Source organism: Serinus canaria, chromosome Z, assembly GCF_022539315.1.
Source record: "Serinus canaria isolate serCan28SL12 chromosome Z, serCan2020, whole genome shotgun sequence".
Classification (NCBI taxonomy): Eukaryota; Metazoa; Chordata; class Aves; order Passeriformes; family Fringillidae; genus Serinus; species Serinus canaria.
The window spans coordinates 10,616,390-10,681,321 of NC_066343.1; the positions used below are offsets into that span (position 1 = coordinate 10,616,390).

A 64,932-nucleotide genomic window follows, 5' to 3' on the forward strand; every position below is an offset into this window, starting at 1 on the left:
AGCACACCCACAGCCTCCCCAGTCCCTTCAAAGCCTCCTAGCCCACCAGCCCCCACAGTGCTGCCATCCCCCTGAGCCCCCCCAGTGCCCTGAGCCCCTTTTAAGGCTCCATTTAAAGGCCAGCTGCACTATACCTGTATATGTACCTAGATGAGTAGGAGTCAGAAACATTATTGTTCAGTCATATTAACCTGGTTCTGTGCACTCTCAGTAACCAGAGCATCTTCTTCCAAAGGTGGTGCAGCTCTGCCTTTTCTGCACCTTCCACCTGTTTCATTTGTATGAGTTTCTGATGTGTTTCAGCCGCCTGTCAACAGGGTCAAATTACCCACCCTGTCACCTTTAAAGAACTGGAGGGTCCATACAAGTTTTCCAGCTTCTGTCAACATTACAATATTAGGCTGGACAACGGATTAATGTTGAAAGTAACAAGCCATATTTGCCGGCCTCCAGCTGAGCAATAACAAGTCCCAGGCCATTGTGTAGGACTTTCCAAGGCACAGTAGTTAAGTGATGTGACCTCAAGAGTACAATCTTTGACTCTGGATCTTGCATGAACTCATCAATAAGAGCAGGCCCAGACAGAAGAGTAGACCCAGACAGCCCTTGGATAAACATCAAAAAAAGAAAGCAAGCCTCATTGGATCTGTAGTGCTAGGAATACAAAGACAAGAGCAGCAGCAGCAGCCCATGTTGAAATTTCAGTGTGGAAAAAAACAGTAGAGCCGAAAAAGAGGAAACAGGGCGATCCTTAACTGCATTTAACAGCTCCATCTCGTGGTAAACTGATTATTTCTGCAAGGCCATGCTGAGAGGCACTTGGGAGTGCTGGGTCAAAGGTAGGGATACCCTGGGGCAACTTTGCCTGTCCTGATCACCTGCACAGAAAGCAGCACACAAAGCACAGGCAATCGAGTTCAGGCTGTGTAGGAATCCCACCTTCCCCTCTTGTGAAGGGGAATTAGGTAGTTCTGATCAAAAGGAATTTTCTTCTTAGGAGAGAGACAGTAAAGTACTCAAACTGCCTCTAAATAGTTATTTTCTTGATAATTCCACAAACTTCCTACATACATCATTTCTGCTGATCACCACTAGAAAAGAGGAAGAAAATCCCATGCAAACATGCTAAGTTTTCCAGAAAACACAAAAGTGGCTTTCAAATTCTAAAATTAGTAATACTACTAAAATTAGTAATTCAAATTCCAAAATTAGTAATACTACTGATTACCCTAAAAATTTTGCTCCTTGCTGCTGTTACTGACTAAGAAGAAAACAATTACTTTAAGGGATTTTACTTTTTTTTCTGAAAAAATTTAAAATTAAGGAAACAAACTGAACACTCCATTTAGTTACAGTGACAACTGACAGGCAGATTTATCTAGAACTGTACCTCTAGGAATAGGATGACATGTATTTTATGATCTTAAAGCAGGGAAAAGCAGGCTTACTTGTTAATGCAGGGAATGAACTAGCAGAGCTAAATGTTTAAAAGCACTGAGTTTAGTCAGAGGACAGAGGATAACACAGAATTCTCTTAACTACTAATCTCAAGTACAATTGTTGCCCTATCAAAATAGTCAGAATAAAGACACTTTATACAGTTACGGCATCCTGACACACCAATGTGACAAGGCCTTTTTAGAAATAATGTCTAATCTGTGTTTCAGCAATGGCATCCACTGAATTAGAAATCCTAAGAGTGGATATTGGTATTCAATATCCTTTGCTTTACATAGTGTTCCAAGAGCTTTTGATCTGCTAAACCCCCTTTGACATCTGCTTGGTTGTATGTTTAGACTTCTCATAGAAATTTTCATCGCCTTATTAAAAAAAAAAAAAAAAAAAGAAAAGAAAAAAGCATTTAGCAAATTCTGTCTACACAACTTACTCCATTACCTTCTATGAAGTCAAGTGTTAATGCAGTAATCGCTGAGCAGAATCTACCTTGATACTTCTGCACAGCCTTCTGAGTCCTCTTACTTTAAATGAAAAGCTTTCCTAGCTTCCTTAGCTAATTACCAACAACTATGTGAAACCTGTATATATTACATAATCCTGCCTGCACAACTGACAATATACAAAGCACATTAAGTCATGCCATGAAGGATCTACATCCAAGCATGATACTGTTTTGTATAGTAATAAAAATGCAGAATCTGAATGCAAAACTGAGAAATTTCAGTATCAGGCACCTTTAAATCAGGCACCAACATTCACACTTTGAGAAGGTATTTGTATTGAAAATACTAAGAACTTTAGAAAAATAGAGATTTTTGTTGCTGTCAGAGACTGACTTAATATACAAACTTATGTGTCACAAATCTCTAAAAGACCCCCCAAGTACATTGTAAGTATATACTGCTACAGGCTGTCATGCACTATGTTTCTAAATACATTTACCATTTTTAATGCATTTAAATAATTACCAGCAAAAATCAGTAACAATCCACTTCATGCTGAAAGCTGGAAAAATAAGATAAAACAAGAAAAACAAGATGAATTGGATAAACTAGTTAAACCAGAGAAGCATTGTCAAGTGTTTCTTCAGCTACAGGCAGAGAAATTTCCAAACATGGATGAATTTCCTTATTTGTTTCAATTAATGTTTTCCCTTCTAAGCTTCACTGTTATTTGTCCTGAACAATAAATACAAACTTAAATAAACTGAAATTGAAGTTCATTGTGAAATACACTATGAAATTAAAGTTCATTGGACACAAAAAAGTAAATACCTCAGCTTCTCTAAAGCTACCACAGAACTAAGGGCCTCAAGAAAACATGATCCAAGCCTGAACTCTGCTTTGTTCCTGTATTCAACTCCATTTTTACTCTTTTCAGGGAGAGAAAAAGTGGATCTTGACCATAACTGGTCTGGTTCAAGATCAATAGCCTTCTTATATTCTGCTTTGGCCGGATCAGGTTGCTTTAAACCAGCAGCTGTCAGGCCAGTGAATAGCTAAGAATTGTAGATATTTTTGTCTTGCTTCAAGACTGCCTAAAATGGCACAATTTCAAGTGAAAAAGTGAGTGAAATGCATCTTACAGATCTATGGCCTGAGTTTTGTCATTACAGCTTATGAACTATTCAAGCAGGTAATAGTAGAAGTCAAATTAATTTTTTGGAAGAAAATGGTAAATTAGCTATTCCTGCCAGAAAAGGTTACATATCTGAACTGTTCTGTCAGTAACCATACCTGGAGATCAAAGTTCCTCTGTGGGGTCTACATTAGAAGAGGATTTTTAACACTAGCACTCTACACTTCATATTCTTATCACCACATATAAGCAAATGCAAAAGGAAAGGGAAAAAAACTTCACCTGTGCTCTACTAACATGAATGATCAAGGAAGTTATTAATGTGAAACCTGAAAATCAATTTCTACCATTATGTCAATAAGTACTCCATACTCCACATTACTTTACAGCTGCATGGGTAGGAACAGCAAACAAAATATGCAAAAAATATTACTTTCCAAGTAATAAAATCATTAACTTGCAGTGCCTTGAGGCTTCCTTATGTTCTTTATTTCATATGGCATCTCCAGCTATCTCTTTAACATTGTTACCATCTCCTTATTTGACATTATGGATACCAAGTAAAAATTACATATAATCAGTTCTTATAAAAAGATATACTGAACTCAAAATATTGTTTATATCTACTATAATTGCATAGAGATTATTTTAAACACAGTGCAAAATTCCAAATTACAGTCACACCAAGAATTGCCGGATAAAAATGATATGGCTTAGAAAATGCTGAAGTTTAGTTCCAATAAAGGATTCAATCAATATTCCAAGCAGCTAAATGATCCAAAATAATCACTCCTGTATTAAAGCTTTGTTAAGATTTTAGATAAATTCAAATAGGCAGAGATGTGTTATAGGACAGGCACATCAGTTAGTATGACACCCTGCATGTAGCCTCTTTTTAAAGAGGAATTGCTAAGCAGTGAACTGTTTTCAAGGGGCATTTTGCACTGGACATGTGCTGGAGTGATTCCTGGGACCCAGGACTTCTCTTGCCAGCTTTTTCCATGGCCAGCCTGTCGCTGGCACAATGTGGCTCACGGTGCTCCTCTGCCATCACATAGACTTAAAGGACTTCCAAATACAGCCAGGGAACCAAAAAGTGAAAGCATTTAAGGACATACCAAAGAGGCATTCGTGCTTTTGAACTCTTGTCAGGATAACCATGCACTGTTTTGGCATATGTCAAAGTTTTTTGCCTCAAATGAGCCTTAGAAACACCATGGTCAAATCTGTCTGAGAAACCACGGTGGTGGTGTCAGCACAGAAAGAGAAAGGAAAAAGCGACCAGCTGAAGAAAAAAACCCATCTTTCAGTAGCTGAAATGCAAAAGATAAAAAGTAACAGAAGGGTCCAGTGCTAATTCTGTAAGATAAATTAATAGATAATTAGTAATGAAAGGAGAAATTAAGAAAGAAAATTTCAAAAATTCCCTTGGAGCCCAAAAAGTACTGGGAAAAGTCTCTCCAATTTACATCGATCGGCAGCTCCCGAAGAGACATTTGTGCCCAGAAAGGCACAGATGCCTCGGCCATCATAAGCGCACTCCGCTGCGGCCCCGTCCAGCCTGAGCAGCGCTGTCACCCACGGCGACGAGGGACACTGCAGCAGCGCCTTCCCGGGCACTGCGGGAGATGCAGGTCCCGCTGCCCCGGGACACGCTGGGAGCTGTAGTCCGGGGACACGCTGCTCTTGGCGGGCCGCCTGTGGCTCCTGAGAAGCGCCCGGGGAGCGGCCACATCCCGGCGGGGAACGGGCGCATCCCGGCTGGGAATCGCGGCGGAGACTGCCAAGGAAGGCTGTGGCAGCGAGGATGCGGCAGCGAGGGCTTCCCGGCTTGTTTTTTGTACCCTCGGGTTCAAAACGATATCGGCTCTGTTCCCGGGAATGCGCTCGAGGCTTGGATCGGGCGCATGGCAGGGGTCAGGCTCCGCTCACAGGTGGTGAGTACCAGGCGTGGTACCCGCCCTGGGGCACGGCAGCCGCTCCTGGAATAGAGCCGCTGTGAGGGATGAACCCTCCTCCGTGGGCTTGGAAAGCAGAAGGAAAAGCAAGGTCGATAAAGGCTGTTGTTCTTGGCATGCCGTGTCCTAGGAACGTTAGGGATGGGGTCGATTGTTTCTGCAATCACAGGTGAAAAATTTGACTGATTTAAGATGCTAGACCTCACATTTTGTTTGATTCAGTCTTTTATTAATTATAAAAAATACTACAATTCCAGATAAGCCCAGCTAATAGGATACAGGAACCAGTACCTATGGTTTTATGAATTTCTGGTAACTTTATTATGGTGAATTTATTATTCATAAATTTGTATCAATAAATCAAATATCAATCAAGACAGATAGAGAATATTTTTTTCATTCCCAAATGCATAGTATTTCCACTTGTGAACAGCTAAAACCAGAAAATCTTTTACCATTTCCCACCACTCTTGTCTATGTTCACCCAACATTCTGGACCTGCTTTACTCAGGAAAGGGGAAGCCTTGGTGTCACTGCCTCACCCGAGCCCGCCTTATTGAAGAATCCAAAATAAGCTCCATGCTATTATGTCAAAGGCAGATTAACCATTTTGATTACACTAGTGGAGAGCTGGAAGTTTTAGGTGCTATTGAAACTACCATTTTTTTTCTGGAGAAAATAAAATGCTTCAACTCCTGCAGTTGAACTCCTCCTGTTCAAAGATCTGGGCTTTCTTTTGAAAGTGTGCCTGCCCAGTGGTGGGTGGTGCTCCCTCTGGAAGACTCTCACCTGTTAAGAGAAGTGTGACACAGGTTTCCTTCTCAGTGAAGAAGACTGGGCTGTGTCTGGGCTGCGTCTGGTCTCCAGAGCAGTGACGTGTGGCTTGAACAGCCCCCTTACTGCTGCTGTGTTACATTAGGAACACCCTCTGTGCTTCTCACTGTGCTTGATGGTGGGATGTGCTAGTTGGCAATTCAGCTCCTAAATTGCTTCTTGAGGTTAACCAAATGATGACAGTCTCTGTTTGCAATGCAGCTTGAGATCCTGGATGACATGTGCTTGCTGAAGTTTCTCAGAATTAGGATACTGCTTCAGGTCCCTCAAAACCTACAAGTCCTACACAGTCCTTGTAGAATAGGTCTCCAGAAAAAGCTGCAGATTTTTCATATTGTCAGCCTGTTCAAGCAGCTTCTTTCACTGAATAGACATATTGCCTGGGCAGTAACCAAAGAGGCCTACAGCTGTTCAAACAAACCATACCTGTGTTGGAGAAATTTGTAAATATGTGGTTGACAGGATGACACATCAGTTGTGTACTTTCTCAAAATAAGTTTCTGGTCCACGTCCCTTTTTCAAGTTCCACCTTCAGATTGCAGCTTTATTTCCAGTTTGTCCTACAGAGTGCCTGTTCCAGTTGCCAGTTATAGCAGTGTGCCAGATGAGGCAATTAGTCTTTAGACAAACTCAGCTACAAGCTGATTCCAGCTGCTGGGATGTCATGGTTAGCTCTACTGCTGCTAAATAAAATTATTTCTTCTACAATGTTGTGTTACCCAAGAACATTTGCTGCCAAAAAAAAAAAAAATTGAGGGAATTTTTTCTTCTGAATGCATTCTCTGGTATGAACTCTAAGGGTAAAGAAAATTACATTAACTATGAACTGATGAGTGATGGAAGGGTGGGTAGTGAGGTAATGAAGAGCTTGTGCTGTAAGGTTAAAATATTTGGAACAGTGCCATTCTAACTGTAATATTAAAACATTTCAGTAGTTTACAAGAACTGTTTCCTGCAGTTGTGGAGCACAATTTTAGTGCTTAACTGTTTTGGGGTTCTCTATGAGACCTTACAAAGTCTAATTCTGTGTAGTGTCCTTTGTAAGTTGTCACTTGGATGGTTAGTGCCTATCCCTGGGGAATTGTGTGTAATAGAAGCAAAAGCAACACAGACTGTAAATTGCTTAGGTTTGGTCTCCTTACTTTGCTGGGGGTGGGGGCCCTTTTACTCTCAGAGATTATTACAGAAATTTCAAAAAGTAAAAACTGAAGTGTTAATTTGGAAACATATCTCCTAAGCTACAAAAAGAGCAGAGTATGAAACTGACAGTAAGGATTATCTGATCTATATTCTGGAAAAGATGAAGACAGAAAGAAACTTATGCACCTGATGCTATATCTAATGTCTAATGTTTAATATAGGAGAATGTTATGCTAAATATAGCTTTTGTTTGAAATGGTTGTTTTAAAAACAGATACAGACTAAAAAAATAAAATTAAAAAAAATCACATTATCTTAATAAACATTGTAGATTTCACTGGGAGAATCATCTTCCTTCAAGAGCCGTGCCAGAGTTTATCTGACAGTATCTCTCACAAGGGTTCAGTCTCTCATATATTGTAGAACAGGTCTGATAGTAATGAGAGCATTTTAGCTCAACAGGATAATTGGAAATTGGATTTTTCTTTCTGTCATGTCCTTTGGGATTGTCTACAATTGAGCTATTGGATGTTTTGATGCATAATTGTGATGGTAATGCTGGTGGTGTAATAATAACAATAATGAGGAGGATGATGATAAGTATGTCTTGCAGTTGAATAGCAGCCTGAGACAGTTATTTGGGAGAATTTTTATTAAAAGCCCCAGCATATGCCCAGAACAATCCCATTATCCACCTTGTGTGGAGCTGATAATGGGCAAAATGATATTTTTCTCAATTCTATTCAAATTACTTACCTTAGGCAAGACGGGAAGGGATTTTTTTCTGTTCTGAATTATTTAATTTTTTATTTGCAAAGGCTTTGCAGCACTTTACAGAATAATCAGCCACCACAGTCCCTTGAGTTTGGGAGGAAAGCGACTAGAGAACCTCAATGCAGGAAGTATGTTGGTGAATTAGAGTAGAGAAAAGAAAGGAAAAGAAAGTACAGAAGAGGGAGAGGAAGAGGAAGGGGACAGGGGAAGAAGAAGGGGAAAAGGAAAAGGAAAAGGAAAAAAGTTCAGGAAAGGAAAGGAAAGCTTAGGAAAGGAAAATTTAGGAAAGTTTTAGGAAAGGAAAATTTAGGAAAGTTTAGGAAAGGAAAGTTGGGAGAAGGGGAAGGGAAGGGGAAGGGGAGGGGAAGGGAAAGGGAAAGGGAAAGGGAAAGGGAAAGGGCAAAGGGAACGGGAGGGAAAGGGAAAGGGAAAGGGAAAGGGAAGGGAAAGGGAAAGGGAAAGGGAAAGGGAAAGGGAAAGGGAAAGGGAAAGGGAAAGGGAAAGGGAAAGGGAAAGGGAAAGGGAAAGGGAAAGGGAAAGGGAAAGGGAAAGGGAAAGGGAAAGGGAAAGGGAAAGGGAAAGGGAAAGGGAAAGGGAAAGGGAAAGGGAAAGGTTTATTTCATTTGGATGAGACCAACAAGAATAATCTATTCCAATGTCCTGATCCCTTCAGAGACGATCCAAAGTTAAAGCCACATGAAAAACACTGTCCAAATGCCTCTGGAACACTGACAGGCCTGGGGCATTGAACACCTCTCCAAGAAGCCTGTTCCAATGTTTGCCCCCCCTCTTTACATCTTCAGGTAAAGAAATGCTTCCTCATGTCACATCTGAATCTCCCCTGACACAGCTCTGAGTCATGAATCCCAGGGAGAAGAGGTCAGCACTTTCCTGTCCACTTCCCCCAGATGATGGCTGGTTTGTGAAGTTCCACATGGCCACATTTTCTACCAAAATGCTTTCTTTGAGCAGGGGTGGCAGGATGCTCCCAATATTTATTACATCTTTACTGCAGGACAAAGGTGGAATGAGAGGAGACATGTGGGAGTATCAGCAGAGGAGAAGAGACAGGGATGGTGAAGCTGGGAAGAAGCAGATGTGGAACCAGAGCTCTGTGCTCAAATGTCACCTCTTTGCTTGTACCCTGTGCCCTCACGTTCTCCTGACACCCCACAGTCACAGTACCAGGAGGGCTTTTATTGATAGTGAAGAGAAGGAAATTGTTGCTATACTAAGCTGGTTTTTTTTTTTTTTTTTGCCCAGTATGGATCTGAAGTTCATGGTTTAGGACAGTCTGCATGGTGCTTGTTGGAAGTGACAATTTATGTAATCATTACCTCTGAGGTGTATTGTGAATATATGAACCTTGAATGTGAAGTAGTAGGACACAACAGAAATCTCTCTTTTCTCTTAACCTCTTCTGTGCTGCTGTAGCTTTTCAGTGTTTTCAGAGTACAGAAAACTCTTTTAATGTGGAAAACTAACAAAAAATGCTTGCTAAGAAGTAAATTCCAAAAAAGTGGATGCTCTTTATTCTGTCTCACATGGTGTCTTCAGGCCCCACTAAATACTTCAAAAATGGAAATGGCCTACAACAGCTTTCACTGCATAAAGGCACCAGCATTCTCTGCTGCTGAAGAACAGAATAGGTTTGAAAATAGATTATGTTTACATAAAACAAAAAATCAACTTATGGAATTTATGCAACTTATGGCCTTTTCTATTACAGAACTATAAAATCTCTGCAATAAAATCAGAAATACTTGGGAACAAGGACATACAAATGAAGTCCGAGAAACGTGAATGTCATTGTATATAGGGTTGTGGCTCTTTTCTTCTAGGAACGGTGAGAAGTTTTGGGGATAAGGAGAGCATGGGGGGAAAATATTTGCAAAAAGCAAAATCTATCTTGCACATGAAGGAAAACTTTCTAGGTGTTAATTGCTAGGTTAGATGTGGCTTGGAAAGCAGGGGTTCCTTTTTTTTAGACCACAGACAGGGTTATAACATCTCTGGTAAATTTTTCTTTTCCTTAATCCAGTTGGAATATGTAAACTCCATAGGTTGCTGAGGTCCTTTCCACTGCTACTTACACATTCCCAGTGTGTGAACCACCATTTACTGATTAATGCCACCATTTACTGACCATTTGCTGATTCTTTTGGAGTGCAACTGTGTTTTGAAAATGACAAAAATCAATCTGTCTTTTGAGTGCTTTGATGAAGAACTTAAATTAAATTGTAAGTCTGCTGGGGGGGTAACACAGAACAGAGTACCAACAAAATATGCTTGTGAAACCTTGTGTTGTTGAGCAGATGGTCCTCTGCATTTTACACAAGCCAGCACTTTTTCAGGGCGTGTGTTTTCTTTCATAGCCCTGAATTACCACAGAAAACAACAGGATTATCTTACACTTATTTATGACTAAATGGATTGGCACCTGAAAAAAAAAATACTATAAAATTGGCCTAATATACTGAATTCTTTCTATCAAGGAGACAAGATCTGTCATGCACTGTCCTGAAGACCTTTCTAGGCTAAGTGAATTCCCATATTGTTCTGTAGTCTCACATAATGCCCAATCCTACAGTTTATAGTTATGCTACAGTTAATGAGATGCTATGCCAGTGTTTCTGTACTTTCTGTAGAGTAAAAATTGTAGGAGATTATTCTGCAGTACCTCTCTTAAACAAAGGTGTGAGCTGATAAAGCACATATTTCTGGCTCCTAGGCTTTGTTTCTAGCTGATTTTTGCAGGCATCTTTTAAAATAGCTTGATATCCGTGGAAACAGAGGGAGAACATAGAAGGAGGTAAACAGTGCTGTGTAACAGATTAGCCTCTGTGTTTCTGGGACCACAGACTGAAAATCATAAATTTATGGTAAAAGGTTTTAAATTACATCTGCTTTTTTTTTGTTGTTGTTGTTTATTTTGGGGGGGGGTTGTGATTTTTTAAAAATGTGTTACATTTAGTTTGTAAGTATTGTAATTTCTTCTTACCTTTATGTAACTTATGAAACTGTTAAAATGCTTAAATGGTTGCAGAGGCACACCCAGAAGATTATTACTTATTGTAAACCAAGACTTGCACAGGAGAGTTCTCAGAGCAGGAAGTGAGAAAAGTGAAAGTATTTTATTATGCTGTATGTACAGGGACAGATGCCATGCTCCGTAGGTATTATTCTCATTTTTTTAAAAATATATTGATAGGCTGGTCTTTAGCAGGAGGGGAGGGGAGAAGGAAACAAGGTCTGGGAATAAGTCATATGAATGTTGCTCACCCAATCTACAAGACAAATAACTGGATAACTTTTTAATCGTTTGCAAGATGAAGAGTACTCTGAAGAGTAATCACAAGAAGCAGTCAGAGGCACAGTAAAATATTTTACTGCAGTAAAATACGGCACATTTTATGTGACTCATGTGCAAGAGGAACTGAGGAACTAACTAAAGAACTAACAAAAGGACCAAGTGTTGACTGGGATTATGGAAATTGTTGTGAATGGGACAGACTGGTAAAGAAGAGCTGGAGGGAGAGAAAAATTTTAGGGCATGGATGACATGCTGTTGTGCACAGACTAAACAGTGAGGTTATTCTTGAAGTCTTCCTTAGCAGCATATTATTGACAGTTTAGAAGAAAGAATTAATTGGGCATTCAGAATTCTTCCTAGTTTGCAGTAAGGTCTTCATACAAAAAATGATAGTACAAATTGGTCTTAATTTACAGCATTTTTATTTCTTGATTTGAAAGAAAAAGAACTTCCTTGCATTCTAATATGAAGTTCTTGAATTAAAAAGCTAGGTTTTTTTCAGCAATATTAGAATTATAAAATAATTTAAGAGACACTTAATTACTCTTCCACATTTTATGAGGGGAAAAAATATCTTCTAACAGGAACTAAGGGCTTCTATAGGCATGCAGGCACAGGTAGGAGGAACTTCCAGTGATTTTATATAAGGTGGATGCTGCCACAAGTCCTTCACCCAGAATGTAGTGTCAGGTCTTCTGATGTTCTGTTTTGCTGCTGTTGAAATCACTTTTAGTAGTTATGCTAAACACAACACAAAAGTGATGACAACAGCTTTACTTATGGTGCATCCTTGCCTTCTGGCATTTTTTATGGTTGTTGTCCAGTCCCCTCCGCTCTTCACTGCCAGACCTGTGCATCTCCTTGGTGACTGTACATTAATCGGGGCTGAAGGCTTTGGGATCTGCCTTCTGTGCACAGAGGGGAATTTCCAACCCTCTAGGACTGGAAACCAGGACTCCCTGGGGTTTGCATGCTCCCTCACTGGTACAGAAGTTGGAAGGAATATTTTGAAAATATATTTTTCTTGTGGCACCTGATACATTTCAGCTCTGTGAGGTATTTGACTTCTTACAAAAACAATTTCCTTATTACTGTTACTGTCATCAACACAGCTACAGGGAATGATTAGATTCAGAATTATTTGTTGTTAAAAAAGGAGGTTTAGATGCAAACCGTCTTTGCTAGCAGTCATGCCTAACAGTTTTCTATAGAAATGATAGCAGAAATACATCCAGGAATAATATTAAACATGAAAGGAGGGAAGGTTCATTAGCTTATCAAAGAAACTTCCATTGTGAAGGGTCATGTGGAACAAATGTGATAAAGACTCCATATAGGAAATGTACCATTGATCTGGACAAGCAGGTTAATATGTAAAACATACTAATAAGATATTATAAAAGATATAATTCTTACCTCCTTGGATATGCAGGCACTCATTATGAGACAGAGAATCAAAGAAATAAGACTGACATTAAATTACCTAAACACACATGGAAATTAACATTTAAAGTAAATTTTTGAAGTGACCTGTGATAAAACATGTAGGAGTTGAATCTTACTGAAACTAAACATTAGTTAAGTCACTGTTGAAGGTTTATCTGGGATCTTTTAAGCTACTGCTTAAGAAAACATTCTTTGCAATAAAGATTGCAAAACTTGCTTTTTCAGAACTGTCATGTGTAAACTGCAGTTTCTGGAGAGAATATGGGGCAGGAGATAAAACTGCACTTCTGGCAGTGAAAGGCAGTGAAAAATCCTATATTGTTTCACTTGCAATTTCTAAAAACAGAACAAAAGATTTATCTGCTTGTCTCTTCTCAAATATTTGCCACCAGTTTTCCAGTTGAAAACAGGACAAAAAATCTGAATAGCTTTGTCTTCCAACTATTTATGTCAAATACTTATATAGATAATGAGTTTTAAAACTCTTGTTTTTTACTTTGTGCCTTTTCCCCAAATAAAATAATGGGTCTGCAAGAATTCAATGGAGTGCTGTTTGGTATTTTTCTGGGATGTAATTGAATGCAGGATTATGCATTCTCTTCCTGCTGAGCTTGAGAAAATGCACCCTGGGAGAACTACCAGTGCTCCTCAGGACAGGCTAAAATCCGAAGGGTCTTGGTTAGCTGGAAAAAATATCTGAAATCAATCAGGTAAAATAATCATGGACTAGTTTGAAATCAAAATAAAAATGAGAGGGAAAACCACAAAAATGGTGAACAAAAACTGTCTAGGCTGCATTTTTTGAAGTGCAAATACACCTGGAAATTTTAGAGACATTGAAGCAGAGCTTTAGCCAACAACATGATGTGGTGGAAAAGGAAATGAGTGACAAGTGGGGATGACTTAAAGGAGTCACAAGAGACCACTGTTTTATTAACTGCAGTGAATTATCAGGGTATTAATTCTGCTTTGCGACCTAATATTTTAGGAAGAAGGATCATAAACAAATGAGAGCATTTGGAGGAAAATAATATACACAAGGGACACCTGTGAATTGTATGAGGTATCAGCTGTCAGAGGAACCTTGAGGACTCCTCTGCAGTGACTAAGGCTTCACAGCCTGGAAAATGCTGCCACCAAGAGCAGGAAAAAGAAATTATTTTGGTTTTCAGGCAGGCCTCTTCTGATGAGCCATTTGGAGGAAAAAAGTGAAGAACTACAAGTGTTTAAGCATAAAAACAGCCTGCCAAGCTATCTAAACTCTGCCACTGAAATTTAGGTCAAAATATCTGTCAGGGATGGCCAAAGTAGGTGTGATCCTGCACGAGACAGGGAGATTGATAAAAGTGCCTTGGCAATGTGCTTCACAGCCCCTTTGTGGTTGGAGGGGGGTGGTTTAGGCTTCACCATTCTGACTTAAAAAGCAGCCACTGAGACACTTTCAGTGTCACCTGCTTTGGTTTGTCCGTCGTTTTTGTACACGTGAGCTGTCACCACCGTGCTGAGGGTTTTGATAACACATTTGCTACCAGCTGTAAACATTGCAGGCTGCTCTTGCCCGACCGCACAGAAACAGAGCTCTCACATCACAGAAAAGTATAGGTTTTATTTGTAATGTTAAAATGATTAAAAAAAAGAAAAAAAATCATCTGGTTCAGTGAGTGCAGTGAAATATCTTATGAACAGCAGCAGAGCTAAATGAGGAGGATACAGCCTTCATTGCGCTACCTTAAAACACGTCAGGCAGGAAGAATTATAACAATGTTTTAGAAGCCTTTTGCCACAAGCAGGGCAGGTTTTAGCCATATACATCCCATTGCAGTGAGCCTGTTACAGTCCCCTCTTCATCTGTGCAGCTCATTAACTAACTAACTACTGCAAGAATTGCACCAGCCTGCTTGAAATGAAATAGTCACATCCACACTCTTCTGGTGGGTGTAAACAACAGTAACCACCAAAAAGCTGCCAACAACATGACTAAAAAGAAAAAAAAAAAAAATTAAAAAAAAAATCCTGACTGGCCAATTTTATTTCTGATTGAGGCATCCCAACACCCACAAATATGACCAAAATATTGGTAAGGCTTTGTAATGATAACAAAAGTTCGGGTTCTGAATGAGAATAACATCTGGGCAATTTGTGTAGCAGCTGCCATCCCGCTGATCTTACCTGCTTTTTGAAGTTTGACACGGAAACATAGTGGGGATAAAATAAAATAAAATGAAATAAAATAAAATAAAATAAAATACAAAATAAAACAAAACAAAGTAAAACAAAATAAAACAAAATAAATAAAACAAAATATAAAATAAAACAAAATAAAATAAAATAAAATAAAATAAATAAAATAAAATAAATAAAATAAAATAAAATAAAATAAAATAAAATAAAATAAAATAAAATAAATAAAATAAATAAAATAATAAAATAAAACAAAAATAAATGTTCCCTGAGGCAGGGGTATTTTTCTTTTTACGCAATACGGGAAAAATTATTCAGAGCAGGATACACCAGTGAATTGCCACCATCTACAAATCCAGCTCTGTTTCCAGCTGGAGAAGGAACCCTTACACTGCTCACAAACCCCTTTGCCATTCCTCTTACTGACTGTAGTGTGCTCCATTCCACAACTCAGAATTGCTCTGATAGCTCAGGATTCTTTCTTGGAATCTGTGAGGAGGTGATGTGACCCGTTTCCTCTTATCTAAGGGAAGAAAGTAGCCTTGAGTTTCTCTTTTGGAGGGCCCCTGATGTGCCAGTGTAGTCCTTAGTCTGCATTTGTTCGTAGATAAGCATGCACGTATCAGCTGTGAAAGAAACTTTTTGGTTACTGAAACTTTCTGGCACAGTTTAGGCCTCTCAGGGTCCACAATGTGCTGCTGATGGTCTCTGTCAGGTTTCAGAATGGGAGCCTGGACAATTTATTTGTGCAAAATGCAAGCTGAGTATAAGAAGTCATCTAAATGAGCTGGAGGGTAGGTGTATTCTAATACTGGTTGGGAGATACAAACAGATATGGGTGTACACAAATACCTATGTGTGTGTGTGTGATTCAGTTTCTAGAGATGTATGCATTCATAATACACGGGATTTTTTAGAGGCATCTTAATAAGAGAGGTTTTAACTACAGGCTTCTGCATTTCAGTGTCTTTGCCAATTTGGAAAGTTTATAGGGAGAGTCAGACAAAAGGTGATAGCAAAAATTGGGGATTTCCTACTCTGGTTCCTGTGGTTAGCTTGCTTATCGCCTAAAAAAACTAAGTGAGAATGTCTCACTGGATCATCCTGTGAGCCTGGCAGTGACGTTTCACTTTCTGGGTAAGACTGGGTGGTTCCTGGCAGTTCCTTGAACTGGAAAGCAGGGAGTTGGTCTGAGCAGTCAATCATGTGCTGATCAGTTAACAGCTGCTCTTGGAAAAGCCACACTGGCACTTAAACCAGTCTCCCAGCACGGCAGTCTAAGAGGAAACCTGCATTTGCTGATCCTGAGGACAAGCCACGTGTGGCTCTGAGCAGGGCTCTGGGAGCAGGCAGCAGCACCGGGCTCACGGTGAGGACAGCAGCAGGGGGAACTGGAAACTCTGCTCTTCCCTTATCAGGCCAGCCCCAGCGTGTCCCTGGCTCTTATCAGCCCTGGCAGAGCCAGTTTCTGATGCACTGAACCCCTAAATTCCCGTCCCAGGGTGCTGCAGGGCCTGGCCCCATTGCCTCCAGCTTGCACTTAAAGAGGTGCTGAGCAGCACCTTGTGACATATGGGGACAAGGCAGGGCAGTGGTGACAGACCGTGAAGGGAGGAGATGCTGGACCTCATCATCCTCACCCTTCATTTCTTCATCTGCTTTCTCATCTCCATTGCAATCTGGTATGGACTAAAGGTACAGTGCAGCCCCTGGCAGCCAGAGAGACAGCCCCCCCCTCCCCCCATCCATGGTTCACCTTTCTGTGCTTATAAAGACCTGGTTTAGCTTTATTTTTCTTACGAAGCAGGGTTGTATTGGGAATTTGGGAAGAACTGGAACACAGTAGCTAATTGTAAGTAAATTTGAAGGGAAGGTTGCTTTCATAAAACTGCTTGTATTCTCTCTTGTAAGAGGGAGAGTTTGTTATATGTTTAGAATATGTAAGAGGAGGGAAGGAAAGACAGGAAAATTTGGTAGAAATGTCAGGCTGAATACAGCTTCTCAACAAAAAATGTTTTCTTTCCTTTGCAGAATAATATTTTATTAACTTTAATCACTTTATATTCCTAGCCATAATACCATGTAAAATTTTTGGATTTACATATAAATGTTACCTGTTGCATACCTGAACTGTATAGTATTTTACATTTGCCATCTTTATATTTGTTTGCATGTGGGTTTTGAGGGGTGAAAGTGGTTTAGGTGCAGAGTAAATGAATAGTGATTGAGAGTTTATCTTGCCTGAACCTCAGGTATCTGGTTTCCAGCAGCTGGCTTTCCTTGTCCAGTCAGTTCTGTTAGTGAAGACACTAACTGAACATTGTCACCAAGCTCTTGTGCTTTCCTACCTCTTGATGTTGATAGTCCTTCTCTGAAACCTTGTCTCCCTCTCCTCACATGAAATCCAAATGTGAATTGCTTTGTAAGTGACCTTTTAATTTATTTGTCCGTGTGTTTTAAGGATGTGGATTCACACAGCTCAAGCACAGCAGGAGCTGAAATGAGGCCAGATGGTCTTGTATTCATTGGCAAAGAAGATGACATAAAGAAGTCCCAAAGAATAACAGCCAAAATCGATGGCAGGGAAATTGTTGTTTTCTACCATGAAGGGAAATTTCATGCTCTGGATTCTCGCTGCTACCGTAAGATATTTGCCTGTGTGATTTCAGTGTTGTTAGAGTTAAGCATAAAATCTGCTGCATAAATTAATATGGTATTCTGCCATGTTTCAGATGAAGGAGGCCCTTTATGTCGTGGAGAAATAGAGGTATGTAAAGAAAATAAAAATAATGCAGAGGCATAGAGTCATGTGAAAACTCTAATGGATTTTTTGTAATGCTTTTATCTGAACATTATATAGAGAAACTTATAACCTCAGACAGCCCTACAACCAAACATACCTTTTGTCCTAGGACATGACTTGCTACCTTTTCTTCTTCTTCCTGCAGGATATTGATGGACAAGCCTGTATTGTTTGTCCTTGGCATAAGTTTAAAATTACCTTGGAAACAGGAGAAGGACTGTACGAAGGAATAAATCCTCAGGAGCCATCACCAACACCAAAGTGGCAATCAAAAGGAGTCAAACAAAGGATTCACAAGATCACAATCGACAATGGGAATGTTTATGTGAGTCCTCCAGATTTTTCTGTGAGCTTTGACTCTGATTATTATGCTGAAATATACAAAAATGGTGGTGAATTAGCTATTGCAAAACCAAGCCACTTAGAAGCCACAGAGTAGGTCATGGGCAGACAGCAGAATCCTGGGGAATGCACAAATGAAGAATTTATGTTGGGAAATAAAAATGTACTGTGCCATGAAGATTGTCTCCAAATTAAATTCTAATATTGTTATGTTAAAGCACTGAAATACATAGATATGAGGAGGATAAGAAGTCCTGCATTGTCAGAAATGTGACTGATTTTGTGCTGAGGATTTTTTTTGCACTTGCATTTCAGAAAAGACTTAATTACAGCAGAGTTCCTCACAATATTTGATATCTTGCTAGAACTATTTTAATTTTTAAGAGGGGATATAGTATACTACGGCTTATAAAACATAATACATAATTAAAAGTAGGTAGTCAGGTGCAAAGGTTATCTTTATATACTTAACAGTTTATACTTCTATGCCTATGGTAAAAATGACATGGAAATTTTTAACTTTTGAGATACGTGTGTGATCTCTAGCTATTCATTACATGCCACAAACGGAAGCACAGAATTTCAGAATACTTTAGTGCACTCTTTTATGCCTATTTGTGCATTACTACCTTGAGTCTATAGATGTATTTCTTTTCCTTCTTCTCACTGAATTCCTCTTGTTAGTTCATCGAATAAAGCAGCAAGGATTTATTATGTGCAGCTTGTTCTTCCTGGTTCTGTTGGTTAAAGAGGGAGCTGTTTGGTGTGATTTGTGAATTAGTGGCCCTTGTTTGCTTGTTTTTCTTTATTGTAACCACATTTTTCTACATTCATTTGGAAAAGAAAAAGTGCTTTCTGTGTAGAGGCAAAACCTGTGTTTTTCTCTGTGTGTTTGCTGTCTAATATCAGATCTGCCCCAAAAACCCCTTCCAAGGAAGTTTCTCTCTGAGCTCCGCTGCACTCCAGGATGTGGTGGGTTCCACTGTTCAGCCTGTGGAGTGCAGAGACAGAACACAGAGCACCACAGAACCACTGAGGTTGGAAAACACCTCTAAGACCATCAAATCCAACCATTAAATCAGTACTGCCAAGCCCACCACTAAACCCTCTCCCCAAATGCCACATCAACACTCCTTTTAAATACGCCACCCTGCATGGCTGCAATTCTTCAGTGTGGGGTTTTTTGTGTGATTTGTTGTTTTTTTGCAAAGTTCATTCACAGGCAGGTTCAGTTTGAAGTGCCTGCCCTTCATCTCTAAGTTCCTCTTGTGTTTGCAGCACTCTGTCTTGCTTTCAATGTATGTCACGGGTAACTAGGCTTGTGTCAACACTCCTGTTGATACAAATGTGTTTAGAAGTAGTGAGGCAGAAGGAAAGAGTCAAAGGAAAATTTGTACTGCATTGATCACAACGAATAAAGCAAAGTACACAATCAATTAATTTCACTACAGCTAAATTGAGAGGAAACCACCTCTGGTCATGCCTCCTTGACATGGTTTGCGTAGTTGACAGGGAAAAGTGTTACCTTGAAAATGCTGTTGAGCTGACCTGCCCCAGTTCTGCATTTTATAAGAACTACAGCACAGAAATGCTTTTCTTGCCATCTGCCTCTTCCTCCCCCTCCTCCTTCTCTCCCTGACCACTCAGCCAGCCAGTGCCAGTGATCAGGCAAATGCCTGCCTTCTCTCAGGTGAATCATGTCTTGATTATCTCCTAGAAAATGCTGTTCTGTACTGACCAGTTCTGTGATTTGTTGGGGTTTTTTTTATTACTGTGTTTTTTTAATATTGTTTGTTTTTAAAGAATATATCAACTTTTCCTCTGGAAACCACCAGGTAGATGGCAGGAAGGTGGAGCAGGTACCTTCCTGCCATCTACCCCAGCAGGTGCCCCAAGGGGCTTAGGTGGTGTCAGGGAGATGGAGAATTGCTGCCCCTCCCTCCCTCCTCACCCAGCTACCTGTACCTGAGATTAAACTTGACCACAGACATTGTGTCCTAGTAAAAGACATGGATCACGTAAAAGGAGAGTGTTGCAAGAACCTCAGATACACCTGCATTAACTCATGTGATTGCTGAGATAATATTTTTATTGACTTTTCTGGAAGTAGCGCATTACTAGAAATTCACTCTTTAAATTAATAAAGATGCAGTTCAGTTTAAGAAAGCACTGACTCCAAACAATATGCTATCATCTGTATGATGTTTAGAAGAATGATGGAAATAGGAAGTTTTATCTGAAAGCTTCATGGACATGTTTATACTAGTGGAAGAGTGCTCAGGATTCTGCAGAATTTCATTTACTGGCTAAAATTCAGAAAAGTGTTTAATCATAGGCTTATGCCTAATCATATTGAATAAATACAACTGCATGTCCAGGCATATATAAATCCTTTTTCTTCAGTACTTCTCATGCATAATAGCTATCTGCAAGAGTTTATGATTATTTTGCCTCTTTTTTTCCTTAAGTGTTCTTTCCCAGGAAGTTTGCCCATTAGATTTCATTCCCCTCGTTTTTCCTGTTGATGATCACAGAAGAAACAGAAAATTATTAACTTAGGCAGCAGTGAACAGAGCAGGGAAGTTTGGTGGGCAGTTGGTTTTTTATTTATTTTACCCTTTCACCTTTTCACTTTTCCCTTTTTACTATTTCATTTTTTTTCTTTTTTCTTATTTTTTCTTTCTTTTCTCTTTCTTTTCTTTTTCTTTTCTCTTTCTTTTCTTTTTCTTTTCTCCTTTTTTTAACTTTTGACAGCAAAGAACAAAGTTTCTCTTTCAACATATTGAGGTCACAACCTTTAAAAAAAAATGCATGCACTGTTCTGAGGTTTGAAGTGTTAGACTGTGCACCTAATTTGAAAATAATTTAAATATTTGATGTCCTATAGTTGAACATTCTGAGTCTCTTATTTTCCTAGCCCTTTCTAGGTTCCTCGTCACAGGGCTAGGAGAGCATGAAGACGGGGAAAGCACAGGGAGGGAGACGAGGGGTGGTTAAGTCAAGGCAATGATGCTGAAGTGGCATTTAAGGTGCAATGAAGAGGCAGAAGGAATCAGTAGCTGTGGGCAGGAGGTCAGTGAGTCAGTGGCTGGATAATTACTGCTTCCTAGAGAGGTGTGTTAATGACAGCAATCAACCAAGCCATTCCAGAAGAGTGTTTTGTTTGTTTTTGGGAAGGGAAGTTTATTTAATTTGACAAATGAACAAATACCATCTGTTTTTCATCACAGATCAGCCAGGCAGGGAGCAGAGAAATACCTTCTGTGCTTTGGAAGGAAAATTTTTGTGATGATACCGCAAGGCATTCAGTCTTTATAATAAGCAAGCAGCTTGAAGACAATGAATAAGTTATGTTATGCTAAAATGGAATCATCTTTTCTAGAAAGACAGGGGAAAACTGTGTAGCAGTGTGAAGTGCAGCCTGAGCCTGGACCTGATGTACCTGCACTGCAAACTCTGATTAGACAGTGTTGACTGTAAAGCTGGATGCTGCCCTTTTCCTTCTATTTGTAGTGCCTTGTTTTGCAGTGCTCCCCTGGCTGCACATTAAATTAAGGACCCCTGAAATGTAAAACGTGCCATCAAGTTGGGACTGAGAAGTTCATTATGGGGCACGTAACCTGGGGGAGAACAGTTTGCAGGATGGCAGAACACAGAGAGAGAAAAATGTTCATTCTGTAGGAAAGCAATTTTAAAAACAATCTTTCACCACTGAAGCCCTTTTCAATAGCTTTGTGCAATTCCTAATTTTATATTTAATATTGGAATGAAGTCCAGTTTTGAATTTTGCATCTCGGGTTCCTGAAATGATCAGAAGATCTGGTTCCCTTGCTGGTTCACAAACACGGACTGTGAGAGTCAGCATTCACGACCCCCATCACCCTGCCCCACCGGCTTGGCAACTTCTTTTCGAGGTTCCTGGGGGAGGCAGGGGATGGGGAATGGAAATAATATCAGTGGAGAGGCCCTTCAGTCTCTGTGTGAGTGTGGGGAGGCTGCCCTTGGCTGGCAGAGCCCTGTGAGAGCTGCTGCCACTGCAGACCTGGCCAGAGCTGCACCGGAGGTGTCGGGGGTCATGGTTTTCTGCTGGGCCAGCAAATTCAGGCAGCTCCATCAGCAGGAGAGCAGGAACCATGCTGAGAGGGGCAGGAGTCACTGAGGCTTCTGGGGGGGGGTGGCAAATTGGGTCAGCTCTTCAAACTCTGTTCTGCAAATGCTGTTTTTAATGTGGCATTTATTCATGCAAAGCCATGGATTTCATTAATGGATTTTTTAGCTGAATGAAGAGTTGAGCACAGTTTTGAGCCTCTGCCATCTATGAAGTACTGAAGCAGACTAAAAATGAACGTAACAGTTTTGCCTGTCAGTAAGAAAAACTGGAAAACCAGTGTAGATCTCCTAATTAGCCCCTTTGTGACTCTTCCTCCATGAGACGAAGAGAGTTCCCCAACAAGCAGTACCTGAACAGTGGAATTGTTCTCCTGAAAGATGTCAGAGAAGTATGGTTTATCATTGCCAACAACAGTAGTTAGAAATCCAAGACTTATGAAGACAACTCCAGAAATAATTATTCTACCTGAAAGTAAAATAAGTGTTATCTTTTTAAAACTAACAAGCAAATCAACCAACAAATAGTCATTAAATTAATTATTAATTAATTTAACTGTTCAAATTACAATTAATTTTTGCTGCAGCTGTGGTTGGCTAAGGATACAGATAATGCAGAGATTACCTGTAAAGGTGATCCCTCTTTATTAAGACAGTCACTACAGTGGAAAAAGTGGTGAAGTTTTTACCCCTACTAAGGTAGGTCAGCTGTGCCTGAAGGCTTTCTGATTTTTTGATGTATATATGACAGTTGCTTAATGAGAAGTTTCACTTCTGCACACATATGTCCTTCCATGATTTCAATTAACATCTAAGATTCACATTCAAGGGAAAACTACTTTTTTTAATTACAGTGTGTGCTGAACATGTCACTCCCACCCCTCTATCCCCCCCACCAAAAAAAAAAAAAAAGAAATTACATGTTTATTTACATGTTTATTTGGAACAGATTGCTCCAGAAAAAACTGAACACTTGTGTAGCTTTGTTTTGGCCCAGGAAAGCACAGTTGAACAGTGAAGTGATGCCCCCCCCTTACATTCATTATAAGGCCTTGAGTATTCCTGGCATGGCACTGGCTCAGCACCCAGGAGACCAACATGCCATCATTTGAAAAGCCAAGGATGCTCAGCATCAGCAGCACTTCCCTGGAGGCTGTGTCACCTTGCAGTGCTCATGGTATTTTTCACGAGTCTCAGCACTGAAATAATACCTGAAGGTAAGATTAAGTTTGGAGGTGCAGGTGTTCACACCAATTTTCATTACCAGTTTTCGTGTGCTAAGCAGAATGGAGTTTTGGACATAAACTGAATGGATATGCAAGGTCCTGCACCTGGATCAGGGCAATGCCGGGCAAATACAGGCAGGGCAGAGAATGGAAGCTGTCAGGAGATGGACTTGGGGTGTTGGGAGATAAGCTCAAGATGAGCTGGCAATGAGCTCAAACAGCCCAGAAAGCCAAAAATGTCCTGAAGCAGAAAAAGCAGTGTGGGCAGCAGGTTGAGGGAGGTGATTTCACACCTGCACTCAGGTGAGACCCTACCTGCAGCACTGCATCCAGCTCTGGGGTCCCACTGCAGAGGGATGTGGACCTGTTGAAGCAAGTCCAGAGAAGGCCATGAAGATGATCTGAGGCTGGAACCCCTCTGCTATGGAGACAGGCTGAGAGAGCTGGGGTGGTTCAGCCTGGAGAAGGTTCTGGGGAGATCTTAAGAGTCCCTTCCAGTCTGTAAAGGTACTCGAAGAGAGCTGGAGAGAGACTTTTGACAAGGGCCTGGAGTGACAGGACAAGGAGGAATCGCTTTAAACTGACAGGGGGCAGGTTTAGATTTGGCATTGGGAAGAAATTCTTCCCTGTGAGAGGCCAAGGCCCAGACACAGGTTGCCCAGAGAAGCTGTGGCTCTCTCATCCCTGGAAATGTTCAAGGCCAGCATTGATGGGGCTTTGTATGAGCAGGTCTAGTGGGTGACATCCCCACCCATGGCAGGGGTGTTGGAACTAGACACTCTTTAAATGTCCCTTTGCAACCCAAACCATTCCGTGATTTTATGACTTTATGTGATGTGATACTCTGGTTACTTTTCCCATTGTTTTTTAATAGCTGATGGCTGCGAAACTGAAGCAGAAATAAATGTTTCCTAGTTTTGGTATAGAGTATTAGTCTTCTATTAAAAAAAAAAAATGCAAATACTTTAACTGAAACAATAAAAATACTAAATGTGGTTTTGGCATTTACCCAAACACTCTCCCCACACCTCCCTACTGCAAAACTGAAACAAGAAGGAACCCAAAATTTCCCTTAGGCTAAAGAAAATAAATCTTGACTTCTTGTCCTTTGAAGTTCAAATGGGACAAAACCAGAGCTGTTCTCAGTTCCCTTCCCAAGATGACAGATAAACAGTGAAGCACATGGTGGCTGCCCCTTGCCCAGGGCAGCAGTTTTGCTCTCCCACAGCGGTGACAAGCTCTCCTGTTTCCACAGCTGTGATATATTTACCCTCTCCTTACATGTAGAAGGCAGCTTGCCAGAGATCTCCCGAACCCTCCCTGTCCCTGGCTCTGCAGAACTCGCCTCAGAGCAGGCGTGGCTCGGTCCACTAAGTCTCAGATTTGCTTGTCAGCCTGTGTCTAAAGGGTTCTTGTATCAGCAGGTTCAGCTGGAAACGCAGGTTTACAGTCTTTGGCCTTGTGGAATGCACAATAACAAAGGAACAAAGCACCTATAGAGACACTTTATGGGATTTTATCTCTGTTCTGTCCAGAAGTGAGTGTTCCCCAGACTTTCAGTTAATGTACCCTGCAGGCATTCCTGTAGGGGGTGTGGGGCTTTGTGTGTGCTCCGTTCAGAAGCTGCCTGCAACTTCAGGAGTGCAGTTGTCCCAGTCTCCAACAGCATTTTATGCACTTTTGCAGGCAGATGTGCACCAAAACCAAACATCTCTACTCCCCCATCTCTGGAATGCCTTAATTATGAGAGTGCACAGGCAGCCCCTCCTGCAATTCCCTCCTGCTGTTCCAGTCTTAGGACAAACCACATTGCCCATCAGAGACGGTGGGGGAAAGGAGGAAGGAATATCTTTTGTCACTGTCACACTCCTCCAAGTCCCTTTCTACAAGAGTTGCAGGTGGGAAGAATATCAGTTTATTTAGACAGAGTTGTTCCAGCTGAAATTAAAAATTAAAAAAAAAAAAAAAGCAACTTCACACAGACAGACTCCTGGTCTCCTGGTGTTTAGTTTTAAACAGCTGGATGACATGCCCTGCAATGTCACCTCTGTACCGCAGGAGTAATATAAACATTAGTTACGAGTGAATACTGCTAACAAAAATTGCTCTCAAGATCTTTCACGTATCACCCATCTACAAATTTCCTTGCATCCAGGGAAATGGAACAATGGAGGGGAAGCTGCCCAACAACCAGCAGAATTCAGGCCTTTATTTCAAAGGGGAGGATTTAAGTTGCCAAAACAAGCTTCTTTCAGTCCTTGTAAGATCTTTTATAGCCCAGCAGTGCTTGGCAGCTTGCACAGCTGAGCTGATTGCAGCTGTGTCCCATCCTACTGAGGGCGGGGCATGTGTGATGCTTACTGCTGAGAAGGGATCTTGGCATGACACCATGTGGTACCTGGGAATGCACCATAGTCACAGGCTTATTTCATTTAGGATTATGGGGAGCTATGGTACACGGCTCTGCATATATATGTAAATTGGGCAAGGTTTCTGAGCAAAGAAAGCTCTGTCTGCCAGGAGGCAGCAAATGGTGAATTGTAAATGAGATATCTTCAAGATCCTGTCTTCCTTCAGATGTTCATCCTTTTCAGAGCTTGATAATCCAGATTCCAACAGAAAAATTAGAAGCCTTAGGATGAGGAGTATTGTAGCACCTGTAAATCAGCGAATGCAGCAGAGCTGCTGCCTCTTTCCAGTCTCATGCCACTTTCAAATAGGCAGTTGCCCATGGAAGATTTCTGCCTTGTTGGCCCTGTGTTCCTGCTCTCTCTGGGTGGCTGAGGCATTGCTTGTGGCCAACCTCCTCCTTCTGAAGTGGCTGCCTGGCCCTTGTCCAGCGCACTGGCCACAACGCAGCCACCACCAGGGTGACCTCCAGCAACCCAGCCAGCTGTGCGGGGCCAGCTGCCATCTTCCTGACACACCAGAGTTTGGGTGCTCAGAAGTCCCTGGCAGTCTCCTCTCTCCAACAAGGGCTGGTGGAGAAGGGGCTGGAAGGGCTGCTCCACATGCACAGCCTTGTGCAGGGGGCTGCTTCACAACTTTTCAGGCTTTTGGGCTGAGAAAAAGGTTTTGATGTGTGCAGGTAAAGGTGCTGGTGGAGTTTGTGGTTGAAAACTATGTGGGGAAGTGATGTCTGCTTGTCCTGTCCATCAACTGAGGAGACCCCCATGGCCAGCAACAGGTACGAGGAGGAACGAGAGTGCTGTCACAGCCTGAGGCTTGGCATTCCAGAAACCTCAAACACAAGAAGGAAACAGGGGAAGGGCTCTGGGTGGGTTTTGCTTCAGATCTTCTGGACTTCCAAGAAGACACTGCTGCACACACTTGTGCTTTGTAGACAAGCATTTGGGAGAGGGAAACAGAACAGCAGAACAGGTGGGATTCCCAGGCAAAACCTGGATGGATGCATCCTCCTCTCTTCCAGACATGGTCAAAGAAGGTGGGAGAGACGTGGGTGGAATCCAAAAGGCAGGTGTATGTTAGTTCCACAAATACTGGAATAAGGTGTCTTGGGCAGTAAGGTACTTTCTGCTGTGCTTCCCAAAACCAGCCCATCTCTTGGGATTGTTGGATTCCTCGTGCCACTGCAATAATACATTGTAACCCCAATTTGGAGTTTTTTTCTCAAATGTATTAGGAATGTGTTTAATCAAATTCCAAAACTTTCTCTGGAAAAACAGAGAAAGTGTAGCTGTCAACTTCAGAGGATTTTTGGTTAGCTTGTACATCATCACAGCTTCATCCAGTCTGTTTTGGGGTGGGTGGACTGTGCAAAATGTGAATGATGAAAACCAGCATCTCTGCAGAACTGAGGTAGTGATTTGGCAATGGGTCACTCACACCTCAAGGCTGCCTTCTGCCAAGCATTAACCCCGAACTGCCTGGTTTAGGCACCTCCAGCATTGCTTCCTAACAACCCTGAGAATGTGGCAGAGTCCCTGGTAGATGTGGAATGACAGGTAACCCTTTCAGAGAAAAGAAGGTAAATTGAACTCTCTTTGGTTAAAAACAAGAACTGATACCAGTGAATACTGGCTCTCCCTGCCTGTGGGGTGGACAGGTTTGCAGGGTCCTTCCAGGAAAATGAAAACCAGAGACAAAAAAAAGATTCAAGGCCAGAGAAAATGAGATGGAATTTTGGCTAGGAAAGGAGGAGGAGAGAAGAAGAAGGGGACAGAAAAAATGCAGGAGGATCCAGCAGGTCAAGAAGTCCAGGTATATCCCAGTCTCTGCTGCCCAGTCTCTGCCTTTCCCAATTCTAAGTGCTGCTCTAAGTCAGAATGACATGGAGCTGTGTCAGGGGATTTAGGCTGGATATCAGGAAGCAGTTTTCTATCCAGGGATTAGTTGAGCACTGGAACAAGCTTCCCTTGGTCATTGCATCAAGCCTGACAGGGTTCAAGAAGTGTTTGGACATGGTGAGATTCATGAAGCTTTGTGGTGCAGGAACTGACTTCAAGATCCTGATGTGTCCCTCCCAACTCAAGACATTTTATGATTCTAATTTGGCCCAAATTGCTGGCAAGGGCCAGTGAAGAGCAGCACTGTGCAGAGTGTGGAAGGAACTCCATGGCCCCCTCACCCTCCACCCTGAGTCCTGCTGTGTGGCTTGAGGGCCCTGTGCCCCTCTGCACATGCACAGGGCTCTATGGACATCACCCAGAGGGAGAAGGGGAGAAAGAGCCATCCCATCATCAAAGCCAGCACTTATTCTCTTCTGGGCTGTAGTGACCCTGCCCTGGGTGAGCTCCTGACCTTGAAGAACACTCTCCAGGTGAGGAGCTGGGTCAGGACCCTAAACTTCAGCGGAAAGAATTTCAGATGTACAAAGAATTAGTGGGTGAGATCTGCTGGGATGTCCTTAGGAACAGAAGACATGATCAGAGATGGCAAACCTTTAAGGAGACTTTTCTTGGAGCAGAAGACCTTTCCAAGCTGACATGTAAGGAACCAAGTAAGGTGGACAGGAAACCACCACAGATAAGCAGGGATCTTCTCCTGAAACTGAGGAGGAAGAGTAAGACACAGCCAGTGGGAGCAGAAACTGATGACCTGGGGAGAGTACAGGGATACTGTTTGGATATGTAAGTATGGGATCAGGAAGGCCAAGGCAAAAATGAAACAGGGCTTGGAAACAGGTGTGAAAAGCATCAAAAAGGGATTCTTTGAGGACATCACTTGGGAAGAAAGGCCAAGGATGGTGTACCCCCAATAAAGGAGAAAAGAGAACTGGCTACAGCAGTTGGAGAAGGCCAAGGTACTCAGTGAGTTCTTTGCCTCAGACTTCAGTGGCCACTTCAGTGGCCATCCTGTGTCTCTTGATTCCCTGAGGCTGCAGGGGGGGTTGCTGAACTGGAATCACCCCCATTGTCAGTCAAGAGCAGGTTCAAGAGCATCTTATGGAACTGAATGGGCACAAGCCATGGGACCTGGTGAGAGGCATCCCAGTGCCCTGAGGGATGATATTGTTGCCAGGACAGCCTTGTGATGTTTGCAAAGTCACAACAGCCAGATAAGGTCCCCAGTGACAGTGAAAATGAAAGCATCATTCCTATTTTTAACGGGATAAAGGGACTACTGAGCAATCCGTGGCCTTCTGTGATGTAGTGACTGCAAGGACTGACAAAGGAAGACTGACTAGTGACATCTGCCTGAACTTCTGTAAGGCCTTTGATGCCACGGTCCCACATGGCATCCTCATGTTCAGATCAGGGAGACATGCCACTGAAGGTGGACTGCTGGATGGATAAGGAATTGGCTGGGTGGATGCAGACAGAGTTGTGGTCCATGGCCCAGTGTCCAGGTGGAAGCTGATAACAAGTGGTGTTCCCCTTGTGTCTTTGGGCTGGTGCTCTTTACTGTTCTTGTTGATGACACAGGCAGAGGGATTTAGTGGACTCTTAGCACTTTTGCAAATGACACCAAGCTTGTTGGTGCAGCTGGCACAACAGAAGGATGGGATCCAATCAGAGGCACCTGGACAAACTTGAGTTCTGGGCCCATGACAACCTCATGAGGTTCAACAATGTGCTGGTGCTGCACCTGGGTCAGGGCAATCCCAGGCATGAGCACAGACCTGGGGAAGAGATCCTTGGAAGCAGCCCTGTAGAGAAAAATGGATGCTGGTGTATGCTGGTGGATGAAAAGCTGGATGTGAATAATCTGTTTCCAAAGACAGATTTATTTATGTCCTCTTATGAAAAGCTGTTTCTCACACCACATAGAGAATTATGATGCAGCAAAGGCTCTAAGCAGCAAAACACCTCTGGGAGAGGCTGCTACTCTGGAGTAAGTAATATGAGGATGCAGGATAATTCAAGAGGCTACAAAGCTAAAATAATTTCTCAAAGCAGTAAGGACAACATTCAAATCCATGAAGAACATTCAGTTATCACACACTGTTCATCCTTTCTTGCTGCCCTGATAATTGCTGTATTTACAAGTATGCAGACAGAAAAGGAGGCTGAAAACTAGAAAATAGCAGTGAAATCATAACAGAAAGGTCAACAAGAAAATAGAAATCAGGAAAGTAAGTTTAAAAGAAAACTGCTGATTGGAAGACTAACTCTGAAATGGCTCTGTGAATTTTAGTAAATTAAAGTGTTTTCTTAAGTTTTTTTTTTAAATGTGAAATGGTCATCCAATGGCAGATGTTTAACATCTGTATAATGAAAGTTAATTAACAATGTCCTATGCCTTTTGATTCTGGAATAGTGCAGTTGTATAAAAATTAAGATTTATTTATGATTCAGTGAGACCTTACAACTTCAATAAGTGAATAACTGTTTTTATATGCACAAAGGCTATTGCAGATATTTGTATATCTAGGTATAACCTTTGTTCTTTACTTTCCTTATTAATTTTCTCTAATTAAAATGGATATTAGCTCATATGTTTTGCTGACATTATTAGATAATTTTCACTTAACATAGCTAATGAACATCATTTCCAATCATGTTGAATGTTTTTAGTAAGAAAAAGTAGAAACATGATTTTAGTAAGAAAAGCTAGAAACTTATACATTACTAAAAAAAGTGTGGGCAGACAAAGGGCTGACCTTCTGCAGAAGCATATTAAAGCAGTTTGAGGCACTTCTCTCAGTAAAATTCACGTGCTGGGTCACTCAGTCCTAAGTGCTTATCTGGGGATCATAAGGTGGATTAAAATAGCTCAGAACTTTGAAAACATGCTGAGTGTATGCCATCCCTTCCCTGGCCCCGAATATCAGCAGCATCTCTGGCCAGGGTAGTACTTTTCTGAGTGCCTTGTGGGAGAGGACACCCAGGCAGCAGAGATTTGTTGAAGGGTTTTGGTCAGTATGTGTGGCCAGGCAGTGCCAGAAGGGATCTTTCCCTGCTCTCTAGTGAGGATCATGTGCTGTAGGAACTCAGCACATCACTCCTAATGTCCAGAGCTACCGAAAAAACCTTGGGGGGCTCGGAAGCCTTGGAATGTTGCCAAAAGCACTTAATAGCTTGATTTTAATCCATCTAGGGATGTGCCACTGATGTATGAAGAGATAGAACCTGTGGGAATCACTTGAGTGTAAATGGTGAAGAGAAAACATAGTTATAAGGTAAATTACAGATTTTAGAATTTTGGTACAGAAAAGTTGTGGAGACAAGATGGAGGAATCAAAGCATGTCACAAGACTCTTCTTTCTTCTTTTTGTCGTCCATCTTCTGCTGTGGTGTTAGCACTTGGGAATTAGTCTGGAGTGAGAGTGTACCTGGTGACGAAAGTAATAAGTATTGGAGATAAAAAGTAAATATAATATACATAGTTTTTGTTATAAAAGATGTGCCCGCCTTGGGAGAAAGTCAGAGTGCCTTTGGCTGCTGTGCTGGTCAGATCCCAGTCGAGCAGAGAAAGGACTTTGTAGATAAGACATAATAAACAATTCTGAAGACCAAAAAAACCTGGAGTCCAGACTCATCTTTTGAGGCCCAGCGTGCCAGAACCATCCTAAGTGTGTGTGGGAGCAGAGACAAACAGCTGACCCCATAAGGCGTCACCTTCCCATTCTTTGTGGTGCTTGCTCCATGCCCACCTCTCTCTGTAGCTCAGCCTCAGCTCAAATCCACGTCAAGCCTTGGGGAGGGGATCAGGGCAGGCTGGGGTGGGAGTGTTGCTCCTCTGCATGAAATAATGGTCTGTGTCCACCTTGTGGCAATGGCTTCCTTTTCTAAAACAGAAGAAACAACATACGAACTTTCTTTTTTCTTTTTTCTTTTTTTTTTTTTAATCCTTTGACCTTTGTTCTAATGCACTTATGACCTAAGAACGGCAGGGTGCAGCTCTGCATCTGCAGTTGGGAATTTTCACCAGGGTGAGTGGGGTTTCTTCTTCTGTAGCATGCTGTGCTTTCATCCCTTCACCTTTGAGGAAGGCTGGGGTATTTAGGCACCAGATGGGTCCCCTCCTCGTGGCACCAAACCTTGTTTCTTTCACTACCAAAATCAACAAGCTTGTTGGGCAATTCTTGTGTTGCACATCTGCAGCAGTCAGGCCTGGCTCTTGTTTTCCACATCTCACTCTCACAGTGTTAGCAGCTTTCCACAGCTTGCTAGTTGCTTGCACAGCTCTGTTCTGCCACAAAATGGATCTAGTTTTAAATTTAAAAGTGACATACATTTTTCTTTCTCCTTCTCCTCTCATCCGATAATTTCGCACTCCTTTCATATTTTTGTTTCAATATTGCTCTGATGCCTTTTCCTTGGTCCTAAAAGTAGAAGCCAGATGGGGTTAAGGGATAAAGGATTTTTACTTTGGTATTGAATAAGGATTTTTAGGGTGTGACGCTTCTCCAAGGTGGAATACTCAGAAATGCACACACACACAGTAGATTTTGTGTACAATTTATAGACCTTGTAAATTAGCATATCTAACAAAGACGCCCTAATGAGAGATTTGAATGAATAGCATGATATATCCTTATCCTGAAAGATTCCCCTTTAAATGGGCCTAGTCCGAGTTTAAAGGGTGCATTCTAGAGAGGACCTTGTTTTCTCAAGATAGTGTAGGATTTCTGGCCTCCAACTGCAAGGAGTTTTTGGTATTGTGGCTTAACAGAATACCAGGGCTAATCTAAGCTATCGGACTTAAGGAATTGCATGTATGCATGCTAAGGTCACTGAGAATGCAGAAAAGGTATACAAAAGAAAAGGCAAAAAATTGTCATGGCATCAGCAGTGGTGCTCCTTGATCTGATTCACTAAAACTAGAAAAAAAGTACTAAAAATAGATGTTATTAAATTGCAAGATTAGATATAATTTTTGAGAACAGTCATAAGAAACTGTGGCAAGAAAAAAAAATTGTGTCCGGGGTCTGTGCACCATAGGAGGCCACCAATATATTCAAAAACTCTTTTAGCAAGGCCTGGGTGCCAAAGCAGAGGGAGCAGCTACCACTCCTGGTGAGATAACACAGTCTGTGAGAAAATGAGATCCAGGGATGAACACAGTCTCTTGGGAAGCTGTTGGAGAGGCTCCAGTGAAGTTCAGCATCACTGGTTTCTGGAGGAAGGGTGGTAAGTATGCCAATAAAAGGGGTCGTGTGGGCATAATAATCCTCTTGCACTTTCAAAAAGCCTTTGAGAAGCTTTTTGCAAAGCTTATTAAACTTTGCAAAGAAAATAAGTTGCCACAAGATTGGATGAGAGGTTGGTTTTGGAGTTGAAAGCTGGTATAAGAAGAGGAAGTGAGGGACAAGGCTTAGTGTCACTCTCCAGGAAGGAGGAGATTTATGCAGTCAGGGGATAATTCAGGTTGGAAGGGACCTCTGAAGGCCATCTAACCCAGCCTCCTCTCCAAGCATGTCTAAAGGGCTAAGGTTATGCAAGGACTTCTTCAGTGAAACTTGAATATGTCCAAGGATAGCCATTCCCCAGTTTGACACAAAAGCCTTAGAACTGGAGCTGTTTTTTTCTTGATGCCTCCATGTGTGACCTCTAGAAAGCAGTGAAACCCGTTGGGCTGGAGAGGCACTCACTGGATGTGGCTGTGGTCACTTGATGGTCCTTAAGGTCCTTTCCAACTCAAACCATTCTGTGGTTTATGTGTGGAAATTCTAAAGAATTGCTTCCAAGTTTGAACAACACTGCATGATTTTTCTGGCATGGTTATGCTGAGAAACACTACTGATCGTGAACACTGCCCCTCCATGCATTTCTCTCACACACACACAGATGGCTTTTGTGGGTGGGGATGTGGCAGATGGCTACAACAACAGAAAACCTCCTTTTTGTTTGCTGGTGCTTTGTCTGAGCAGGGGGTCTTGGCTGGCAGATCCTGCAGCAGCCATGTCTACTCTGGACAAGCACCAGTAAAGCCAAGACTATTACAGGATATTTTTTGCAGTATTATCAGGAAACAGGTCTATACAGCAAAGTGTATTAGTGTTATCTGGAATTATATTCTATCTTTGAAAAAAAAAAAGTAAACCACCTGGAAATTTACCTGTCCTAGAGAAACACATTTCCTCTTGCACCTGAAGCTGACTATACCAGCTTCAGCAGCAGCAGCAACAACTTTGTGCAGTGTGCAAATTCAGCTAATAAGCAGGTTTGGCAATGACTTTGACTACAAGTACATTAAATCTCCTCACTGTCCTGAAAATACAAGCTAGATAATTCTGCATGGATCAATGGACATAAGGCTACAGCTTCCACTAGGGAAAAATTCTCTTCCTTGACTTGCCTGCACTTATCTCCGTTCACTAGCAAATATCATTCCCCTTTGTCACTAACGACTGTGTATTTGTTTTCAGTGCTTTATCTGAGGTACTCACCGGAAAGCTACAACGGAAATGGTTTGGAAAAAAAAAGTTCCAGCACAAACTACACAAGGCCGAATATGCGATTGTTTCCTGGACCTTGTCAAAGACTCCCTTCTCTGCAGTTTAGTCTTTGTTTGTCAGCAGCAATGGCAAATGCTTGGTGGATGAAAGGTTTGCTGATCACAGGAGGGTGTTCAACTTTCCAACTGCCAAACAGAGAACAGTCAAGCAATCCTCTGTAATCCTCTCAGTTAAACAATCTTTTGAGGCTTTCCCTTGCAGTGCCTGTGTAACTTGTAGAATGCATCTAGGATAGGGGTGCCAAACAAGTTCCCTATTCGTGGTATTTATTATCCTGCCAAAGTGAACTCGTTCCGTTTCCTGTTTTGTTTGTGTGTTTGAAATGCATTGCACAATCCCTGAGCAAGGCGAGTAAAAACGGGGTTATGGACCTACTTTGACAGGAAAACGGACAGCATTCTCCAATTTTACTGCTTGCTTTTTAAACACTGTTTTCAGTCATCTGATTGCTGGAAAACTGTTATTAAGACAGTGTATTTCAGTGTATTTTAGTATGTAAGCTTTAAGTGCTGTTCATCAGCTGACATGACTCTCACATTCACCATCTGCACATTTTGCCAAAGCTGATACTTCTGTCAGTCCCAACTTTCCCATTTTGTTTTCCTCTCACTTCTTCCTTTCTGAAGGAAGAACTGAGAGGAAAACAAAAATGTTTTCTGTGACCCTCCATCTCAGCTGGTACTCCTACCCTTGTCACCCCTGGGTAGGACTAGGTCTGCAGCAATAAATAAGCTATGTTAATTGGAGTTTGGATTAATTGGGTCACTCCTCATTAGTACTGCCTTATTTACCAGTCTGGTTTTATTGGTATTACAATTGCCTATATGAGTGTCCATATCTGCATGTATGGCTGTGTTGTATTTATAATCTGCATGCATGTATTTTAAACATATGCTTATATAAATCTGTGTATGCATATTTGTGTCTATATATGCATGTGCATATTTATTTATGTATGTTAACTATTTATGCATTTAGCTATACCAGGTCAGCCTCATTTGTGATGCTAAGAACTTTTCTCCCAAAGGTTTCCTCGTTTTCAATGAGTAGATTTCTAAAAGCGCAAATTTAAGAATTCCAAGGGATCTTTAGTGACCTTTAAAAAGTACAAAAATAGTCATAGGTTGCAAAATGTTGACTGCTCTGTTGATTCACAACATCATGTACCCAGAGTTTAGATACCACTGAGGTTTTGGATGTCAACAGTGATACATCACAGTCAGAGGATCATCTGGGAATAAAATAGTGGTTTCCTGTGATACTTTTTAAAACTTACTTATGAAACATGCATTCTAACTTTTTCCCCAGATGAAAAAAAAAACCAACCCCCACTTGTCATTTGTCTTTTAGTTTTCTAGAGCAAAGCTAGATTGAAAAGCAGAAGCTAGAATGGGATAAAATGTATGAAAACAAACAGGCCGGGAAATTATCTGTTGTTTTGTACTTCGGGCTTTTTCTTTTTCAGTAGTTTGCATACAATTTATAATAAAAATTAAAAAAATAAATTAGCATTCATTAGTAGATAATAATACTTATGTTTTATTAAAATGGTCTTGCTGTTCAGTACAATATCTGTATAAAACTTTGTTAGTGACATCAAATGGAATCTCCTACATTTGCAAATAGTGTAATAGTGCTTTTCTCAAAGTATGGGTTGTTGCAAGCAAAGCTCTATTCATTACTCTGTTGATAATTGTATCAAGTCCTGTTTTGAATGAGTTCTTGCCCGTGGGATTAACAGCAGCATGTGTTCACATAAAACAGTGTATTGTGTACCATCTAGTATGCCTAAATCATTTTTACTCCATTTTTTTAATTTTAGTGTACACAGTGGTATATGACAGCTAATGGTATTTTTATAATGGATCTGGTGTATTTCCTGGGTAACCTCTGCAGGTGACCCTGCATTGGGGGTTGGGCTAGGTGATCTTCAGATGTCCCTTGCAACCTAAACCATCCTGTGATTTGTGTTTGTTTTACTATAATGCGAGAGCATCCTTTTGGAAAATTGTGCTTTAAACATCACATGAACGCTAAAAAGCCCGCGTGGCATTTAAGAAATTGTATTACTAATCAGCCTACTATTGAAAAGATAGATATAATTTAAATAGTAAAAAAAAAAAAAGTTTTAACACTTTAAAGGAGGAAGTTTACACTGTGACAGTGCCAGGTCCCTCCCCTGGTGCAGACAAGAGGTGGCACCGGCCCGTGGCGTGGGGATGTTGGTCCCGTTCCTGCGCGGTGGGACACGGCTCTGCCCCAGCGCCTTTCCCTGCCCCTGCTCACCTGGTGCACCTGCCCTCGGGACGTCATCTCGCTCTGCCCATCGCGTCCCGGGGCTGGCTGACGTCAGGATGCGGTGCCCGGGACCGCCCGGCCGGACGCGGCTTCGCTTTCCCCGACAGCGCCGAGGCACCGCGGCCACCGCAGCCGCGGCTGCTGCTCATCCCGCTGCGGCTGATCCCGATCCTGCTGCGGATCCCCATCCTGCTGCAGATCCTCATCCTGCTGCAGATCCTGCAGATCCCCGTCCTGCTGTTGCCGCTGTTCCTGTTGTTGCGACTATTGCCGATCCTGCTGCTGCTGCTGCTGCTGCGGCTCCGGCGTGCGGCTGCAGCTCCATCGCCCGGAGCAGCCAGCACCGAGTTACCCAGCCCGGCCACGGCCGGGGCAATGCGGCAGGAGTCCCCGAGGTCACCGCAGCGAGACTGAGCCTGGACACGGAGCAATAACAAACCAAACCCGCTGGGGATTTGCAATGCAAGCAGCCTTTCCAGGTTTCTTTTCTGCTTTGCTCCCACCCTGCTGTTGGATTTGAAATCATGTATGTGTTTTGCTGTTGATTACAGGAGGGTGTTAAAATCTAGGGAGGGAAGAGTATTCGGAAGGATTAATATGTTAGTTTTGATTTAAGGGGATTTTATTTTCTTTCCCCTTATCCCTGCCCTTCATCTTTGTTAACACAACTTCATCCTTATTATTTTTATTTTAGGTCGGTTAATATTGTAGCTTTTGGGAATGAAAGAGATGGTTTTTCTGAGGACAATCAGCAGCCCAACCTGATCTGGAGCTATCTCGGGAGAAGTGCTCTCATTTCCCAGATCGACAGCAGCTTGTCTGCCAGTCATGTTGGAAACCCAGTTTTTACTGAGTATCAAGCCTGCGTATTTGGAAATGTCAGACTGGTGGTACACGACTGTCCTGTCTGGGTAAGAGATCCATCTCAGTCTTTTTAACTACACTTAACAGTGTGAGCTCTTTTAGTAAAATGAAATAATACCCTAATTTTAAATGGTTTTCATTGTTGTGGGATTTTATTCGTAGTTTTATTACTGCATTTAGTAAAAAACCTTTAAAAATGTAACCAGGCAAATGCTGGGAAATCTCAAAGATGCTATAAAAAGGTTATTATAAACAAGCCTCTGCTTGGCCTTCCCTGTAAAAGGTGGGGGTTTTTTTCAGCTGTGTTGCTTAGTGGAAATTTTGTGAAAGACAATCCAGAGGTAAACAAGAATGCCTTCTTTGTGACACTGCACCATAAGTTCTCTCTCCAAATATTTGCCAACAATAAAATGAAATTTAATTTTTCTCTAAAAAAAGGCAGTAAATTTTCCAGCGGTGAAAAATGACAGACTGAAAGATCTGATGGCTTATATATTATATGAATTCTATATTATTCATATAATAATCAAGGGAATAATTTTATTCCTCCTACAAAGAATAATCATGTCTTAACATTATTACCTTAATCTGATGGTAAATAAAAAAATATTTTGACACAGTTACAAGTTGTCAGCATTTTTGTTAGTAAGTGAGAAAACTTAGTTTGGAGTGTGAGCAGATCAATGATTATGTAAGAAATTATGCTGATAATCTAAATTAAAACATATTTAATGACTACTTAGCAGCCTTAAAAAAACCCCCTCAGCTTACCAGCTTTTAGAAATTAAAACAATAATCAGTTTCAGCTTCATAATTTTATCCTTTGGGTGATTTTTGTACTCCTGTAAGGGAAACATTTTGTAGAATCTGCAGGAGTCATAACATCTCCATGAAATGATCAGAAGCCAACAATCTTAAAATGAAACAATCCAGTTTAGCTGTCCTTCTGCTCTTTATTTCTTTTTGCCAGCTGCTTACAGACACCAGTTCAGATGGACTGGGGGATCCTGTTTCTAATCTGTGAAGCTGCATGTGACCTGCATGTGCAGTTTGCTGGAGTCACCGGAGCGCAGCAAAGAGTAAAATCTCCTGAATATAAATGAAGTCTGTAGGGCTTCAAAGGCTGTTTCAGAGGGATGGAGGGAGGTGGGTAAGGGAGGTGGGAAGGCAAGTGGGCATAGCTGGAGAAGGGGAAGCAAGGACATAGATTGGAGACAGAGTTGATGCGGTTTTACATTGCTTTAATTGCATTTCTGCAGAGCAAGGTTGTTCAGTTCTGTGCACCTTTTAATTTCTGCCCTTCAAAAGTTAGCTTGTTGCTGCCTGAGTCACTGCATTTCTGCAGCCTCAGGTTTTTTTGCCTCTATCAGCTAAAGGAGGCAGGAGATGTATTACTGAGAATGTTGAGGACAAATTAGCATTTTTGTCTTCATGGAAGACATGTCAGATAGCAGGACTGGGCTCTGCAGGAGGTTGTGTGTCATGCATAAAGCAGTGTCCTTGCTAGGGTAAGGCAGAGCAGGACCATTTCCCACAGCCTGGGTGCTTGAGGTTAACTATATCACAGCAGATCCTTTAGGGCTGCTCCTCTGCTAGCCTGGGGAAACAATAGAACAATTCAAAATGTTGACAGATGTTGCCTCCAGCCATATTCTGCATGGAAAAGGATCCCTGCTTCATCTTACCAAAACATAGAGGTGCTGGTATGGTGGGCCTTGAGGTATTTCAGCCTCTACCATCTGATCCCAAAAGAGATTTGCATTTTACTGGGATTTGTACCTCATCGAGACTAAATCCATATGATTAAGGCAAGAGAGTCCTGGACATGAACTTGGCAACTGAGTACACTGATAGCTATGAGTCTCAAAACACAGCTGTTCTTTGTCTTCTACAGCCATGAGTCTGGAAGCGTAGTGTTGATGTGGTTTTACTGAGTAGAGTTCCACAGTGAGTGGGGGGATCCTTCCTCAAGGCAGATTGTGGTGCACTTTAATTTTCTTGAGTTTCAGTCTGCTGCTGTACCTGTCAGCCCAGGATACTGCTCAGCCTTTTGAGTCTGCAGGAGGGTCAGAAGAATTTATATTTGTCATTTCCCAAAGACACCTGAAGTAAAATTGTACTTAATATATTTAAATTGCAGTTAATATATTTGTGTACTTGTGAGCCCCATGGAGGTCACTAGTACACAAATATTAACTACAATTTTGAGAAGGTGCACTGTTAATATTTTTTTCTAACTCTCCCTTACAACAATCTCTTTCCCTGAACCTTTTTGTATTTTTTCCTTGTTATTTACTGTACCAACAGGAGTAGTCCCCAAACACTGTGAGTTTTCTTATGTCAGAGATATCAGCCATAGTGTAGTTCTCTGGCTTTTTCCTCTTTATCATAATTCTCGTGCTCATTATGCTGCCTTGTGCTCCTTATGCTGGCCAGCCTTTACCATGTCTAAAGGCAGAGGATCTGAGCAATGTACAGATTTTATTTACAATTTTTAGAAATCTAGACATATTACTGCTTCAGTAAAAAAAATGACAGCTAGTAACTTTTCATTTTTCCGTACGTCATCCCTTCTTATTTTTAAGCTTGAATGCCTGAGGTGACAATTTACAACAAGTTATGATATCCTGGTAAAAAATACTATTAAATTCATTTATGAGAAGAAGACAGAGGCCAATATGAGCTTCTTTTGCTTTGTGAGGGGGATGTTTAGGGGGATTTCTGGAGGAGATACTTCCGTCTGTGCTGCAGATTACTTATCTGAGTAAGTCCAGGGGACTAGTAAGTTATGGAGAGTACACCCATAAAATTTTGTCCCGCTGCAGACCTGATAAGAAATTGCAGAGGAATCTTAAGAAGAAATGGGGAAGGCTCTGGTATGTGGAGATGTGGAGAACGTCAGTGTGAGGAGGTTTTGGTAATGGAGACTGGGTCTGTAAATGGATCAGAGGGAGGGATGCTCTCCAATGTCCCCCATGCAGTTCTCTTGGATCCTGGGGAAGTCCCAGGGAAACATTCCTGGGTGCCCAGGCACCCTTTTCCCCACAAAGAGTGGTTGGCATTGCTGCTGCCTCAGACCCAGGGTTGGAATGGTTGGACATGGGGACACTTATGAGCAGCTTTCAGAAAGAGTGTGGGCATTGCAAGGGCACTTGTGTGAGGAATTTCACTGCCATTCAGAAAGGCATTCATAAATCATTTTTAACAAAGCAAGTATTGTTGTCCTCAGGGATCATGTGAATTTGTAGGAAAATCATATCTTCAGTGCCTCTGAAAGCTTTATTTTCAACACTAAATCTTGAGAAGTATAATTTACTAATGGCAAGAATATGATGTGAGACACTTAGAATAAATGCATGCAAGGAAAAAAATGAAGATTTTTTCCTAATATGTCCTGAGTGGAACAGCAACAGAAGTATAATTAAAATTATAATTAATAAGGTCATAATAAAATAACCTTACCTGTACAGATACTTCTTCTTTTTGCCAACATCTGACTTGTGAAATGGAGCAGGAAGCATGATGAGGAGTAGCTGTTACAAAAATTTCATAGATGGAACCTGAAATTAAGGTTATTCCTGAATCTGAATGGCTGTTCATCATCTGATGACATTCTCCCTGTCATTTTTGCATGAAAGGTCCTCTAAAAACAATAATGAAGGCTCTAGATGCTCTGTCTTATGGATGTCTTGTGCAAATAGCCCATTGTCAGAAATATTTTTGGAGGATTTTCGTGGCACATGAGATTTATCTCCGTTGTAGACTGGAGTGAGTGAAAAACAATATACCAACATACCACAAAACAAATCTACAAACAATATAAAAATACACATATTAAATTCCACAGGAAGTTTCCATAAGCATTTTTTACTACTCATGCTTAAAGCTGTGCAGTTACCGTGTGTTTGTGGACCTGTGCTCTACTCTTTGCTTATGATACCACACATTGTCTCCAGTCTTGTAGAGATGGGCAAGTGCAGACCTGGGCTGATCTTGAAAATGGTCAGAGGGAAGGAAATTGCAAAGGAACAGATGTTCTTTTTGTCTGCCAACAGAACAGAACAGATCTATATTCCATGTTACTTTTGGGATTGTGTTGTATTTTTCCTTTAAACCTTTGCTGTGTTAAATGTATGCCACTCTGTTAAAAATTCTCAATTGAGATCTTCATCAATTAAAGTCTACTAAAGCTGTCCCTTGAAAATTCTCCATTTTTGCCTGCTTTTGTGATCAAGTTCTCCAAATGTCCATCTTGATGGCTGTCTCAAAACACTGTAGCTGGTAGTCCTACTTCTGGAGGTGCTAAATGTGCATTTATGTGTAAATGTTATACCATTAACAGGGCTTAAATGACTGTATTAAGTGCTAATTGACACTGTCCTTACCCTGGGATTATAATAGTCTCTAACTGAGTTGTCTCAAAAAAACAAATATCAAGAGCAATGCACTTGACCTCCTCTATTGTCAACATGGTTAATCATGTGAGAGCTATTTCTTGATAAATTGTTAATTCTGGTTTACTTATTGCAGAACAAAAGCTTCTATTACAGACATCAATGGGAATGTGTACTGTGATTTATTTCCTGACTTATTTCTTTGTAAGGTCAAGGCCTGAATTGGGAATGATGTGAACTGACACTTTAGGCAAATACTCCCTGACTTCGACTTCCATCAGGGTCATGCTACTTCTTGTAGTTAAGAGCATTGCAGCTACCTCACCAGATTTCAAACAATAACCCTTTTGAAGTGATCAAAAATAGTATGTTGACAATGCAAGCCATGCCACTGGTTGATATTGCTATTCTTTTATGTACTTCTCACCCATTTGTAATACTCTTATTTCTGTACTTGCTTTACAAAACTCAAATTGCTCCCCACTACCCAAACTTTGAGTTCTGCCCTTTTGTCACTTTTTCTCCGCTCATTTATTCCTATTTTCACATTGTCTTTATTTCATTACTGCTAATTTCCATTTTTTTTCCTCAGTGTCCCAAGTTCTTCTAGTTTTGCCTCACATGCTATGCAGGGCTGCCATGGAATCACAGAATCCCTGAATGATTTGCGTAGGAAGGAACCTTAGAGATCATCTCCTTCCAGCCCCCTTGCCATGCTGGGGAGGGGTTGCACAAACATGTGCTTGAGAATTGTTAGTTCTTTCCTATCATGTGCAGGAACACATTCCACTAGACCAGATTTCTCAGAGCCTCATCCAACTTGGCCCTGAGCACTGCCAGGGATGGGGCACCCACAGCTCCTTGGGGCAAACCGTGCCAGAGCCTCACCATCCTCTGTATAAAAAATGTCTACCTTATGTCCAACCTAAATCTACTCTCTTTTAGTTTAAAATCATTGTCCCTTATCCCACCACAACAGACCCTGCCAAAAAGTTTGTCTCCATCTTTCTTGTAAGTCCCCTTTAAGTATGAAAAGGGCAAAAAAGTCTCTCTGTTCTAAGAGGCAATTGTATTTCGGGTCATTGGAGGTTTTCTTCAGTTCTCTGGACCACTTCCAAACTTCTCTCAAGAGTTTTCAGTTCAGCATACATTCAAATCAAGGCTTCCCCTGGTGTTTATGAGCTACCTCCAGGTGAAGCAGAAATTGTGGAATCACAGTTCCATGACAGATACACAAGAAATAACCGTATATTGCATGTGGACACAGCACAGCTGTAAATGAACAGAATATCAAACAATTTCAGAGGTTAAGTTCTCAGCTCAGAGCAATGAAAATTTGAATATGGAGTTGAAAAAGAAAGTTTAGGTATGCAACTGAAGTCCTTATCCTGAATACATTAATACCTGGTGAAGCTGTGTAGAAGCTCTAGTGATAAAAGTCACACTGAATTATTAAGTCTGTATTTAAAAGTTCATAAGTACATAGAATAATTCAGTGGTACCCTTCCTCTAAAATGGTGTGATTAATAATGTTTTTGTATGAGTTGCTGAAAACATCTATCACTGAAGGTGCTTTTATTTCCTAAATGAAGCAATTTTAAAGTTAGGTAATTAAAGCAGCAAAGATTCTTCCTGAAAAGAGTATTCCCTGATAAATCCTATTGTTAATTCTTCTGGCAGAATTCCTGAATTCTCCTGAATTTTCCTGAATGGAAAATATTTATGATTTATTATAACAAACAACTTGCTCTCCAGACAAGGAAATTACAAAGCAGGAAGTCTGCTCATTGTTGCATGTCTTCAAATAAGATCTAATCAGAAAAAAACAGTTAGGTAGAGTTTTGCATTAAGAATATAGAATATTTAATCTTTTTCTTTATAGACAGTAATTTCTTGATTGGTGTTTTTTTTTCTTTTTAGGATATATTTGACAGTGACTGGTACACTTCCTGCAGGCTCATTGGAGGAGCTGATATTATTGTGATTAAATACTCTGTCAATGACAAGACTTCATTTCAAGAACTAAAGGACAGCTATCTGCCAATGGTAAAAAAAGCACTAAATCACTGCTCAGTTCCAGTAATAATTTCTGCGATTGGTGCAAGAAAAAACGGTATGTATCCAGCCTCCTGTAACAACAGATAAAATCTCATTTGGAAGTTGGGTATAATGTAATTTCAGTAGAAGCTTGTTGTTTTTCCAAGCTGCTAACAGAAACAATTAGTCTGTCAGGATGACAGTAATATGCACATGTATTTTGTCTCTCTAGACTGATGTGCTGGCAATAACACTGTGCTTAATTAACCTCAGTGATGATAAGCAACCTATCCTTGTTTGACCTCTGCAATGACTCGTCTTGTGGAGCCATCACACATGGGTTTCTAGTAATTTGGATTAGGCAACGTACATTTGGGTATAAAGTATCTGTAGTGTATGAGAATAAAATTATATCCAGCATTCTGAAAACGTTGGAAAATGGTTGGGGAAAGTCTTGAAATTCTCTGGGATTTTCTTCTTAAAGCAATGAATGAAAACCACAACCCTGGCTTGTGTTTTACTTCATTATACTTTACTAAAACAAGTGTTTCTGAGAGTCCCTCCTTTTAATGAGTAAGACACATGATGACTGTAGATGTAGACATTTATTTTGTACTGTACATAGAAATATTAATCCATATGGAGTATATTCTCTGTGGATGGAATGCTCAGTGTTGCTAAAGTCTACTTATATACCTTTTAGTCAGTGACAGATATAGGACAGTTAAAGAGCTGCATAACAGTTAAATATTTATTTTCTTCCATTTGGTAATTCAGTGATCATGACCCAGAACTTTCATGTTCTGATTTATACAGGAGTCATAAATCAAACAATCTCTAAAAGCAAGGTCTTGGTAAATTGTTTGTATTCCTCAAGCATTTCCTTAAACTTTGTTTTTAAGAAGAGGATATCACCAAACTGTATGACTCCCCTAGTAGTTATTTTTTCTTTTCCACTTAGTTTTTTCTGTGTTCCTCCCTAAGTAATGTGGCCACGAGAGACACCAGGCTGGATCTCTGAGTTTACCCTGGGACCTGTCAGAGCAAACTGCTGTGCACACACAGAACCCTTTTGTTTCTAGGAGGTATTTGTGAACACAGCAGTTTGCTCATACAAGTTATTAAGATCTTTATCCTCTGTACTGGTAAATGTTGCTGCCAAAACAAATGATTAAAAACAAATGCTGTTTTATTATGTTATCCATAGGTCTAGGCAGAGGACATTAGCAGGGAGCATGCACAGCACATTTGAAAGTACATCCATGGCTGCCACGTTCTTACTGTCATTAAGCAAAGCTGACCCAATGTGGCTAAAAGATTTTTAACATTTAAATGGCAAAATCTTAAAAGTACCCATTTTGTGTTTTTAAAAAAATATGTGAAGTACATGTAGATGAATCAGATCCTGCAGTACGTACAAACCCATCAAAGGTTGGTCTGGAGTGGAAATTTTCTTTTTTCACTACTGTGTGTACTTCCTGCATGGACAGGCCACAACAATTCAACAGGTTTAAGGGTGACATTAATGAATGATAACACCTACAGGCTAGTACAAGATCTGGGCATGCCAAAGCCAAATCTGACATCCATAAGTCTGGCTGAACTCTTCCACCTTAACAAAATCAAGAAAGTAATGCTAATGTAATGTATACAGAGGTTTGTAGAGTGAGTAGTGTTTTGAATTTATTATTATGAAGTTGGAGTTTTTTCTATCATTACAGATTTCTTACTTTAAAATTCCTATGCTTTCATTTCCCTCTTGGTTCTTCTGTAAGTAAGATATCTTTACAGTTATTTAGGAATCTAAGAATTCTGCATTATTTGGCCAAAATGGTTATTTTTCATCACTTTTTACCCCAGGAGTGCCTTGCACCTGTCCCCTGTGCACTTCAGACAGAAGGAGCTGTGTCACAACTTCTGAAGGAGTCCAGCTTGCGAAGGAACTAGGAGCCACTTACCTTGAACTGCACACTCTTAATGACTTCTACATCCAGAAATACTTTGGAGGAGTGGTGAGTGAGAATCTGCAGGTTTGGAAGCAGGGTGGAACATGCATGAGGTGCATGACTGATATGAGGGCTTCAGAGAGCCAGGGGAGGCACACCATGGGCCCTTCCAGCAGGTGTCGAGTTCCCACCAATGCAAAATTCAAGTTGGATATTAGAAAGAAATTCTTCACAGTGAGGGTGGTCAGAATGGTCCAGGAACAGAATGGTCCAGAGGGCTGTGAGTGCCCCATCCTTGGCAGAGTTCTTGGCTGGGTTGAAAGGGGCTTGGAGCAACCTGATCTATGGAAAGTATCCCTGCCCAGGGCAGGGGGATTGGAAGAACTCAATGGTCTTCAAGGTACTTTCCAAGCCAAACCATTCCAGGATTCTATGAATCTATGATGATATCTGAATTAGAAGTAGCGAGGTTGCTCTGGTTTTAAGCAGGAAGATTTAGGAAAGCTATTTGACGCATTGCAGTAAGTTTTCCACTTGTATTCTTGTCCTTTTATCTTGCTGGCTAACACCCTGCTGAACGAAGCCACTCCCCAAGATAGAATTAGCATTTAAAGAGGTCAGTAAATTGAACATCTTTGTGTCTGTCAGTTCTAGGAAGATTAAATACACAAGAATTACCCATAATCATTTGAATAAATAGTCTTTTAAATTGTGCTAGTTCTATCTAAATATAGTAGCTTCTCAAAAATGAGTTTTGGGACTTTCCTGGACGACTGGAAATAGCATCAGCAGCTTTAGCCCTGCATACTGAACCTGTTATACCCCTTAATTTGAAGTATAGGTTGTTATTAAATAACAAGTGTTTTGGTTTTTTTTTTTAAATATATTTCTTGTCTTAGCTTGAATATTTTATGATCCAAAGTTTGAATCAGAAGTCATCTGAAAAAATGAAGAAAAGAAAAAAGACGCAGAAGTGCCGTCGAGTCCAACCACCTCAGCTTGAACAGCCAGGTGCTCATTGATATCTGGTCTCTAGTGTAATACCTTATGTGTGTCACTTTCTTTACACTATCAATATTTTTTACAACATTTTTAAGTAACAGTTGTTACTATGAGCTGTGCTATCCATTGTCAGCTGTGCTGGTTATGTTGCATCACCTTTAGTGATAGTTTAATTTACTTGGGGAGAATTGTATGGCAATATATAACATCACACTAGATTTCTAGTTTATTTTAGATATAACTAATAGGAATGGTTTTCTGGTGGATTTACAAAAACATGAATTCATAAAATCTTTACATAAAGTCTAAATGGAGAGATTACAAAAGAAGGTTGTTAGAGTATGAATTATTAATCTACAGTATAATCAAATAGTGATTTTGTTTGCTGCAGATAAAGCAAGGGAGAGAAGTACACACCTTTATGTGATTTCTGAGCATCTGATGCATTTGCTCAGTGAAAAAATTACTGACAAGTAGTTGCCTGTAAATCTGTAGTTGTCTCTTCTTCCATGTTCTAAAAATTTGCTCAGACCTCTTAGATTTGGAATACACAGTCAAAATTTCTTTATAGTGTAACTTTCTGTAGAGGGTTCATGAGAGGACAGACACTTACTATTAAACTAAGTGTTTCTTAACTTACTGTACTAAATATTTCCATTTTTCGAGTATTTTACTCAAGATATTTAAACAGCATATAAGAAATATTCTTATTGAAGATCTCTTTTAAAAATAAACTGACCTGATAAGGCCAGTTGTCCTGTTCTTAGCACTTGCTAAGGTTGTAAAACTTAGGCTCTACAGCCTGGCTTCTTTTGCAGAAAAGATGCCGATCCTAAAGGGTGAAGCCTCACACTACAACGCAGACCTGCACAACCTGCTCTGTGGCTGCCAGTGTGCAGATGTGGCCTTCTACCCTGAGGACCTCAGCACAGCAGTGGAGGCTCACAAGATCATCCTCTGCTCTGTCAGCCACCTCTTCATGCTGCTCTTTGGGGTGAAGAGCCCGTCTGATGCCCACGACGCCTCCGTCGTGCAGCTGGCACAGAGCCTCTTTGCGGTGCAGGCGGGGGATCCCTTCCCCTCCTCCCCCCGCAGGGTCCCACCCTGTGTCCCACCAGTCAGGGTGGTGGTGAAGGATTCTATCTTCGGCTCTTGTCTCCCAGATATCCTCCACTTCATTTATTCAGGTACCTGCTGGCAACCTATTTCCTATTGTCTCATGAAGGAATATGTGCATCACCCTAAGGAACATGGCTTTGCTGTTGCTAGATGATGTCTCACCTTGTTTCCACACCTATTTTATCCCTTGTCAATACTATGCACAATGAAAACACCATCACCTATAACAAAAATTAAGTTAGTTGTCATTCCAGATTTAATGGGCCTAAATTAAGTTACTCCGCAGGCTAACATCAATAACATGCAAAATTTTGCCAAAAAAAGTTTGGAGTTTGAGTCAGTTTCAGATCCTGGGCTTTAAAAATACTGTAAATAGTTACATGTTCTAAACAGAAGAGCAAGAGTGCAGAGTTGCTTAAGAAAACTCAAGTAATTTTTATTCTGAGAATGGTGCAGCTGAAGAGAAAACAGTGATAAGTGGCTAGAATGTGGAGACCTCTGATGTGTTGCATGAGTTCTGCTACCAGTTGGTACAGTCTGTGACATCACCAACCTAATGCCAGCTATCAAAATGGCACTGATATTTTTTTAACTTTTCAGATGTTGCTTAGAATTCTTCAGCAGAAAGATTTGGGTTTTTTTTTCTGGAAGTAGCTAATGCCTGTTTGTTCTTTAGAAAATATTTTTTAACCTGTCAGAGAATCTTTCAGCTTTCAGTTGAAGTTTTTACATCAAAGGCAGTTCTTTCCAAAATAGTGTCAAACATAAAGAATAGATGAAGAAGTTTTTCACTGAAAAAAAAAATCAGTGAATAATTTTTTTTTCTTTTTCGTATTTATTTGAGCCAAGATAGGGGATGAAAACTGGATTTTCAGCAGTATTTTTAATTCATAGAGTAATTTAATAATTTGGCTTGGAAAAGATCTTTAAGATTATCAATTCCAACCACTAACCCATCACTGCCAAGCCCGTCACTTAAACCATGTCCCCAGGTACCACATTTTTGCAGTACCTCCAGGGATGGTGACCCTACCACTGCCTTGGGCACCTTGCTCCAGTGCTTGACAACCCTTTAGGTGAAGAAATTTTCCTGATATTGAATCTAAACCTCCACTGGTGGAACTTGAGGCTGTTTCCCCTTGTTCTGTCACTTATTACCTGGGAGAAGAGACTGTCCCCAGCCTGGCTACAACCTCCTTCCAGGCAGTTGAAGAGAGCAAAAAGTTCACCCCTGAGCCTTCTTTCCTCCAGTCTAAAAATCTTTGTAAGCATCTTCATCTGTTACCATCTACAGCTTGGGTCTAGTTTCTGTGCACCAATTTTCCTTTTTTACTTTCCTTTATGCCGCCAAGGAGCTGTGAAACTTTGCAGCTGCAGGCAGAGCTCTGCTTTATGTTTTGGTGCCTCTGAGAGGTGAATGCACTTGAGGTACAGGCTGTGAAGAGAACAAATCATGATTTTTTAGATTTTAAGGACTGTGACATGATGCCCATGAGGTTATAAATCCTTAACCAGTGTGATATAGATGGGAGATAAGTGAGCTGAGGATGCTGATTGAGCCTCTTGACAGCAGAGCGTCTTCAGGGCTGTGCTGAGTTGTGCTTGTTACTGAGCTTGATCTATTTCTGTCTCCGTCTTGTCCTGGGTTAGAATTGAAAGTTACCACAAAACCCCACTTTTCCTCTGAGACTTACTCCAGCAAAGCACATGAAGATAAAACTATCTTTGTTTTTACTCTCTTCATTTTTCCAAGAAGGCTGTTGAGACAACTCAGTTAATGCCATGGCTTCGACTGCGAAAACAAGAATAACAGAAATTCTACTGCAAACATTGTGCTGATTTAACTGTGAGGACTAAGAATGTAACTGTACATTGAATTTTTCTAGTTCCGACCCCTACAGAGCAACGCAGCCAGCAGCACGGGCAGAAAGTAAAAAATTTCCACAAACGTTGAAACATTAAGGATTTTTTTTTCTGAATCTCTACCTGCAATATACAGTGACTGAACTAGGAGGAATGAATAGATTGAGTGTGAAAGCAAGTGAGGTGCTCTAGTCTGTTGGTACTTGGTTGCACTATAAAAAGTACCATGAAAATTTAATGAGCAAAAATTGCATTATGCCCTTCCTAAAAGGCTGAATTATTTGCAAACCCCCTACCATTTCTGCAGGATGTGTTTGGCATTGATATCATCTTTCCTCTGCCTGCTCAGGCCTGTGCCTTGCTTGTTTTATAACCTGTTTCCCCCTGGTTTTGTGATAGGTGCTTTCCAGTGGGAACGATTAGAAGAGGACATAAGAAAAAAGCTGAAGGATCCAGATAAAACAGAACATGTGCTTGAGAAAGTTAAATGCATCCTGAAAACTCCAGGAAAGGTACATCTAACTCCCTTGGGTCACCATTAGTTATTAAGTTTTGGAGAAATTGTTTTGTAGACAAGGTTTTCTTGTCAGTCTATTTTAAAGTCACTTTGGAATAAACAGCCTCTACTTTTTCATGCTTTCAGTGGGTAGTTTGCTGGCACATACACAGAGATCCTGATGTAACATGCAGAATTAATGTAATTGGTAAAAACCACACAAGCAGGTATTCTAAAAGGATTACTTTTATTCTAAAAGGATTACTTTTTTATTCACAGCTTTAAACATTGTCTGGCAATATGATTATGGGTTGCTAATTCCCATGTAATAGAGGCTGCCCAGGAAAGATTTGCTCCTGAACATGAGCCAAAAGTTTGGCTTCTGCAGTAGATCCAGATGGGTGGTTTCTCATATAAATGCTGTGATGTGGAAAGCTGTCTGTAACTCAATATATTTAATTCAGTATAAGACCACACAAAACCCAGAACATATAATTAAGTTAATAAAAAGTCACAATGTAAAATTAGTTTTAATATAGAATTAGTTTTACAGACATTTTTTCTTTGAGCATATACATTCCATGATAATATAGAACTTGCTCGAAAGATTTCTGTTGATTTAGAAAGGAAAACCTCTCAGATACTCTAGGAACAATAAAATATAGACATCAAAAAGTCACTGAACTGTTTTCAGCTTATGACTGCTCTGTCTTAGGCTTACCAGCCCTTAGTGCCACAACTAAAACATTTATAGGTTTGGCCTTGGACAGCCTGAAGACTTTTAACATAGTGAGCCTGAGCTGTTGTAGCTTCTTTTATTCTTTATTTACGCTTTCAGGGTACTCTTATTTCCCATTTAAGCATTCATTTTTTTTAAGCCAAAAAGAAGGAATTGTGATTTTTCTTAGTAAAACGAAAAATTTTATAAATTTAACATTTTAACCATAAATTCAACCTCATCTGAATTTCATTTGTCAGCATCTAGCGACACGATTTTAATATAGTTCTTTTACTCAGCTTTTAAATTACACTCTTAAGGAAAGAAAACCAAAACTGAAAACTAACTGGGAGTACTGGGTTTTGGAGGGTCTTGATACTACCAGGTTATTGCAAGAGGAGTCTGTGCTGCAGCCTGTGAGCTCCCTCTGCCTCTGTGGAGGTAATTCCAGGGCAAGATAAACACCAAACTTCCAGATGACTTGCCTTTGTACACGGCATCACACTGCAGGGTGGATGTGTGTCCCATCCTGCTCCCACCAGAGCCTCCAACCTCATTCTGCTGCAGCATTGGGTCTGCACAGGGAATGTCTGCAAAGGTTTGGACTCCAGAAAACTGATGAAGCCCAACCTGCCTGTAGGGGCTGGATGGGGTAGGTCAAGAATTCCAAGGAGAGAGCTCAAATGTGACTGTGAGGGACAAGAGGCCCCTCAGAGCTGCTGCACTGCAGGGAACAGGAAATTAGAAGACAAAAAGCAATTGCAGAGGAATGGACATGCCAGAAGCTGTTGTTTATTTTCCCATATAAATGATGCCCCATAATATTTAGTTCTGTGGGCAGCTGCTCATGACAGCGCTTAATTACCAATTTATTTTTCAGCTAAACACTGTAAAGGACTGCAAGTCTCACCAGTTAAAACGGCTCTATAATACTTCTCTCAGGCTATTCTTTAACACACCTGTGCTGGCTGATGTAATCTTCAAAATACAAGGTACAGTATCACTGTTCCCTTGGCCTCCATCCTTTACCCTTTTCCCCCTCTTCAAGAATGTGGGACATGGAAGTGACCATGGCATCAAAACGAAGGAAATATGAGTGCTTTGCTGTCACTGTGGACAGTATTGTTGACAAGTATTTTTTAAAACCATGCTTATCCACTAATAAAATGTGAACTGTTTTCCTTATAATTGATACATCTTCCAATTTTTTCCTCAAATTCATCAGAGTAATTGTATCAAAATTAAGTAACTACTAAGAAAAATTGAAGGCCCTAATCTTAACTAGACAAACAAATTTCTAAGTTTTTGAGCAATTCCTTGGATTATCATTGCTTTGAGTTTTCTAGCTTACAGAAATATGGAAGCCAGGAAAAATTGGAGCCCATTGTGTCTGTGTGAAGACACAGAACATGACTGAATATCTTAATTAGTAGATAAGTGTCCATTCACAAGCACATACAGGATACATAGCATGCAGCTCAGACATTTTGAAAGTAGAAGTACAGAGGGTAGAAACAGAACAAAAGACAGTAAATGCCAGAAGGTTTCAAACAATTACTCAGGTACCAATGTTGTGATTAAAGACATAATTAAAACAGTAACTTCTTTGTAAGTATATACAGTATATTGCATATGAGTTGATCTGTTTATTATAATTTTGACTAAAACATTTACATCCAACACTAAATGCTCATTTTGGGCATTTTGGGTTTGGTTGCTGTCATGACCGGCTCTTGTTTGGCACTTCCTTGCATACTGAGCTGGACTGCTCAAGTCCAGCTGGACTCTGCAGCCTGGAAGGCCTCTTCCACCCTGGGCTTTTGGCCTCTCCGCGTCTTCCAAAGGCTGTAGTAAAGCAAGGGGTTCACTTGCAAATAATAGAAAATTAATAAATTTCTGGGAAAAAATCATCAGTGTTTTTTTCATAAGACAACCATTCAGGAAATTCACTTTGGCACAGTATTTAATCTATTTAAATTTACACTTACTTACTGGACTTAATGGAATTTCATCTGGAAAATTTGCCTTTTCTCTGCTTTGTATGGTCATGCTGTACAAATATTACCAGCAGGGTTACTGGTGAACATAAATGACTCTTCATAGAATTATTCAGGCTGGAAAAGACCCCTAAGATCATCAAGTCCAGACATTAATCATTTGCATAACAATTCACAACACTCCATATTTATGAAATGGGCTGGAGGTTCAGTTAGGGTGAACAGATTTATTCGATTTTGACTATTCTCAGTTGGTTAAGTCTATTGCCTTTTGGCTTAAATAATTTTTTGTTTGTTGATTTTGTTTTATTTTACTCTTCATTATTCATCCCAACTATTATGCAGTGAGTGTGTTGTTAGTCATTGTCAATTTTCAATACTTTAATCATGTTCGGTGGGGTGAAGACCTCCTAAGAAGACACGAACTTTAAAATGAAGATCTTTCTGTGTTATATAAAATCACTGTATATTTATTTTTGTCTTGCATTCTGCAGGTGCAACTGTACCAGCCCACAGGGCAGTTCTGGTGGCTCGCTGTGAGGTTATGGCAGCTATGTTTAATGGTAATTATCTAGAAGCAAATAGCATTCAAGTTCCAGTGTATGGGGTTTCCAAAGACACTTTCCTGTCCTTCCTAGAGTACCTTTACACTGACTCCTGCTGCCCAGGTAAGGAAACTGTAAAACACAGTTCTATATCTGTAACTCATTTTTCCACAGCAGGGCATTGATAGAGAGTAATGTAGCCAATATTTGATTGAAAATTGCCAATATTCGAATGTGCAATGTCTCAAGAAAGATAACTTTTTTGTATTGTGTAATAAAAAAAGAAATCTGTCCTATACAAGTAAAATAGAAGAAATATTTCTAATAAAATTATTTATTTGCTTTGTGCTCACATAACAAGACTCAAAGAAGTTTCAGTTTCATTTCTGATCCATTTTAATATTTGGTCTTTTTTTTTTTTACATTACAGTAATACTGCTTTCTAGTCTGGATTCTCTGTTAAATTTAAAAGTTGTCATTTCTTGAACACACATATAGCTGGGTGAATTATAAACAAGGTTAAATTGCAAGAATAGCTTATTTATACACATGGTTATCTTATGTGTATGTAAACCCAGAAAAATATGCCAACAGGAGTGTTTGGCAAGAAAAATTGAGCTAAAATATTCTTTATGTGTTGATCATTATCTTTCTTATGAGAAGAAAATCTGAATACTAAATCTAAAACTTGATTTAAATGTAGCTAATTTTCCTTGATATAATGAATAAATGCTATTGTGATATGTATTTTTGCTTTTGTTTTCTTTTGAAATAACTATTCTACTTTATTTTTATATTCCATGTTTCTCTTTTCACTCCACCTAACATTTTCTTGTTTATCAGTTTAAAAATGCAACTACCATGCTGTATTTAAGATAGAAAGTCATTATTTTTTTCGTCTTTGGACTTTTTGCTATATTTTCTTGTATCATAAAAGTGCTTTTCTGAAAGAGAACTTAGCTAAATCTAGTTATTAATTCTCAGTTTCTCTAAACAGATCAGCAGCACATGACTCATCATCTTCAAGATCCACAATATTGACAGCAATTCTTCACACCCATCTGCCAAAAAGTTCTAAACACTTTTTTTTTTTCTTAATTGAATAGCTTATCTGGAAGAATAAGGTGATACAGAAAACAAAAAAATTTTAATAATGAAAAAATAAAACAAGGTGACCACAGGAGTCTGATTTTGTGTTTGTTCTTAGGTATTTAAAATTCAACTTGGTGAAAAATACCTTTGATCATCTTGTCAAAAGGGTAAAATACATGTAACTTGTGTCTTCTTGTTTTTCAGCCAGTATTCTCCAGGCGATGTCCCTGCTGATCTGTGCAGAGATGTACCAAGTAATGAGACTCCAGCATATTTGTGAACTTTACATCATCACGCAGCTTCAGAGCATGCCTAGCAGGGAACTGGCTTCCACAAGCCTCAGTATTGTTAGCTTGCTCAAAAAAGCTAAGGTACTTACTGTGAATATCAAATGAGAATACATATGTTGACTTTTAGAAGTTGTTTTGAAAATATTAAGAGCAATTTCTGTTCCCAAGGAAACATGTTGGTATGAAATCTGTTTATTAGGGTCAACTGCCAGAAGAAATCCTTCAGCCTTTAATTGCTGGTTGTGCAGTTACAGAATCACAGAATTGCCTCTACCACTGTACCCAAGCCTGCTCCAGAGCTTTACAACCTTTACCATGAAGAAATTTTTCCTGCTATTCAACCTAAACCTTCCTGGCACAACCTGAGGCTATTTCTTCTTTTTCTGTCACTTTTATCTGGGTGCAGAGACTGATCCCCACCTATCCACAGCCTCCCTTTAGGGAGTTGTAGAGAGTGATAAGGTCACCCAGAGCCTTTTTTTTTTTTTTTTTTTTTTTTTTTTCCCCAGGATAAAAACCCCACCTCCTTCAGCTGCCCCCCATAAGATTTGGGCTCCAGACCCTCTAGTCACACCCTCATCCATAGAATTTCTTTTGTCATGGACACACTGCAGTAATTCAACTTAATTACAGCTTCTTCCAGGAAAGATGGGGCTTAGACAAGTAAAGATGCACTCATTCCTCTTTTAGTCAAAAAAGAAAATTATGTGGTATGAAGGTGACAAAAGAGTTCCAATTGCATAAAATATTGAGAGAAATTCGTAAAAGCAGGAAAAGAAAAGATAAGAGGCTAAAAAGAGAGACAATAAAGATAGGGTTGGAAAACATAAGACGAAAATAAAAACTAGACTGTAGGATATTGCCTTTAATTAAACAGGATTTTCTGCAGAAAGAGGAGACCACAAAACCAACATGACACATTCCTTCCCTCCATTCCTGTGAAGCTCTGCCTCTGTGCATATGTCAAAATTTCCAAGATTCATGATACCTCAGGGGTTTTTTCCACCTCTGGGAGAGGGACTTCGTTAATTTGTTCATGGGTGTTGACCTGTTTACATATTTCCATTAAATTACGTTTCCTTCATTATCTTCTATAGTCAAAATTTTATTTAGTAAATTGCTTCACAATGGAAACCAGAAATTTTTTGACATGTGAGATGTGGTTGTGTTTTAGACATGATAGCATTAAGTGGCTTTTTTGTCTTTTCTTTCTCCCCACAGTTTCACAATTCTGATTGCCTTTCAACTTGGCTTCTTCATTTTATTGCCACTAACTACCTCATCTTCAGTCAAAAGCCTGAATTTCAAGAACTTTCAGGTATTTTTCTGTTCATTTTGAAAAGACAAATGTTTTTATGTTTTGCTGAGATGAAAAGTAATGTTCTGGATAATACCATTTTTGCATGAGAAAATAATTAGGGTTTCTTTAGGATATTCCAGCAGGATGTTTCACCACCCTGGTGTGGGATCAGCACACAACATGATACAGCCAGTACAGCATCACCATTTTTATGGGTCCTGTTGGAATGGCCAGGTTTCCACTCATAACTGCATTTGCTGGACCAGTTTGGTCATTTTATGTCAACCCCTTCATATTATCGTGCTAATTTAAATCAAGGTAATGGGTCATTTTTGATACTTCTTCAAGTGCTAGGGTTTTCCTTTAAGAAAATAGGATTTTTATAGTATGCTTCAGCAGATCTTACAAAATGAAAAATTATGGCCCAGTCAAGTACATAAATCCAGCTTCTTCCAGGGACCTGACATTCATTTTTCCAAGCATTTGTATTTGCTTCTGGTGGTGTAACTAGAAAGTTTTGCTCATTGCCTGTGTGATTTTCATTCACCCTGATGAGGGGTGCATCTCTTTGACCTGTGACACCTCATCACCTCGAGGTTCAGGACAGCAACACAGCAGCAGGCAGCAGCTCTCCAAGGGCTTTCCAAGACCTGAGACCTTCACAGAAATGCAGAATTAGCTGAGTTGGAAGAACACACAAGGATCACTGAGTGCAACTCGTGGGTCTGCACAACATCATCCCCAAGAGTCACACCATGGAGCCTTGTCCAAAAGTTTCACGACCTCTGTCAGGCTGGTGCTGTGGCCACTGCTCTGGGGAGCCTGTTCCAATGCTGAAATGCACACTGGGGGAAGAACCTTTTCCTAATCCAGCCTAAACCTTCCCGAGGAGGTCTGAACACAACTTCAGGCCATACCCTTCGAGTTTCTGCCCCTCCTTTTTCCCTCTGCCCATCCTCTTCCCCTCAAAAGGAAGTTGCAGACCCCCCTGAGGTCTCCCCTCAGTCACCTCCAGGCTGAACAGACTAAGTGCCCTCAGATGCTCCTCACACAGCTTCAGCTCAAGGCCCTTTGCTGCCCTCCTTTGGACACTCTCTAATAGTTTTTATGTCATTCTTGTACTGTAGTGCCTCAGTCTGCCCCAGACTTGAGGCGGTGCCCTCCCAGTGGACAACAGAGCCGGACAACCTCCTCCCTTGCCTGGCTGGCCATGCTGGGCCTGGTGCCCCCAGGGCAGGAATGTCCCTCCTGGCTGCCAGGACACTGCTGACTCAACTTGTCATCAACCAGGTCCAGGCTCCTTTCCAGGGCACTGCTGGGCAACATCTCATTCCTCAGTCTGCCCATACATCCAGGGTTGCCCTGTCCCAGGTGCGGAGTCCAGCACTTTCCCTTTTTGAACTTCCTATGGGTGGGGATCACCCAGTCTTTCATTCACTGAGGCCTCTCCGCAGGGCCTCCCTTCCTTTGAGGAAGTCAGTAGCTCCTCCCAGATTTGTAGCATCTGCGAACTTGCTCAGTGTCCTTTTCAGTCTTCCATCTAGGACACTTAAGATGTTGAAGACCGCAGGGTGAAGGATGGAGGCCTTTGGAACCCCAGTAGTGACAGGTCCCCAGTCTAATGTCACCCCAGTCACTGTCACCCTTTGTGCCTGACCTGTGAGCCAGCTGCTCACCCTTCACATGATGTGTTTATCCAGCTGTGGACTGGACATTTTGTCAAGAAAGATCCTGTTTTAGTGAGAAACAGTATCAAAAGCTTTACTGACATGCAAAAACATTACATCAACTGGCTTCCCTTGATCAGTTAGGTGATCGTAGGGAAATCAGAGGAAATGAGATTTGATTAGTAGGATATTCCCCTGAGGACTGAAGCCTTGCCTCGTGCCCAGGTGAGTGCAGCCCGCCTGCCCTCAGGCTCTCCTGGCTGTGAGCCTCTCTCTGTGCCTTCCTCTGAGGCCCTCAAGGAGCAGTGGATGCAAGCTGACTCTGGAATATCTGGGGTTAAGGGGATGAAAATGCATCTTCCTGTAAATGCAGAGGAGAGTAATCTACATAATGTGGGTAAAAAACTCTTATATGACTATGTCAGTGATTAAAAACCACACGCAATAAGAGATTAATGTCTTGCTGAATTATTAGCTGCACTCCTGACCTTGCTTTCTGTACTGATCTTGAGACAAACCACTGGCACAGGAATTGATGTACCCTGCTTTATAGTTTTGCAGCATAGAAAAATCCTTGCATACCACATATGACTGTTCTCTAGGGATAAAGTATGCTCATCTTTAGGAATATCTCTCTGCTCTCCTTAATGAGTATTGTATTCATTTTTAAAAAAAAACTTTTTTATTACTAACTTAATAAAAAGGAAACATTGTGTGGTAACTCTTACCTCTGTGCCATAGCAAAATAGGCAGCACTCACATTTACTTTTGTAGTTGTATTTATATCTTTAATGGGTTTTTATCTATTTTAAAATACTTTTTGCAGCCTGTGCACATGTGCTCTATGTCTATATATTACATTTAATTCCTTTATTTCTTTTTCTAGTGGAAGAGCGTAATTTTGTAGAGATGCATCGATGGCCTTCAAACTTGTATCTGAAGCAGCTTGCTGATTACAGGAACTATATCCACTCTCAGAAATGCCACTGCACAGTAATGTAAAGAGACTGAGTACATATAAAGTACATTTCAACTGCAAAATTTCGGCTTGGGGATTATATAAAATATAAAAACCATGTCAAGAGTGAAACCTGATGCTCAACTCCTCTGGAAATTACAGACATTCTTTGTTTTGCTAACAAGTCATTCTAATTTTTACCTTGAAGCATTGAGTAATATATGTGAAGATTTTTTTAAAGCACAAGGACTTCATATTCATGGGGATTAAATGTATTACAGGACAGTGCCGTGACTGGCATCTGCTCCCCTTTCTTATTTCCTTTCTGTTTATTTTATTGTTTTTCATGGTTATTTGTGGCTGCTAAACTGAATCTGTTGAAAATAGACTGGTTTTGTAAATCTGTGTGTAATAGTAGCATAGGAATACAGTAGCAGTGCAGGGAAACTGAGAAGCCAGGTCATAAGTTCTTCATATACATCAGGTTGCAAAAATTTTCTGCAGCATTTGTTAGTTCACAATATAATGGGTAGGCTTAAGAAGCATTGCAGTTACTAATAATTTATTACTCCAGAGAAAGCCTGTAGTTCTGTTACAACCCTATGAATTGATATTTTAATTCCAGAGGAACGCCTATGCATCACAGTACTCTCTAGTGCCTCCAAACATTTAATGAATGACATCATTTTTCCTGCCAGTAGGAGAAGAAAGCCTGCTTTCACAATCTGCAGAACACCTTTGTTAGTGCAGTCATACTGTATTTTTCCCCATGAGGAATAAAGAGAAGGAAAACTACGTATGCCCAGAGCATATCTGTACAGGACAAGGAAGAAAGGCAGAAGGGTCAACTGCCTTTCTTGGGGTTTGAGCAAAAAAACTCACTAGTACAAGTGGCTTTTTTGGGAAAAGTGTGTCTAGTAATCGTAGTCACCACAATACGTGTTAGATGTGCTGGCCATGAGGGAGATGACCCTCACAGATTTGCCTGTCCTGCCAGGGATGTTGGCTTTTGTGGTGAGACTTTGAGCCCAAACCTCCTCAGGAGGGACTCAGTTGAAGTTTAGTTATCATGGTGTGCTCGTGAGCTACACCGTGTGGGACAAACCTAGCTGTGGATCCTTTCTGAGATACAAGAGAAAAACTCAGAATATTATGACTGGCATGATCCTTGCAGATGCTATTTAGCATTTTCTTGACCAAAATAACTTGTCATGCTGCTGAATTGTATATACATGTGCTAATGCCAAAATGAACCCAGCCTTTTCCTGAGCATAGGTGCTTTTCTAGAAGCAAAATCTAATCAAGAAACTAAACACGTCATTATCATTCTTGTACTTTCAATTCTGGTTTTTCATTTGCCTTTGTAATGTGGTTTGTAGCCTGAGACTGTGGAATTTCTACCACATCAAATGTACCTGAAAACTGCATCTATGAGAAGGTGGAAAAACAAATTGCTCAAGCTGAATCTTTTTTTTTTTAAGGTTTAAGAATTGTTATATTTTTCAATACTGTTTTATAGATACATTGATCTTTTCAAATTCCATTCTAGAGTCATAGAGATTATTTTTTTTAGAGTCATAGAGATTATTTTTTTTGGTGATACTTTGCAGAACTTGAGAGGGTGTTTCTTTCCCTATTTTTGTCTACACATAAAATAAAAGATTTTATGACTCAGCTGGCTGCTGCAGATTCAAAATTCCAAGGATCATTTTAGGCAAGAATGACTTTTTTTAAAAAAACTCTGCATCTGCAGATCCTAAAGTTATTTAAAATATGGATATACTTATCTACATCTTATCTACATCTTGTATATAGGGAGCCTAAAAATAGAGAATGATAATGCTTTTTCCAGATCATGAAAGAAAACTGAAATTATTAAACAAAAAATTAGTAGGAAAGTAATATCTATGGAATTTACAAATGAAAGAATGAGTTTTTATAGTAATATAGCTATCAAAACTTTAAGCAAAAATTAAATTACTGGATAGATATGAATAAAATTCTAAGGTTTTTGAAGCTTAAAGTCAAGGAAAAATTTGTGCATACAGTTAAACTACATCTTGTCTAGACATCTGATAGCATCCTTGGGTGCTTCTACCAGAAGTCAGCTCAATTATTAAAAGTGGGGATTAAATGTTTCATACTGACAACCTGTGCAAAAGTGACACAAAAGCTCTGTGAATGTTAGTCTAAGCTTCACGTAGTCCTGCATTTTAAATATTTTGAAAGCTTTCCCAGTTTTTTCTCTAGGAATTAGTCTGTTGCCAATGATTTGTGTATAGAAAACACATAAGAAACTACTGGTTTTAATTTTCTGTAAATGTTTTATAGGTATTTAAAAATAGGCTTAGTGGAAATACAAACACTTTATATGCAAATCAGAGAAGTATTTTGCTATTATGCATTTTAGACAGTGATAGCCACAGGTTTTATACAGACAAGTCAGGCAGTATAAAATATATAATATTTATTCAGAGATTCAGAGATTAATGCTTACTACTGTTCAGACAATAAAGCAAATTTCCATTTAACTGTGTATCCTCATAATGCTGCCTGTATCAGGTGCAGATGTGTTGTACTTGCAGACATACACCATCTGATAAATTTCAAGTCTTAGAGGAAATCTTACTAGACATTCTTATTTTCATTCTGTAAGAGGATTTTCTGTAGAAACGTATATACCTTAGAGCTATGTTTAAGCTTTTTTCAGCATGTGGAAACATGACTGAAAGTAGATAATGATGCTTTGTGAGTTGCTATTCTTAGCTGGTTTTAGTGGGGGCTTTAGGACTGTATCCATCACAGATAGTCAGGAATTAGGGAAGTACTGAATTTGGTATTTATTTATAACTGTGTATGGCACAAAGTAAAAACTGCTTTGATATAACCTCCCCACCTTATACTATGGTAGAAAGTAAAAATCAGGAACCAGCTGGGAAAAAAAAGTTATTTAAGGAAGTGGTTTTTAAAAAATAAAATTTTTCTGGAATACTTCCAATGGTTGCAACACCTCCCAAACTCCCCGGGCACTGGCAGCATTCGGATGAAGGAAAGAGATCAGTGGTGTATTTGGATGTCCCTAGGCAGTACCTATAGCATTTGAAAGAGTATATTTAGGCTTAAGTTTAAGTAGAGATGAAACTCCTGAGTCCTTCATTAGAACTAACTCTCAAAATTAACTTAATTTTTGCTATCCTATATATCTGTGTTCTTGTCACAAACTAGCACTAAGCTTCAGAGAGACTAAAAAAAACTTTTTCTGCATTAGTAAGGTTTTCTACATGATAGTCAGAAAACCTTTGCTATTGTCCTACTGTCCTTAAGCCATGGTATGGTTGATTTGAAAAAAATACAAAAAACAAAAAACGAAAAAAAATCCCACCAACCTGTTAGAAAAAATAATAAATATTTTATTAGGCACATCCTGAAACACTTGTATTTCTTTTAGGTATGCTGAATAAATTGCACATTTTTAGATTATGTAAAATTTTTGATACAAAATTAAAAAAAAAGGTTTCTAATCAGTCTTATGTGATTACTTATGGATATATATTAACATACTTGAGGGTTACACTGGTGATATTTTTTGTAGCCTTTTGGAATCATAGAACAAACTGGCTTGGGAAGAACCATTGGCTTGAGTTGCAAGGGTCTTAAATATCATCTTATCTCAACATCCCTGTCATGGGTAGGGACACTTTCCACTAGACCAGGCTGGTTAGAGCCCCAGCCTCACCTTGGACACTCACATCCTCAAGTGAGCACCCACTGAGCCACAACAGCAGCACTGAGCACTGATGGAAGCTGCAGGCAGTGTCCCAAAAGCCAGAGTGGGTTCAGGCAGCAGTGGGAGAATTTCGGAGGAAGGGAGGAAGAGTCTGGTTTATGAAGCATTGAAAAAAGAGGGAAGAAAGGAAAAAAGGAAGGGGAGATCAGATACGAGAGCTTCGCCAGTCTTGGGTCCGGCCTTGATCCAGCTAGCTCCCCACCCAGGCTCTGTGGGAGTAACCTTTCTATAGGTAAATATGTGTAGGCTCCCTGCATTGTTTTGTTACCTGTCAGACATTTACAGTGGTTTTGAAAACAGGAGGCAACAAGGACACTATAAAGACCCATCCCATCCTCCCTGACACTGCTGAAAATCTGTGGGAACTTGTTCATCTTATTCCTAAAAGTTTGACTGGTGAGATTTTTGCTTTCCTGTGGCAGGTGCAGAACTGAAAGAAATTTACAGCAGAAAGGGATGGATGGGTGGATAATTAGAAAACATGCAGAGGATTGACACTAACTTTGCTGTAGATGGCGTCTTCTTTCCAGGGCTGGGACACGATATTCAGCTGTCATGGGTTACCTGGGATCCTTTGTGCCCACTTCACTGCAGTGGTATTAGGGGAAGCTCTGCTGGTGGAGAGCTGTCATTTTAAGTCCACAGCGTCACCACAAAAAAAATCTGGTGTCAATACGAAGTCAGACATATCAGCCAGTCCAGGTCTGCTCCAGAAGCCTCAGGTTGAAGACAGAGAAGGCAAACACCTAAGGCAGCAGCACTTCAACCAAGTATAGAGGGTAGTTTGGGGTGGAAGGTTGAATTCTAGTCAATGCTTTATTTTTAAAAGGCTTGCAGTTATTCTTCCTCCCTGGGTCAGTACTTCTGACTTTTCAGTAAAGTGATGTCCTCACAGAATGTTTTTCTGCAAGTATTTTGCAATCAATGTTATTATTATGAAAATGGCTATTTTGAAAACATGTGACTTATTAAGTCTTGAAGTCATTCTTAGCCTGTATATGTGGCTGTCACATTTGGAAAGGAGGAGGAAGTTCAGGTCAAGTGGTGGGGAAAAACGCCCAAACCTCCAGTATTGGATATATATATCCCTTTTCTCAGTTCTGCTCCACTCCCAGCCTCTTGTTCAAGGACAGCTGAAAACAATGGCTGAGGCCAAGAAGAATATCACTCTATACATCATCATCATGTGCAGGCTGCTGGTCAAGTCCTTTGTGTGTCAGGGAGGCAGAGTTCATCAGAGGAAAGCCAACACTAATTCTGAATTTTGTGTCTGTCAGGGTGAAGACTGTTTTAGGGTTTTTAACCTGAAATCTCCATGTGACCTGGAGATTCACCTGGGAACTCCAAGCTGAAGACATGAAATTCCCGCTATTCTTTGCTCAAAAGGATAAAGACTGGGGGGCTGGCTATAGTCTGTAAATGGAAATCAACAACTACCTACATTATGTTCTGCCATGCTCAGCTAACAAGAGAAGTCAGCTGGACAAGCCTGGGCCATGACACACCCATCCTTTTGAAGACCAAGGATACTCCAGTTCATATACAAAGACTTTATAAAGACTGGGACATCTTTTTATTCCTTAACCTGATGAGTTCTACTTTTCCCTACACCAAAATCTTCTCGTCTGCAGCAGCAGGTGGGGACCACCTCAAGCACGGGTGCAGCCTCAATAGCAAAACTGAAAACTGGGATGCTTAGATCTGTTTTGCACCACAGGTTATCCTAGCTGTGAGCAGGCATGGGACAGAGGAGTGGTGACAGGCTTCTGGTGAAGCCAGCAGGTGCCAAGGACATTGTGCCCTGCCCCACTCCCAGGGGTCTCAAGCATCCTTCTGGTCCTCACGGATGCTCCTGCTTTTTCCCCAGATATGAACTTGCAGAGTTAGATCCAAGCTACACAGTGCCTCATGAGCTAATATAATAATTTCTAACAGGCATATAAAGCAGCTTTCCAGCAACTATAATTTATTGGATTCATGCTTTTTTGTTGAAACATTCAAGTCTTTTACCCCTTAAAGGTGTTGTATTTTTTGATTTTTTCCTGTTTGGAGAAAAGTGTTTCTTATTTTTCTTTTGGTTTTTAAAAGAATCTGGACAAAAATGACAGCAAAAATACACAGATCTTAATAAGTATGTGGACATTACACATTCTAAAGGCAGTTTACAGGAAGAGTGAAATGTGACCTAGAATAAGGATGTGCTTGTAAAACATCTGTCTCATTCCACCCTCACCAGCAGCACTCTTGCAAGCTCTGTCAACCACCAGCAGCCACCAGGCCAAGGGGAGGCTCCCCAGCACAATTCACCCCATGCCCCCCTTGGCAGCGTTCCTGGGGCTGCTGCACTGCAGAGCTGTAGGGACACCCCCTGACCCTGGCAAAAAGGACCCAAATCTCTGGGTTTAAGAAGTGGAATTTTGCTGAACTTCACTAGTGGGAGAAAAGAAGGGCAAAAATGGCTCAGGTGTTCAATCACAAAATGCCCCAAGAATTCTCAGGAATGGGGACTCAACATTGTTGGCATGGAGATAATTC

The 64,932-nt window shown here is 40.5% G+C and overlaps 2 protein-coding genes across 17 annotated transcripts; both read left to right on the plus strand.

The window, feature by feature from the left end:
- Positions 1-15,880: 15,880 nt before the first annotated feature.
- RFESD (Rieske Fe-S domain containing) lies at positions 15,881-37,040 on the plus strand. Of its 11 annotated transcripts, none has more exons than XR_007780429.1 (6): positions 16,090-16,377; positions 17,144-17,324; positions 17,415-17,449; positions 17,631-17,810; positions 32,540-32,696; positions 33,935-34,942. XR_007780429.1 is itself a non-coding variant. In XM_050986829.1 (5 exons), exons 2-5 carry the CDS (start codon positions 17,183-17,185, stop codon positions 18,902-18,904), a joined length of 525 nt encoding a protein of 174 aa, XP_050842786.1. In that variant the 5' UTR covers positions 15,881-16,051; positions 17,144-17,182; the 3' UTR covers positions 18,905-22,485. The 11 variants fall into 11 exon arrangements, 9 of the variants coding, with proteins under 9 accessions (XP_050842786.1, XP_050842785.1, XP_050842783.1 ...); XR_007780430.1 differs by having other exon boundaries at positions 16,092-16,377; positions 32,544-32,696; XM_050986829.1 differs by lacking the exons at positions 16,090-16,377; positions 32,540-32,696; positions 33,935-34,942 and adding exons at positions 15,881-16,051; positions 18,737-22,485.
- RHOBTB3 (Rho related BTB domain containing 3) lies at positions 17,672-60,153 on the plus strand. 6 transcript variants are annotated; one of them, XM_050986820.1, is made up of 13 exons: positions 36,702-36,848; positions 37,017-37,233; positions 43,501-43,693; positions 45,478-45,629; positions 46,463-46,574; positions 47,384-47,752; positions 49,947-50,059; positions 51,642-51,753; positions 53,253-53,426; positions 54,600-54,766; positions 55,907-56,003; positions 56,116-56,303; positions 58,539-60,153. In XM_050986820.1, coding segments are annotated over exons 1-12 (1,890 nt in total). In that variant the 5' UTR covers positions 36,702-36,846; the 3' UTR covers positions 56,298-56,303; positions 58,539-60,153. The 6 variants fall into 6 exon arrangements, with proteins under 6 accessions (XP_050842779.1, XP_050842777.1, XP_050842778.1 ...); XM_050986821.1 differs by lacking the exon at positions 36,702-36,848 and adding an exon at positions 38,157-38,265 and having other exon boundaries at positions 37,090-37,233; XM_050986824.1 differs by lacking the exon at positions 36,702-36,848 and adding an exon at positions 38,157-38,332 and having other exon boundaries at positions 37,194-37,233.
- The last annotated feature ends 4,779 nt before the right edge of the window (positions 60,154-64,932 follow it).

What these genes read in the sequence shown, in the direction of transcription:
- RFESD (XM_050986826.1), top strand. Translation starts at nt 16,300, where the DNA reads ATGCTGGACCTCATCATCCTCACCCTTCATTTCTTCATCTGCTTTCTC. An exon ending in TATGTCGTGGAGAAATAGAG is followed by an intron (nt 17,450 to 17,630) that starts GTATGTAAAGAA and finishes TTCTTCCTGCAG; the next exon opens with GATATTGATGGACAAGCCTG. An exon ending in TCGACAATGGGAATGTTTAT is followed by an intron (nt 17,811 to 18,736) that starts GTGAGTCCTCCA and finishes GTCTAATATCAG; the next exon opens with ATCTGCCCCAAAAACCCCTT.
- RHOBTB3 (XM_050986820.1), top strand. An exon ending in TACACGACTGTCCTGTCTGG is followed by an intron (nt 37,234 to 43,500) that starts GTAAGAGATCCA and finishes TTTTCTTTTTAG; the next exon opens with GATATATTTGACAGTGACTG. An exon ending in AGAAATACTTTGGAGGAGTG is followed by an intron (nt 45,630 to 46,462) that starts GTGAGTGAGAAT and finishes TTCTTGTCTTAG; the next exon opens with CTTGAATATTTTATGATCCA.